The sequence below is a fragment of the Dreissena polymorpha genome, chromosome 7, assembly GCF_020536995.1.
Source record: "Dreissena polymorpha isolate Duluth1 chromosome 7, UMN_Dpol_1.0, whole genome shotgun sequence".
Taxonomy (NCBI): Eukaryota; Metazoa; Mollusca; class Bivalvia; order Myida; family Dreissenidae; genus Dreissena; species Dreissena polymorpha.
Window position 1 is genome coordinate 39,156,435 of NC_068361.1, and position 72,089 is coordinate 39,228,523.

The window sequence follows — 72,089 nt, forward strand, 5'->3', positions numbered from 1 at the left end:
GTGAACGAAGATACTTTATTGCTAAAGACATTCCAAAGACACATATTTAACACGCGCTTGCACGAACTTGACATGTGGTAAGCACCTTTTTAAAAAAATAGATTATTAAGTTGTATGATATTCTTGTTAGACTTCCAAATGCATGAACATACTTGAACACTTTTTTATAGTTGCAAATGTCGATATTGTCCAAATGATACTATTTGGAATGTTCGCTCTGTTTCTAGGAGAAGAACTTTAGTTGATATAAAAAGATAAAAAAAGTGCCAAAACAAATATATAGATAACAGCTTTTTGATGCATACCGTTCACTCAAAGACTCAAATATGCTGTTTTTAAACACTGCACGCATGATATTTATAGTTGATATAGGGTTTTGTTTTGCATAGCAGTTATGAACGGAAAAGTTGAAGTACTTTGTTATTATTTATTACTTTGTGTTATAAATGCTGTGATAAATTGATTGTATATAACATTTTATACAATGAAACTCATTGAAAAGCTTGTTGCATTTGCGAAAAAATAGACTATAATATATTATGTTTATAAGATGTTATTGTTATGACTGAAGAGTGAATAAAAGCATATACATGATCAGCCTCAAAACAGTTTATAAATACACTTTCAATAAAATGGCAGTTTACAAATACGGGTAAAATATCACTTGTTCAGCGTCATTGCCATTTAAAACAAGATGCTTAATGCCCAGTCACACAAATGGAACCTTAGCCGGATCGCCTCTGGCAATTGGTTGGTCGCTGGACGGATATCAAAGCATTTGTTAACGATACTGTTTAGTGGAAACAGTCCAGCGACTGCTTGGGTTAATTACCAAGCAATATTCATTTTAACAACGCGCAACGCCCGTCAGATGACAAAACTTGTGCTTTAAAATCATTCAGCAGTCGTTTTACATCGGTATTTTCATTCAGGCATAGGCATAAATTATGCAGCAGAATAGCTCTCTGAATAAGACACATTCGAGTCACAATCCGAAGCAAATCATTCGATTGGTGTCTGTATTGTTCTATAACTATTAATGCAAAAAACAGAAGCATAATGTTTAAATATCAAACAATAGAATATTAAAAGTTTCAGAAAAAAGAAACACATTTGTATACATATTACTTTGATGTTTAATTTTTCGACGAGTTTAAATTTTCGTTTGACCATAATACATAAGGACATGACTTGACACAAAGCTTCACAGTTATCCACTTTACATTTCAATTAAGGGCCGATTATATATTGCCAATTTAAATAGAAGTATATGACTCTCAACATAAATGATTAATATACACATGTTAAACCATTTAACCAAATATGGCTATTGAAACTGACAACAAAATTCAAATATAGCACAACACATAGCTTCCCTATTTTAATATTTCAGACATGTAACCTGTAGCAGTTATTAATTTTAAATATTGTCACTAGAAAACAAAACAAAGCACATGTAAAGTCAATATTTAATTGTTGCGTAAAACACATTTAATAATAGGGAGAAAGAATGGGTGAAAACGTAGGTTCTCTCCGGAGTATTACTTGCTAACGACTGAAAAAGCTCCAACGGGGCGGACAACTAGCGATTTAAATAAGGTAAGCGAGACGGAGTAGCCTCCCTTGATAGTATATAATCTTACAAAAATAAGCTGAATAAGTGCGGTAGGAAAACAAAACAAAACCCAACACATGAAAAGTAAGTTGATATTTAATTTTGGCCTAACAAAGTTGACACAACCTTACATTTAAACTATTGTGCAAACACCGTAAAATCAGTCAAGGACATCCACTCATCTCCGAACAACGGCTAACATTGAATGCACTAACAACACATAATGAAGTAAGAGTCATAACTTATAAATTGTACGTAGCCCGTACTATCAAGTTTAGTTTATTGATCAACTATTGTGGAACATTGTAAGTCATGAAGGTAGACTCACATACCAAACATTAGGTCAATTGATGCAAGCATTTAGAAAAACAAGTCCGGAAAACTGTAAATAGTTTTTAGACATTGTCTCAGTCCAAGGACCGTAACTTCGCCAAAAATCCATGGACCGCAACGAAACTCAAACTCGATCTGTAATACATGCAGCTAGACTAGCATACCAACATTTAGGTTAATATCTGTATTATCTGAAAGCGTTTTGGAAAAAAAACTGCGGAAACGGAATGTAGGACGGACGTACGGACAGAAAAACCGACATTGCTTCTGCACTATGCCACCCTACCTGGGTTTTAAAAACTTGTGATAAAAATTACTTTGTTTAAGGTTTATTACAATATAAGAGTTTAGTAAACTTATCGTTCATTTGGAAACAATACACCTCAATTTCAATTTATTATTTGAATAAGTAAAAATTAATTAGGTTAAAATAAATCATATTTTGTGTTTAAACAGTACATTAAACAAGACGAAAATTTAATTTAAAAAAATGTGACTAAAATTTAATGTTAACTTGTTTCTAATGCGAACAAAGTTTAATTACATTTAAGCAATGTGATTTTACGAAGTCCAAAATAACACTATTGTTGGATATAACAACAACAAACGTAGCTTTTAATGTTGGGAGGCCTGTATGACAAAGGTGTTAGTGCGCTAGGGCACCCTTATACTTTTTTGGGAACCATCATCTTTTTAATAGTTTTATAAGATACCCTACTGTTTTGATGATATTTTCGTCGAAACTTTAATGTCCTATTTATTCGCGAGGAACGTAGCAAAAACGTAAGCAATCTATATTTGGATCCGGAAGTTTATGTTACGAAAGTATTGAACCCAACGGAATTGTAAATACCAGAAAGTATAAGAAATTAACTCACAGTGCAGCCACTACACAAGTTATATTTGGACTTATTAACTACGTATCATCATTAGTTATTATACAATCTTAATGTGCCAAACCAGATAATTGTGCTAATTAGTTTTGCAATGAAACATTTTTATTACATATGTATCATCAATAATTATTATACAATCTTAATGTTCCAAACCAGATAATTGTGCTAATTATATGCGTTGTGATTATATCAAATGTATCTTGTTTATCATTGTGTCTAAGTGCAGTTTTTATCAGATACAGTATCGTTATCTATACCATTGATGACTTCATTTCACCCATTTATGCCGAGTGGACTCTCCCATCCTTTTAAATTGGATCAATTTATTTCCCAAATTAGGGATGTCAAGTATATTTATTTCTATATTTAGAATATTTCTTTCAGAAATTCCTTTAAGCAAACAGCGCAGATCATGATGAGAAGCCGCATCATTTTTATAGACGCTAGGCATAAATGGGTTATTTATTCATAGTAATGACGTAATCACATTATGCCAGTATGTGTTCTTAATCGTTATAAATGTGTTCAATTACTAACTAATTGGGTCAAGTGATCATTCCGGAAAGACTACATTCAGTTTTATACTAAAAGTATTGATTCTTTTTATATGTTATTGATACTATGTTGTATGATGCATTACTTTTGTTGTTTTATAATTGTTGAAATTATCATAATGTCAAACCTCTTTTAATAAGCAGTATATGGTACACTTTGAGTGCAGAAATTAATACAATAAAGTAACATCATATTTCATTCTCATACAATTCCAGTGTTATGCATAGGGTTTTAAGAAGCAAATATTTATATACGTTGTTATGCAACTGTTATATTTGTTAAGAACTATCATATTGTGTAGTATTTGGGCTAAATAGTATTTTACTTTGATCAATTACTCCTAGACAACTTGTGGATTATTTGGCACAGCGCCATGTTTAGAACTCCGTAATAAAGAACATTCGTTAACCAACAGTCTTTCTTTATTTTAGTTTGTTCTGAAGCCCATCCCGGGTAACACCTGGGAGGCATAATCCTTTAATAAACATGTAACTAATAATAATTATCATAAACTAAGTACTGTAATAACATATTTTGTAAATGCGCTATTGAGATAAATAACGTCATTATTTATTTTTAATTTTTCAGTATTGCTATAAATTAACCATTATTTTACGTGTGCTGTCTGGTCTTCTTTGTCATTTAAAGAAGTTTAACGTTATACTTTCATTCAGTTGCATTATCATGTAAAAATGTATTTGGCGTAGTGTTCTGCACATGTTAAAAATACTGGATATATTATTTGCATACAGCTTACATACATAACACTATGATGTTATAAAATCAATGACAAGATGTAGTAAAACGATAAGTGGTTTGTTCAAATTGCAATATGTCTCAGAAGGTTTCAAGAATGTTGCTGTGGTTTGCATCAACCTGATAAGTTAAAAATAATAACATCGAAATGAACTTGCTTTTTGTTTATTTAAACGTTTATGTGATGTGGTGTTAATGTGACCATATCGTATTTTACCATACTTTAGAATTATGTCGATCGAGTCCACTCCACCTTTAAATGATACGAAACTGGTTTCTACTCTCGAGCGATCATTTCTATTGTTAGTATAGATTTGTTGTTAGTTTAAATTGATTGGTTAATAACTTGTGTAGGTATCCTCGATAAGTTATCCTCAAGGAGTGTAGTGATGTATAAATCATATTGACCACGGAGCTCAGAGCGCGAAGGCGCATTCTTCAGGCATTTATTTCACGTACAGAATTCGTAAGTGTTATCTTCTTTCTGAAACAGGTATGTTCAAGTATTTGTCTACTTGCTCTGTTCATTTGTCACAGTTTCCAAGTATTTCTTCTACGTTTAATTCTCTTATTTTTCGACCTAAAGTTGTAGTGTTCGAACTTCGGTATAGTTGCTATTTTAACATTTTATCACTATTCTTAATTTGCACTGTATCACGTAATCCCCTTACAGTTTCACCAATGGACGAACGAGACATGATTGTGTGAGTGAAGAGATAGAATTCAGAACCACATTTTGGTAAGTGAGCTGTATGATTTGTGTACGTGATTATGTAATGATGTTCATTGCAAATGTTATCTGTTTTATGTATTTCTTTGTAGTGTATTTGTATGCTGCATGTTCTGTAATGTTTATATTTGTAGAATATGCATTTTATGTGAAATTGTATTTTTCTTTATCTGCTATGTTAATGTAAATATGGCCACTATATTGAACTAGCATTTATGTTTTATCTAGTCGTGTATTATGCATTCTATTAAATAATGCATTATCATAATTTTCAGATTGCGGAATCTCTGTCCTCAGGCGTTACTTCAGTATCAAGTTATAAAGAGTATGATCTTTGGTGAACTAATTAAATATTTAAAATACATATATATAGTTTTAATCTTTCCCCTGAACTCTGGGTTACATAAATGTTTAAGTGCACTTTAGTATTTGACAAATCTGGTTTAAGTTTAAGTTTTGAACACACAATGCAATGCAATCGCCGTTCAAATATACTGGTTGATCCCATGTTTATATATTTGTGTTTGTATTGGTTACATGTTGTGCGTTGTGTAGATTGCTATTTTGTGCGTCAGACTGTTTGGTAATAGATGACTTGCGATCGATGATAAGGACCTCGTGCTGTATGATGCAGCTGAACGTTTACATGTATTGTTTAATTCGGGAACAATCATTAATGTACTATTAACTATTTCTTATTGCTATGGTATGCATTCATAGTCTGGACACACCAAACAGTTCATTTATTTAAGATATACCAATCTTACAATATCAATTGCAAAAAAAGACAAATAATTCGATGTTCAGTCACCGACTATACGTGTATAAAATAAAAATAAAAGTGATAGAGGCTTTTGCAAACCGTTATGCAATAATTGATGGATTACATTAAGGAACTCAAACCAATGCCCCATTTTAACAACGCATTCAATAGACATAAGAATAAAGAATAGAACTAGACAATGGATAAAAAAAAGGTTCAGATTTTGAATATATACAGGCTAAATATGTTGCTTACGTCATTCTAAACAAATGAAGTGTGTAGTTAGAGGTGGTAAATTCCGTGCCATATTTAATTGTATTACGCTTTAAGAACCTTTCAGCTTTAAGAATATTATTTTTGTCGTCGTAAGTGTATTTATTGGTTGATTAAGACGGGAGAAGAACCAATACAGTGAAATGTCTTTTTGCAATCATGGTCTTTATTTTGAAGAATTCTTAACTTTCAGAACATTTGGAGAATGTCATTTCATAAATTAGCTACACCAAAAGTGTGTTAGTATTAATTGGATAAGAATACAAGGTTTAATTATTATATCGTTGGTATTAGTTGTTCTTCCTGCTGATTGCTGTGGTTTTACTCGTCTTATGGATTCGGACATTCTGAAATGTCAAAAATACAAGTGATCTACAGTGACAAAATGCTGATAATATGTAATAAAAAAAGTAAATCATAGCCATGCTCGAACGTAAAATGAAAATGCCAACACATTATTAAGGTCCAGTAGCGGACCAAAAGTTCAACGCAGAAAAAAGCAACCTATTCCCCAAAAATTGGCACCAATTGTTGTTCCAGTCCAGTTGCAGATTTCAGCATGATTATTTTACAGTAAAACATAAGCCTTCACAACGCAAACGTAGTCATGGCTGAATTGAAAAGCCGACACGTCATAATGTTTGTACGATGAGGAGGCTTAATCATAAATCATACTTAAAAACTACTCAGTACACACTACTCAAATCACAATATAAATGACATAAGCCTGAATTAGAACCTACACAAATAACCTTAATAGATACACATGATTCACCCATTCACAAAAGTGATATAGTGACGACGTATTCTAAATACAAAGAGACAAGTTCTAAACATGGTCCTATTAATGCACTGACAGAGACACATAATCTCAATACTTCTAACATACGCTACCCAATACTAAGACATTTAAGCGTGTGCAATGGCCCGTTTATGCCTTCTACTGGCAATTCACATGCACATGCTGTGGTTTTAGTGATTCTTTAAACAACATTATGTATACCTCGTTCAGGAAATTTGTAAGTATGCTCAACCACAACTCAAGTCATAAATATATATTTCATTTATTATTCTTATAGTTTATGGTTTGAACTACTAATTAAAAATGTCGGACACAGTGAGTAAGCGATGAAATAAAAATATAATCACCCCATACCAGTTCCGGTCCACACGTATTGGACAACGGGGTTGTCGAATGTGAGGCCACGGGTCGCTCTCAGGTCAGCGGCAATCATGTCCCAGGGTAGGCCGACGAGGTTTAAGTCTCCCGTCAGATCTGGAATCGAAATATCAATTTCATTATATTTTATTTAAAGGCGTATATGCCTTTAAAATATTGGTCGGACAGCATCAAAAGACACTTGTTGCACAATGAATAAGTGGGACAAATGGATTTTTACTTAAGTTTAAAATTACAATTTTTAAGAATCCAAATTTGCAATTAACACATGGACAAACAACCTTGGCTAACAATGTTAGTGGATAATGTATTAATATGTTATAAATATTGATTTTATTAACAAAATAATATTACAGGTTTTCAAGTTGTCAATATTTTTTATGTGCAGATATATTGAGTCTTTGAAAGTTCCACCCGTGTTATACTGCACCGGAATAAGTACGTAAAATGAAAAAAAAAACATCTTCTTTTGGGATAAAAATAAATTATAAAATAGCTGTGTTCGATAAATGAAATATTAAAATACTGATAGTGCATAAACATCCGCATTGTTTAATCCTTCATTTCACATCTTGAATTGCAGCTTATTGCACAAATAAAATACGATTTTAAGAATGTATGATGGATACGAGTCTGGGTTCTGAAATATTTTCAACACAAATGGATTTAGCTAATAAATGTTGTCCTTTATGTGATTGCTTTTACTTACTCGTGCGCGTGTCTTTGATCGCGAGGTCGAAGAAACCAAATGTACAGGAGCCAGGTGTAGGGCCTGGGGTACGGCAGAGGAGCATCCAGATGTACTTGCTGGGATCTTGGCTGTAGAAAAGTTCGGTCTTGTGGCCTGGAAAAACTGCGTAGAAAAATATAGCATGGTGAAATATATTGATATTTCTTAACGACAAAGGTAATGATGGTACTGATCACAAAGTATGCAGAAGTCCGTCCCCGGTTATAAATGAAAACATTACCGAAAAATACATTTGAAAGTTGTCAGTATTTTCATGATATCTGTATTTAAATAATCACACGCCCGCTTTGACGATACTCTCCGGTAATATGTATGTAGAAGTATACTGATAAACGACGCGCAGGCACAGTACCTCAGAAAACTCCTGCGCGCATTCACAGCTATCAGATAACCAGCGAAAAGTTAAACACATATACTTTATAAGGCTTGATTAACAAGCACTAAACACTCTTAAGTTGAAGATGACATCAATAATATATTTCAAGAATTATGTGTAAATTTTCAAACCAATGCTTTATTCTACCTATTTATAACCTTATAATCGTTACAGTTTTACGAGTTTTACAACATAAACGTCACATAACGTAAAGAAAAAAACACAAATGTGACTTCATAATACTGTGCAAGTCAAATTGATTCATCAAATATACATATGTATATATTTATGCTCGATTTGTCATAGTCGGCTCGGGTACTACTTACATGTACCCTGGGTACTCTCAAGTATACTTACATGTACCCCGGGTACGGTAAATATACTAAAACGTACCCGGTAGTTTTAACTCTAAATCGGTCGTTGCCGGCTTTTTTAAAATTAATTATGTTTACATTTATGTCAATTTTCTGTTAAATGGCCTCTATATTATCCAAACTCATACTCAAAGAGCATGTTTATGCAGTTTTTTAAATGAAAAGTATGTTGGGGAAAAACAATATCGTTTTACGGTAATCGAAATAGCGTTTTACGACATCGGATTTTGGGCGGAAACACAACGCCGGTACAGCCTAATATCGACCGGGTACGTTTAAGTTTATTTACCGTACCCGGGATATATGTAAGTATAATTAAGAGTACCCGGGGTACACATAAGTAGAACCCGAGCCGACAATGACCAATCGAGCTATATTTATTGGGGCGCAAAGATTGTGAAATGTGTGCTCAGAAAATATTATTACTATTTTACCGTTGTCAATATCATTTGTACCAGATCTAATAAACTGATTTATAAAATTATGTTTTTACTTGCGTCAGATAGTTGTAAATGTGTCCGCACCAAAACAACTGTAATAAGGGAAATTGTTCAAGCGCGTAACATGCTTGATCTTTAAAACCGAGGGCCAGAATCAAGATATATCAGACACTCAATGTCGTGGTTTACATTATTGTTTTACGTTGCGAAGAGCTTATTCAAATTGAATGCATGTCACGTTGGCGGATAATAAGAACAATATATAACCAAAAAATCTGATAAAAGGCTTGATAAATTATAGTTAAACCTGTATAATATTTCCCTATTAATGTAATGCCACTGACCTTGGTAAATGATTCAAACAAGGGCAATGTCCTACAAAGCCATCAAACTTTAAACTACCTTCTCTTAGCAGTGCTGCACCAGAAGGGTCCAGGTGCTCTCCCAGAGTGTAATTGGCTATTACCGTTTGACAAGTAGTTTGGCTACAAAATACATGGAGACCTTTTCAGCATATAAAGCACGAAGTGTTACATATGCTATTGTGTGAATATTATGATTCAGAGAGCAAATATGAGATGCCGTTTAAAAAAAGTTAAATTAACATATTGATAGAAATGAGGAAATAACGCAAAATTAATTTTATTAAATTGATTTTACAATGAAATTTACATACCTGACTACAGTCGTACGTGTGACTGAGTTACCAGAGACACGCCAACTGTATTTGGCTTTACTAAACGCACCTGGCGATCCGATAAACACCGAGTACAAAATCAGCCATTGACCCGTTGCTATCTAAAAGACCGAATAACAATAGCGATAACAAATTATAATTTCGTTTTATGGTATAAATAATTTAGCACCTTTTTTCAGAGTAAATTGATGCCTTTTAACATTAGTGGTGCGTTTCGCCGTTTGAAACAGTCAGTATTCAGAATAAATAGTTGTTTTTGGATGATAATATAGAATATATTTAATATTCAAATCGATCCATTTTTACAAGTTCTGGTAAATATATATTTCATTAAAAACGAGATCAATATTGGGCTATAGTGAAAATAGGTGATTGTGAGTTTTTAGATAAAAAAAATTGTATCAAGGACAATTAGTTTGTGTCCAATGTCTAAAATATCCGACAATTCATAAATGTGTGATACTGTCATTGTTAATACAGTTGGAAAGACTAAGCAACAGGCGTGTTCTATCGGAAAGGGACCAAGTTTATCGCAGTATGCTTAACGTTTTGGCTGGAACAGGAGGCTATTTTCATAATTGTATTTTCATGTTATGTTAATGAAATTTAAATATCAAAATAATATACATATTATATGTAGTGATATGTGAATATAAGCTTTACAAATACTAATAAGAAATAATTCAATCCTCTTTAGTGTCGTATGTTTCATATTAACCAAACATCATTGACCATGTTATTACAATACTCTCAATCTACACACGTGTCGAGCAGGGAACCTGTTGTAAATAAAAAACAATGTTATTGTCTGTGTTAAAAAAATCTGTAGCAGTTTAGGTTTAGTAAACTATTAAAATGAAACGCTTATTTTGTGTATATTCGAACGCAAAAAATATTTTATCAAACTTACTCTTATCCTCATGTTAGAGAGTTATGTGAACCTGGTTTGTGTAGAAGGAACCGACATACAACTCTTGAAAATAATGCTGACATGCAAAATTGTGCTTTGTGGTCATTTGCAAATTTCGAAAACAATTATTGCGCTGGTAATTTCTACAATCGTAAAAAAGCGCGATGAAATATACCTGTTTTACGCACAAAGCGTCGTACAAAATCATCGTCCAAAGTTTGCAAGAAATGTTTCTGCATGTTGTTTTAGTTTGAAAATAGCGTAAGACGAAGCAAAGCATCAGAGCAAAGCAAAAATCACTCATAATATTTACCTGAGACGTAAATTGTTGCTGGCTTACTCTTGTTTCGTGAGATAGTATGAATTGTGCGTCAATCACGGACACACAAACAGCAGCGATTATAAGACAAATCACCAACTTCATGACTTCTGTCTAAAATTAATAATCAAGTATAACTGTAGGAACCCCTGGCTTTAACACCTTTATTTGCCATTCCATATATGTTAAGTGGCAATGTGCTTATTATTCTTTAAGACAATAAAAAACGTGTTTTGTTTTGCTTACCCCGACAGACATTTTTGGCCAATCCTAAAAGATGAATTTGTTAAATTAGATCCCTTTTTTTATAATGTTTTCTAAATTTGTAAATATTCAATAATTTGAATATAAGGTTTTGTTACTTTTGATCATATTCGCTGAAGTAGCGTTAAAGTTTATGAAATGAAATGTTTAAGAATAACTAAAATGAATTCCATATTGATTCATTTTTACTTTTATTCCATATTCGTATAAAAGTCGGGAGTTGGAAACAAATTTACGAAGAAAGAAGCCGACTTATCTGCCCTATTTTTTTAGCAAATGACCATTTCTTATTTAACTTAATGGAAAAAATTGTCAGAAAAGAGGGGCGAAACTTGACTAAACCCGGGCATTTTTGATAAATCGAAATAAAACCGATTGTGCGACGTAAAATGAATACAATGGCGTCTGAATTCAGTTTATGTCTTACTATTGAACTATAATTTTCTAAACGAAGCGCAATAATTAATATTAAGATAAAAACGACGGCCGAATAGACAACCTCTTCTTTAAATTCGAATTGAACGGAACTTTACATATAATGTTTAAAACAAAAAAAAACATAATGTTTGTCGTCGATTGCGCACAGTGCTTTTAAGAAGACCCAATGAATTAAAATAAGTCATTTAAAAAAATTAATTTTGTTTGTTTTTAATGTAATCAATTTCCTGACAGGATTTAAGTTACAGTATCAATACAATCTATGAAATAAAATTCTAAACATCACAGCACTGTCGTAAAGCATACTTATTATAAAGACCTTGCAAATTGCATCGTCATATGTCTAGTAACTACACGGAGTAAACTATTCATCATAATGCATTCTATACAAAATGAGCCCCATTAAAATTATTTCTATGTAAACCGTCCAAAAAAAGGATGTTGGTGTGCGCTTTTTATTGAAAGCTGTTGACAAATGTAAAAGGGGAGTACCCAGAAAACATTAAAACAGTTAATTTATAAATCTATGCATTTTTCTCTGATTACATTAAAGTATGTTTTTGTTATTTATATTGTTACTTCAAACAATTTTAATTATTAGGATTTGAATTGGTGTATTCCATCCTCCAGACTTAAAAATATTACTATCTTAGCATACTTTTTAAATATTTGACATCAGAACAAAAATGGCGACCGCAATTTAACAACATATTATTAAAACCTGATTATGTGGTTGTATAAAAACATCCGCGCTATTTATGGAAATCGTTTTGAGTTGTTTTTACTTGCCAAGTTAGAATTAATTCTCGGTTTATGAAACAAGTTTTAATGTGCTATACAATTTGTACAAATCGATGCAAGAAATGTAAGCTCTATCAAATTTGCGATTAAATATGTTTCTCCTATTTATGTGCAAAACAAATCCGCCGGTACATTTAATAATTCCTCATTTTAACAATAATGTTATTACAAAAATAAATTAAACTATATTCCTTACCTGCGAATTGACATATTGAAATAATTTTGGCAGTGTCAATTTGGAGGCTAAATACAATAGTTATTTGTAGTGTGTTTGTTTGATTTTGTTTCGGTGTTGTTTTTGAGGACATAGAATACGTAAAATAGTTTCAAAATAGTGTACATGTATTCAATAGAATCCTCAAACAACGAACCTTAAGTGTTAAGAAATGGTGTATGCTTTCATGCCGAGCTTAACGATTACTGTGTTTCACCATTGAATCAACCATTTCCTACAATTAAGTAGACTTAACTTTGGTATGCAACATACACTTGGTAGAAGCACAGTATAAGACAAAATAATTTGCTCAAACTCACGGTTCAAGTTCTAAATTAAATTTGTATGATGTGTGTTCATAAATGAAAAAAAAACGTTCCTTTTTCCTAAATGTGTTGTTTTATATTAAACAAATACTACAGCTTCAAACCTTGAAACTGCCCATATATCATCAAGCAATAAAGCCAATTGCTACAAAAGTATCTTATACTGTCCAACACGATTCTTAAAATTACCATTAGTCAAGAATATATAGTAGACTATGAAGCGTTTGAAATACATGGTTAGTTTCGATTTATGTAAATAATAAAATAAAATTGCAATTAATTAATCCAGAAAATCACAATTATATAAATATATGAAAAGTAAAGCACGTACTTCCATAATGGCTTAACAGTTGCAATTATCGATGTTGCTCAGGAAAACAACTCTCTGCTCTGGATCTGAAGAGTTAAACTCAATTTATACTAATTTAAATATGTTATCTTCGGTCATTGATACTTTATGGAGCGGCGTAGCCATATCAATGCATTGGTGCACTGGCTTTCAGTGAATGCCAAATGAGGTAGTAAATGTTCCACGATGAGTTGGATAATTAAAAAAATATATATTTTATATCTATAAATATTACACCAATAACACTTTGAGTGTGTCAACTATTTTTTTTAATGATTACCCTTTAGAACATTTTTTAAGAAACTATTATTATAATCTTAAGTTACGACATTGTATTTAGGCATCAGATGATGCATAAATGTCACGTTCGTGCCATTCAATTATCTACAAGCGTGAACCCACCACTCCGCTTACCAGACAGCCGCGAGAATCAAGCGGGTTTATCGTTCTACGGCGTTAGCCTAGGATCTTAATCAGAACATTATCTAGGACCTAAAGTAGGACCTTAACAAGAACAATATCTAGGAAGCTTTATGTTGGCGAATATAGACAATGATTTAAAGGGGCCTTTTAACAGATTGTGATATCATTGAAGTTTGTCCTTAAATGCTTTATATTGATAAATGCAAGCAAAGGATATAAAAAGGTCCAGTAAAACATTAAGAATACAAACAAAAACGTAACCCTCATCAGGGCTCGAACCACTGACCCCTGGAGTTCTTGACTTAAAGTCAACCACTAAGACCACTTGGCCATCCGTGCCCATACTATGATCGATGTCTTTTTTTACTTTATATAAGCAATCCTTGTAGTTTTACAAAATATAACGACAACAACATAATTCTCCAAATTATTCGATCGTTTCGCGTCGCAACGCCTACTAATTTTCAGGTTTTTAAATCGATAAAAGATGCATATAATGGCTATTTTAGAGCATGGTAAATGTTCAATATAATGCCTCGGTCACACTGTCACGAATCAGAACTACGAATGAGCTACGATTCAATCGGCTACGAATGACTACGAAATTGTCAAAATTCGTCGGCCGCTACGATTTCGGTACGGAGCACAACGTTGATAGTACGGATTTCGACGAATCTTCCATCAAAATGATTAGAAAACGAACAAGAAAAGGTACGGACTGATACTGATCGACGCAATTTAGTACGGAGCGCACGAATCGGTACGATCAATCTACGAATCCGCTGCGGTCTGGAACGATTAAGTACGATGCTACGCGAATCGATACGATCTAACTACGGACCCGCTATGGTCTAGTACGGGTAAATTCGAACTAGAACGGTCCGCTACGAAGCAGTGGGAATTGCAACGGACTGGAACGGACAAGTAGAAACGAACTACGATTGAACATTGCGCCCACATCATATTGTATTGTTCTACATAAAATACCTCCCATAAAGAGAACACGCAAGCGGCAGCAACAGCGCGTAACAGAAATAATGGAATCAGCCGTGTCTTGCGAAAAGTCTACCTCCCCCATCCAAAACCCTAAGCCGGAAGGAACCAGCAAAACTCAAAAGAATAGCAAGCGTCAGCATCAGCAGCCATGGTATTTAACAAATGAGCAACAGGACGACATTCTGACTTGGTTGCAGGTAATATTCATTGTTGGTACAGTTTATTTGGTCCTCATTACATTGTGCAGGCAAATGCATGCGAGAACTATTAATTCAACCGTATCTGGTCTTTGTGGCAGAATAGACATTTATCAACGGAATCGCTGAGCGAAAATACTAAAAGAATTCTCCACAACTCTCCTGGCTCTAGACAGGCGATACTTACAAATTCGTTCTTTCTTCTCAAGTTCTCGTCGTGAGAATGGCTTCATGAGCCATGTCCTCATGGCAAATGCATCATCTGCGATGATTTAGTATCTGTGTTCACCTGGAAGAGGTGTTGCTTCTGGCATACCAATTAGCCCCCTTTCGATTGCTTTGATTCCAGATTTGTGCGTCGAACATCCTCCTTGCGACCCCCCAATATTTACCTAATTGAATTGGTAATCGGCGTCCACAAGCGCCATCAGCACAACAGAATGGTAGCCTTTAAAGTTATAGTTTAATGAACCACCGTTCTTGGGACATCGTATGGCTACATGCTTACCATCTAGAGCATCAATGGCGTGCGGAAATTGCCATTTAGCCGCGAACTGATCGGCTATGGCATTCCACTCCTCATGCTCATTTTGAGTTTGAATAACATCCCCAGCAAATGCTGAAACTATGGCATCACAAACGTCCCGTACAATACTACATATCGTATTGTGTGCAACACGAAACCCATACATATATGTACGGTAACTGTCCCCTGTGGCCAGGTGTGGTTCTTCGTGATCCTTGGACCAACGACCTGTAATAGCTCATTGAACATATCAGGCCCGATTCTAAAAGCCGTCGGATCTTCAGCCATCGGTTCGGCCATCAAAGTCTTGTATTGGCAGAGAGCGGGTCGTCTTAAAAGCCGGTCTCGTATCCACCACCTCATTTTTCTTCTCTGACCTGATAAAGTATGTTATTATTGATGTACAAATATTGATTATGCTTAAGAAAGTATTATTTATTTTGTATTTCATTATGTCGGCTATTAATTAAACAATAATTTAATCACGTAAAAGTAAGAGCAATATTCAAAAGGCGTACATGCAAATTAAAACAAAAAGTATTACAAGTAAGTTCAAATATTAATATTTTCAAAATACGTAACCTTTAGCACAAAGCTATACTGGTTATACGATATCGGATCATTATTACCTCTGTGCATAACGTCAAGCAGCTCGACTACGTCTTTTGCATTTTGAGCCATATCAATATCCAAGTGTAACAAATTTATCGCAAACGCAATTTGCTGGCGGTTCATGATTGTGAACTCAACAAATACAAGTACGATTGCATTAATTTCAATCAAGTATTCCAGTAGCAATTTATTGTAGTGGGTCGTACATGTCCGTACTGTTTCGTGCTGAAATGTAGTTTATCGTACAAGATCGTGCAAATTCCTGCCTATCCGTAGTACAACGTTCTAGAACCGTGGCTTTCCGTAATATATTCATGGTACAATCGTAGCTAATACGTAGCGTAACCGTTCTGCTCCGTAGAATTCCTTAAAAATCTTTAGGCCGACGAAAAGGTACGGACGACTACGGTGTCGTTACTAACTAGTACGGATCAGTACGGTTTAGTACGGACTGCTACGGATACGCTACGGTCGATAAATTCTTATCATTTTTTTGAACATGTTTAAAATTTGTAAAGAGTCGCTAAGGACATCCAAAAACTACTACGACTGATCACGGATCAAGTACGGAGAGCCACGGTCCAGTAAGGATAGCTACGAACTGTGCCGAAAAGTATTCGTAACTCGTTTGTAGCTTTGATTCGTGACAGTGTGACCGAGGCATAACTGTTTTCTCACAAATTTCATAACTTAAACGAAAATTTGCGAATCTAAAAACAACTTTTTTTAATTTCGTCAATTTACCGAAACGTGAACAAGCCCCTTTAAATTGAAATCCTGCAAGCATTACCAATTGGATTATCAAATAATTAACTTTTAATTCCTGTAACAAATTATAGTGAAATTTCTTCAATATATAATTGTGTCACCACATAAGTAAAAGGCGATGATGTTTTGACATCGTTAATATCGTGTTATATAAAGAAACCAATTTTTACATGTGTGTCAAATCAAGTTCAATGGCGTTATAGAAGTGTATATGTACTTTTAGTAAACTACCATATAAAAAACGGGCACCCGCACCGGGCACGTTTGCAATATCCCAGTTGTCAACACGTGGCTTGCCCATACTTCGCCTATATGAGATCAATATGGGAAACATAACTCGCAATTAGGGTGAAAGGATACGCTTTCTGATCTCTTTTGATAAGCACGCCAGTTGAGTGTTGAGTCTTTGCGTTGTGGACTTAGTATAGGCCAGTTCTGTGAAATCCTGCATCGCACGGTACAGGTGCAGAAAGGGTCAAACGGTTTTGCATTACCTCGTTGTACCCACCGCCGCGACTGAAACAATCTGTGTTTTTAAGAGACCTCATAAATGTTTGCTCAATGGCAAGATCACTGCTTAGCCGAGCCCAGCACTGATTGCTTCCAATAACAACGTTGACACCATTAACGAACTTTCGATTAACTTCTCGGTGCGTTGCATATAGGCTGCTCATTGGCTGAAGGTAGTTATAAGCCGATCGCAGTTAATTAAATTACACAGTTGCAGAAAAGACGGAAGATAATTTGATACTGCCAGCAAATGCATCATCCAACAACCAGTACGAACCGCCTTGATCAACAGCATAGCCATGCTTACCATAAGGTGATAATTCAGCAATAATTGGCTTGTCTTTGTGGTTTGGACAAGTTCATGTTACTTCTTCTCTGAAGTCTTTCGAGTTCGATTTATATGTCAGAACATGAAGCATCTGCGTCGTGTCGCCCCTACGAATGGAAGAGAACACTCCCTCTGCCTTATCAAGTAGTATCTGAATCTTGGGGTCTTCTTGATATGAGCTGGCTGTGTAGGAACACGAAAATGGCCCCGCAAAGATGTCTGGAAGCTTTCCCTGTCATAATGTGCACAATGCCATTTTCCCTATAGACAGTCTCAAGTATGTTTTGTGACCCGTTCCTTCAATGATGAATCCTATGGACCCCAGCAAGTTCATTAGTGCATAAAAACACCAACACATCAGAACAATACTTTTCAGGCAACTACTTTGTGGCACATCAATAATGATTTCGGCAGCCTCTTAAAGCGAGGGTTTGTCGAAACTTTATCATGGTGGGAGGATTATGCTTCATGTCAAGTTTACAATCAGAGTTTATTATTGACACAATGCACGACATAACCCCAGAGTACAAATGATTATAGGCAAGAGTTTGATTGACGACTGCTCAGTGTGCTGGCTTTCCTGACGCAAAATATGCATCATGCCCTGCCAATGTGGTGTTGCCTGCCTGAAGCTGAAGTCGACTTCTCACAAAATGTCGACCCTCTTGTCATAATCCAGACATCTCGTCAGGTCCTCGAACACTTCCTCAGTATAATTATGCCTTGCACACCGGTAATCCAAGATGGGAATTGATGTCTTATTTCTAGTGTTCAGCTCTGTGGCCTGTTTTTGTGGAATCAGAAAATGTGTCCGTGATGCGGGGGTACTAGATGTATTGACACACATCACATGAAAAGTTCATTTGCCATCAATGATGATGAAAACTGAAACTGAAACTGATTTATTTGCTAAAACGCCTATTTCTAAATTTAAAACATATTCAATGGCGTTGTACATAATCTATATAAATAAAACTATATAAATGACAAATAAAGTAAACAAATTAAAGAAATAAAATAAGAATTATATAAAACTAAAGTTGTCATATCACAATATCTTAAAACCAGTTTAGATATAGAATAATAATATTGATACAGATAAATATTAATCTTCTAATTTACTATCACAAATGTTCACTATTTTTTACAGTTCATTGACTTGTTAAAACAATGAGAAACAGTCTTTAAAAAGGTGCGTTTTCAGATTTCTTTTAAAACATTCAATGGAGGAGAGTTGTTTGAGGCTCAATGGTAGATTATTCCACAGTTTGGGTTCAATTGTGCTAAAACTTCTGTCACTAAATATTTTTCGTTTATTGAATGGCACGGTGTAACACTCGATGCAGGACTCTGATGATCTGGTGGAACGTCGTTGGACTTTTGGTGTAACAGTTCAATGAAATATGTTGGCGAATTTCCTGTATGACAATTGAACATGTAAGTGAGAATTTTAAAGTTAATTCTAGCTTTGATCGGCAGCCAATGTAAATCGTAAAGTGACTGCTTATAACTGTCTCTTCTTCTGCGATTCAAAACTAACTTAGCGCACATGTTCTGAATTCGTTGTAGTTTTGATAAATCACTGTCGGAAATCCCATACACAATGACGTTACAATAGTCCAGGTGCGAAATTACTAAGCAGAGAACGAGGGTTTCGGTTGCATCTTCTGTCAGGTTTTTGCGAATACTTTTGATCTTAAAAAAGTTCAACATTGCATTTCTGCATTTGATCTTTATGTGATCTTTAAAACTCAGAGTGTCATCCAAATATGCCCCTAAGTATAATGGTGTTATGTTTCTCGATTCTTGCACCACAAATGTCAATCTCCTGGATAGTTAACTTGTTCAACTGTAGGGCACTTCCAAATACTATATGTTCAATCTTTGAAGAATTCATTTTGAGTTTGTTACCCTTCATCCAATCATTACACTCCGAAGCGAACTCCTCTAGTTCGTGAACGGCTTGAGCCTCAAGTTCTGGCTTGGGCAGAAAACGTTTGCCTGCGGTGTGATCGTCGGCAAAGCCATATACAAAAAAGGAAGGGGGGACAATGTCAAATATGGTCCCAGCGTACGTGATATAGAGCCAAGGCCTTAAACAGCTTCCCTGAGGGACACTACATTCTAGTTCACGCGCCGAAGACATCGTCTGGTTCACACTTACGCGGCAGCTCTGTGGCCGAAGGTACAAGTCCAACCAATCTAATGCAATTCCACCGATCCCGTATTGACACTTCAGAACGTCCAAAAGGATGTCGTGGTCCACTGTGTCAAAAGCTGCACTAAGGTCTAATGCTATTAATGCAGTCAATTCCTGATGTTCCATAGCATCCAGTAAATCATTTACAAGTCTAAGGAGAGCCGATTCATACGAATGATTTTGTCTGTACGCCGATTGGTTTTTTGGCAGAAGGTCGTGTTCATTTACATGTTCATTCAATATGTACAAAGCTGCTTTTTCTATTAGTTTGGACAAGAACTGTAAGTTACTCACTGGCCTGTAGTTGGAAAAAAATTAAATCTAGGCCGGCTTTTTTCAACAGAGGTCTCACAATTGCTTGTTTCCACTGCTTTGGGAAAACTCCCTGTGTCAATTAAAGATTAACTAGTCTAGTAATGATAGGGAGAAGCTCTTCCAAAAATGATTTCAACATTTTTTTCGGTAAAACATCAATTTCACAGGACTTCGTTTGCATTTTATTTATGAGTTTTCGAACTTCATCTTCAGATAGTTCTCTAAATTTTTCAAACTCGGGCACATTTCTAACGTTTGGTTTATACTTTTCGAAATCTTTCAAATCGTCTCTAATTTTTTGAATTTTTTCCATAAAATGATCGGCGAACTCATCGGCTAGGTCGTTTTTATTTTCAACAGACGGCATTGGATTCTCAGACTTGCCACCTGTAAGGTCAGACACAAATCTATACAATTGGTTTGAATCACCCTTAAATTCAAGCACTTTTGGCTTAAAGTTCTTTGCTTTTCAAGTTTAAGTTCATGGTGGTATTTACTGAGATCAGTTTTAAATAGTTCATAGTCTTCCGGGTTTTGGTACTTCTTCCATAAACGCTCGGATTTTCGCAAAACACGTTTCAGATGGTATATTCTCTCATTAAACCAGGGTTTTGGATTTCGGCAAATTTGCATTTTCTCTTTTTCCGGCGCGTGTTTATCGACAAGCCTTTTCATTTCATCTTCAAAAAGTTCCACATATGTATCAATATCATCACATTCAAGTTTTAATTCAGAAATATCACTTGCAAATTCTGAATGATCAATGTCTTTAAAATTTCGATAAGTAATGTACTTACTGATGATTTTTTCTTTTTTCACTTATGTAATAACTCTAACTACACGATGGTCGGACAAGAATGGACCGGGTTCAAATGAGATAAGTTCAACACCATTTGCGACCTCTGTGATCACAAGATCGAGACTCTGACCAAACACTTGTGTTGGAAAATGTACATGTTGTTGCAAACCCATAGCACATAAACACCTGTTGAAATCAGATATGGTGTTAGTGTCCTCATGTATATGCAGATTGAAATCTCCCATTATCAAAAGGTTGGAATACTTTGAAATAATGTCCTCCAGGAAATTGAATAATTCTTTAATAAATTGCGTAGGCGTTGACAAAGCCGGTGGTCTATATATGCCAACACAATTGATGGTTATATTTTTAAAGATCATTTGCCATACTCCGTATTCGAAACTTTGCGTCGTGCCAGAAATCTTCTTACTCATCTTAACAGTACCTTTACAAGTCAAGGCAATGCCACCGCCGGTCTTATTTCTGCGATTTGCAACACTGATCTCATAGCCATTTTGGTTTAGGTCTGAAGATTTAAATTGTGAACTTTTTTCGTCAGAATACCATGTTTCCGTCAACAGCGCAAAATCAATGTTGTCGTCTCGAAGCAATTGCCCGACTAGCACATTCTTTTTTATTACTGAATGACAGTTTAATGTTTGACAGGTAACATTCTCTGTAAAATTACTGAGTGTGTTTGATCGATTTGGGTATGTCATATTATTGATGGTATTTTGATCAACACTATCGGCGGCAGAGCGAACAGACATCTCCAACAAATCTATATCAGTGCCCAGGATATCAGGTTTCACAAAATCCGCTGCATTCGACAATTATTTTCGAGTGATGTAGACAAATTACAAATCGCAATTCAAGAATACAACACATCCAGGTATGCTCGAATTCTCACCAGGTCAATAGGTCAAACGGTCCTCTTCATATCATGGCATAAGATATCAGATATCAGTTATGTAAAACAGATTAAAAAATCAATATAATAGTTAAAAACATAATAAATTAATTAAGTTACAAGGCACATTTTAAAAGAAAAAGGTTCGACGAAAAGAAGTTTTCGACTAAATACAATAAAGAAAATATGACGTTGTATTTTGTTCCAATCCCAATCAAACATGCACATATATACATTATGTGTTCACTCTATGTATAACAATGTGCATTTTTTCGAAATAAATATGTTTGAACATAATTTGATATAGATAATACATAATATTACAACTAGAGGGACTCCAAATCTTCATGATTGATGAGGAAACATTTCATTGTTAGCTCACACAGTCGTCAAACAACACTTTTTGCTGAGGTTTGTTCTATTTTAAGGACACCAGCAATACATACAACCAATTTATTGTATAAAAGCGATGCATCTATTTATGTTTGTGACATTATACGAATTACGTCGGAAATAATTATAATTTTCAATCCGCAGAAGGCTATTTCAATTTATTTCTATGTAGAATTAAATATAAATCGTTTCACAATGCACATTCATAGCAATTTATGACATACAAATGATGTTATCGACTGTGATACCTATATTGTTTTTTATCAGAAAGGCAATTCCTTGTTTATTAGTATGTTGTCCACTTAGATTTATGTCTCCGCCCCATCTTTCACGATTTGTGCCAAAGAATGTGTCAAGTGACTTTCTTGTAATAGGCATATACGTTTTTTTCGTCTATCCATTTGAAGATTTTTATGCGTTTGTCTTTAGTGTTAAGCCCTAATACATTCAAAGTACATATTTTAATCATTAAAAAAGTGGATGGTAATGTGAATTATAATTTGTGTGTGCTTGTTTGGGTATTTTTATATAAAAAAATAGAAAAGAGCCATTCATCTTAAACAATAGGTGTAGTGTATTAGAGATATGGGTCATGTGAGTACACGGTATGCAACAATTCACTATCCAAGTCTCAGCAATGGATGTTTCATAAACAATACATTGCATTTTGCTTATCAATATCATCTGTGAGAACATATGTTTTTCTCTATGCAACCATATATAGATTACAAGGAAACAACAAAAAGTCAGCATTTGTACAGAAACAATATCTGACAAATTTTCCAGACAGCCTAAGCATGGATTTGCTCTATAAACACATTACATACAATTTGTAACAATGTATAGCTATATAGACACAAGTATGCAGCTGGCGACCTACTAAACGATACCGTGAAAGGCTATGCATTGACAAATGTTTGCAAGGAGAGTATCAATAGTACACGTACTATGTATGAAAAAATTTGCATCGTGAAAGAACATGCATACATGAGTATAGAAGCAAAAAGAGACAACACATTTATGTAATAAGAACACGAAAAAAGTACTATTGAGCAAATATTATCATTGCAAATCAATGAATATAAAGACAAAATAAGACAACAAATATAGGTATGTTTCCTTTTTGCCTTTAACAGAAGGGAATTAAACAGAAAACAAGCGGTGGAATGCAATATATATGACAACTTTTTTAAATGATAATGTTGCCAGAACAAAAACAATAACTTGAATAAGGAGTGTGAATCGCAAATACACCATTTTACGTTTGTTGAAAATGCAATGTAGTTGACAACTTTTTTTTTAAGGTTAGCGTGGCCAGAATATACACAAAAACAGACAATATGTTTATCGCTATTCCACTAGGTATTAAATACGTGTGGTCCGCTTGCGAATGAGTCTTCCAACAGAAGAAACATGTAGGGATACTACAAATTGTTAAACATGCTATACACAATTTTCCTTACTTGCTCTTCTTAGCGGATACGAAAAAAAGAGATGCGGTTTAGGAATTTTAATTTTAAGTAATATCGAGAAAATATATATTTAAGAGAAGATTGGAAGTATTTTTTGAAAAATAATGCCCTTAAACAGCAAACAAATTGATAAAACAGAACACTTTAACAATTAAGTAATTGCTGGCTTCACTTTAGCTTTTTATAACAAACATTACCGTGGAAGGCAATGTATTGACAAATATTTGCAAGGAAAGTAGACAGTAACTAGAACATGTATTATGAATGAAGTATTAGTATCGTAAATACATGGGTATACAAGCAATAATGAGACATCTTATTTATGAATGCTTCTCTTTTTCCCTCAAAATAGAACACGAAACAGTTCTTAAAAAATATAAGCATTGTAAAAACATGGATATAGAACCAAAAAGAGACCACAAATGTATGCATGGCTCTCTTTTGCCTTTAACTAAAGAGGAATAAGGTAAAAAATACAACAAAGCGGGAAATTAATTATATTTGACAACTGTTATAAAGAATGGTGCTCGCAAATAAACCACACTATTTTAAAACTATGTATATATTGTTATATATATATTTACTATTATTTTTTGAATTCGAATTTATTATATTACATTTATAACTATTTATCTATTTTTACAAAATACAATATTTATTTTCTACAAAACTATGTATATATGGTGATGTTTATATTTACTATTATTGTTTGAATACTTATTTATTATTGTACAGTTTAATTGCACTATTTAATTTTTTACAAAAATGCAATATATAATCATTGTGATCTAAAAATAATTATTGTTGTATACATCACTATAAAATAGTAAGTCTATTTAATGAAACATATATATGATATTCATAAATATTTTATTTATTGCTTACAGTTGCTGTACTCTATGTAGTTTTATTATTTTACAGTTTAATAAGTAAATTTAGTGTAACATATAACTATATATACATATGTATACATATATACACACATATACATATATATACACATATATACATATATACATTCATACAAATAAATAAATATATATATATATACACATGTACATATTCATACACACATACACATACATATACACACATATACACATATATACATATACATACATACATATATGCATACATATACATACTCACATACATGTACACATATATATATATATATAGATGTGTAAGTATGTATAAATATATACATACATACATACATACATACATACATACATACATACATACATACATACATACATACATACATACATACATACATACATACACATCCATATACACATACATACATAAACATATACATACAAATACATATATACATGGTATTTATTAATATTCTTATTTATTGCATACAGTTGATGTTCTCTATATAGATTTAAATATTTTGCATTTTAATAAGTCTTTTTAATATATTATACAGAATACACTATGCTAACATCGCGAGTTTTATGTATTATTTGGGTAGTCATCACTATAAAAATAGCTGGATTTAATTTAACACTTATATAATATTTTATAAATGTTCGTATGTACTGCTTTCAGTTTATTTCCTATATAGTTTACCCTAATGTAAATTCTTAACATTTGGAGTTGTTGACAATAAATATTGTCAAATAGAGTATTACTTATAATGTCATGTCATGTTAATTCACAATACAAAAACGTTGATTTTATTTACCGCCTATATTATTACTATAATATTTATTTACGTGAAATCAATATTTATTGTATACATGCTATTCTTTTGTTAACGTTGTCTACAAAAAGGCGACAACACAAAAACAAGCGTTTATTTCGTGAAACTATTTAATCACTTCAAAACAATTATGATGATACGGGGGCTGTTATAGCTAAGTCCATTCATACGCAGGGGTGGATCTTACGCAAGTAACTGGCGTGGCGTAAGTGAGAAAAATAGTAACTGGTGTTCAAATGGCGGTTAACGGGTGAATTGTGAATGTTATCGTCGGAGTTTTTGAAAGGTCCGTACATTTACGATACTTATTCGACATTATACTTACGCGCAGAATGATCAACTGATACACATTTAACCACGGTATGAATCCTATTGATGAATTATCATTATTAAAAAAGTTATTGAAGACTTTATGCACAAGATTCTCATCGTTTACGATTGACACGATTCATTGTATGTGCATTTGTATGCCATATATAAGGGTTTCTCAGCAGTTTTTATGGAAAGGTGGACTCAAGAACCAACATAGTTTATCTTTTATGAGCACCAGGATGTTTCCAACAGGCAATCGCAATATATGCATCAAAATTCGAAAATTAAACCCCATTTCAATAAATGGTGAGCACAGTACCTCCACTTTCAGTAACTGGTGTTTATTCAAAAAGCACACTAAGTACGTGTACATATTTTTGGATTTCTCTCTCTGTGCTCCAAACACTTATGTTTCAGAAACCATGAGTTAGCAGAAGGGCTCCGCACAAACGAAAGAAGGGAACGATAAGCAACATCGGTGGAATTCCGAAAGGCGTTCAGTCGATTCGGGAACACTTTAAAGTTAATGAATCAAAAATACTACCTTCTTTAAGACTTGGCATTTCATCTTATGATTTTAACGAACTCTTAAAAAAATGCATACTAGCTGATTTAAAGTGACTTTGGGATTTTAAAAGGAACCATATTGACAATGTTGTTTAATCATAAATAAATGCTTTTGTTTAAGCAATGGATAAGTAATGCAACGGATATCATTTCATGTTAGCAGTATTTGAACATGACATAATTTTAAAATACGAGTTGTTTAACCTTTTCTGAAATGTCAACATTTTATGTAACCGTACTAAATGTATAAATAATTGTCTTGTAAAATAGTCAGATATGTGTTTGTTAAGGTACTGTCGAATGTAATATAATATTATTTATGTTAAAAAATATTTTTGTAAGTTGCTTACCTGCCCAGGGTAAACACAAGACTGCTAAGCGAGTGTTTGTATAACAGAACAACTATACGTTGTGCGGTTCAGATTGGGTATGATTAAAGTTCAGGAACAATGCCGGTTGTAAACCAGTAGCATACAGATTTATATTTTATTCTTAATCTTAACTTGGAAAAATGCGTATCACGCTGAAACAAGTAAGAAAATGTCATTGTTATACATTATAATTTCAGCCTCATTACAATTTTAGGTGATACAATGCAAACGTATTGGTTATTTGCTTCTTTAGAAAGTAAATGTACATCCCTGATCTGAAAAAGTAATAATGACTTAATATCATTATGGAATATTACCCCTCATTTGTTCTCCAAACAACTTATCTCTGCAAATAGTAAATGGAGAATAACCCACACTTGATATATGTGTTTATAGGTAACTTCACAATTGTCCTTGGTTAATTTACCATGATGCTGACATCTGTTTTTGATATATTCACAAAAGCATTTTCAGTGATTGTGTTGTAAAAATTCGTGCTATGTTTGGTTAAGACTTGTCTAAGTAAAAAGGAGTATTTCTATAGTTTATTCCTTACATTGTTATATATATGAATACACTTTAGTTATCGTATTCCCTTTAAACCAATGTGGAACAATATTTGTCTCCCGGAAATCATGTAAAAGCTTTGTCAGATAATGTGCATAAGAGACAAATAATAAGATTCAACGAGGCCGTTTTTTTTCTTATTTAAAGTGTTCGCGGAATGTTGATCAGTATGAGATTAAAAGTAACTAATATTTGTGTGACACGGAAACAGTTGTATTACCCGTTTTGTGGCTTTAATCCGCGAGACAAGTACAGCGCACTATAAATATTAACGTGTTTATGTCCCACAACACTATAGTGGGGGACATATTGTTTTTGCCCTGTCTGTTGGTTGGTTGGTTGGTTGGTCTGTTGGTTTGCTCCAACTTTAACATTTGCAATAACTTTTTCAATACTCAAGATAGCAACTTGACATGTGACATGCATATGTATCTCATGGAGCTGCACATTTTGAGTGGAGAAGGTCATGGTCAAGGTCATCATTCATGGTCAGAGTTCAAAGATATGGGGCCAAAATCGCTCATTTTATGAATACTTTTGCAATATTGAAGATAGCAGCTTGATGTTTGGTATGCATGTGTATCTCACGGAGCTGCACATTTTGAGTGGTGAAGGGTCAAGGTCATCCTTCCAGGTCAAACGTCATATATATGGGTTCCATACAAATAAGACATAATAAAATGTACTATATTTATTGTTACGTTTATTAACATTTAAATAATGATTCAAAATAAAATCAAATAAATGTAAATTGACTAGAAACACGGGAGCCGCGTTCTGAGAAAACTGGGCAAAATGCTTGTTCGTAAAGTGTCGTCACATATTAGCCTGTGCAGTCCGCACAAGCTAATCATGGACGACACTTTCGGCTTTTATGACAGTTTTCTTTTAAATGAATTATCTTCTTAGGAAAAATCCTATTTAGGTGGAAAGTGTAGTCCCTGATTAGCTGTGCGGACAGCACAGGCTAATCTGGGACACTTTGCGCACATGCATTATGCCCAGTTTTCTACGAATAAGACTCACGGTCTTAACACACAATCTGTTACGATTTACGAATGTAATAATAATGAAACATAAAATCACATTACTATTTGTAATGATAAAAACAGCGGTTCGGAGGGGGCATATTTATCACAATAAAATGTGAGCACCCTCAGACTCCATGCAAACTTTAAACGACTAGAAAAGTATATTACTTTATTAATGTATAGTTTATGTCACTTATATGAAACTTAACAAGCACCAAAATCCCACAGGTGGTTAGCGTGTGGCTATGATATTAATTAGTGAAAACATCATTTTGAATGATAAATAATCATGTTATAACGAAAAATTAACTTTTCTGAAAAAAATATTTCACTATCATATATATATATATATATATTACAAGGTATGCAACTCAAAATCAGCCCAAAATGGGGTGCATCGCTTTGAACAGCCATAACTTCATCAATTGAGCAGCGATTTTCACGATCTTGGTCTTATTCAACGCAGAAATGAATTCCCTTTCTGGAAATGTGTATGTTTTGCAATATTTTTACAAATGCTGGTTCAACTTTTAAGAAATAACACGATACACAACTCGCATGACCCAGTTGACAGTGATCACCCGTTTACGGGTCAATGCACTATACACTTTGTCAGACATTTTTCGCTTCACACTCATGAAGACCTCTAAGTTCAGAGGAGTGAGGTCTTCTCTAACAAATATGCCTGATTGCCGAAAAACACGACCTTGTTTAAGCACTGAGTTACGCAGTAATCTCGACTGGAAGCGCACGATGATGTCTTTCTTACCGCCCGGTCCTTTCTTCAAACGATGGGCGATGTAGATAGCGCTCGTGTCTATCTGGCAGCCCAGTTTTGTGTCAAGTGTCACAACCATGTATTTCGTTGTTTCTTCAACGGTTTCAAACCGTTTGAATTGTTTTCTTCCCTCTACGATTTCTTCATTATGAGAGATTCCGCTGATAATGACATTGTTACTTCGGCCATATTGGTTTGCCTCATTCTCAATATCACTCCTTTCAGATTCATTCTTGGCGATTGAATTACCCAGTTTGGAATCGACTTCTTTTAGATCTGCGATTTTCTTGGTCAGATCTTTAACTTCCTGTTTTAGTTTATCATATTCTACTTTGCGTTCGAATAATCTCGATTCAAGCACTTCAATCTGTTTTGAAAATGAACTCACTATATCGTCTTAAATTCCAGATAAAAGTTCTCTCATTGTATTTTTAATTCGTGCGTCGTTTTTTCCTATAAGTTGTTTAATTTTGGAATTTAATTCTTCAATAGACCTGTTTATTGTTGATGCTACGTTTGCTAAATTATGATTAAAGTCTTTTAGTTTAGATTTCATGTCATTTATTTCAGAGGACACGTTATACTCTGATTTTTAATTTGTTTCTACAACCTTTGACATTTTTGCCTTTCGCATTTTTTGAGCTTTTGGTGTTTGTTCTTGTTGTTTGTTTTGCGATGGTGATTCTTGCAAATCATTTTCACTCATACTACCAGTAGAGTAAATGCCCTTTAAACGTTTCTTGTCTTCAGTTTACATTGCACAAATCACTTTATTATCTCACTAATTTTGCCCAGTATGCATTAGTTTGTCGAGCGTGGGTGGCCTTCACATTGTACCGTTACACATGAGTCACAAAATGTGTACAACGCGGGTAACGCAGGTAATAATCAGGTAAAAACAATATGGCCGCACCCAATACATTTATATTCAAAACGTTACCGTGTCATAAAACGTGTTTTGTTCCGATCCATGCCAAGTTGTATTTTTGGTTCGTTACATCATTTTTTCCGGGTTGCACAAACACTAAAACGGACTGTCGCAAAAATGTTGTTTTATAACTTTATTTAATAAATGATTTATTTTCACGAGCGATTAGAGAAAGCCGCCATTACTCGCTGGTTCTCGGACTGTCAATTCTGCCGAATTCGTCGCAGGCAAAATTTCTTTCTTCGCGATCTTTAACGTAAAAAGGTCTCGCATATCCAGGTGAGGGAGGCTGTGGATAGCCGCCATCGGTTCGAACTCTCATGTGTAATATGACTGAGGTGTTACTTGCACCGAACTAAGAATGGTATTAGAGATTTAGGACATTTTTACCCACCTTCGATGAAGACCAGATAAAGGAATAAACTGCACATCATTATACGATCTAAAAATATATATTTAAGAAGCAACACAGGCAAGCGATGGTGTGAAAGATAGTAATAATTCTTGATTTTGGGGAGGAACACTGTCTATAAATGCTTATAAATACGCATTAGGGCTAAACTTAAGTGCATAAAATATTGAGAAAAAAAATCATAATTCAAGTGTAGTCAAGTGTTCGTTCCATCCGATATATTTATTCATCCACATTGCTCAGTCACTCAATTATATTGTAAATTATTACGAATAGCTGATAAAACTTGCATTATTTATTATTATCTTTAAACTTAAATTTCATAAATGTTTTTTATTACAAACGTCGTCCATTGTTTATAGATTTCTCTATAATTTGAAAAACATTTAGGCAAATTTTACTCATGTAAGATAAAATGGAAATAATTAATAAAATATTCCCTTATAATCAGTATGTTGGTTTATCGGTCAATAACAATATCACTTTGAACATTGAATTATTCAAAAGCTATAACAAACATTAAATGTTTTCAAAACAAATGATTCATAACACATATAACAGATTGATAGGAAGATATGTACAAATCAAGGTTGCTAGGTTGCCCGCCTAGCATCGTCCTGTTAGTATAGAAGTACTTGATATCTAAATGTATTAGCCTTTGGGTGTTGTAAAGACATATAATATTTTATGAAATGTCTCAAAGTGTAGAACTATTTTGCATTTAGTAAAAAAAAGGCAACGTATAACCCTTAAGCGGCTGACAAGAACTTGTGGCTGATTACAAATACAACGAGGCATTATGCTTCTTGAAAGTAAAAGTAAACATCATTAATATGAATTTTCTGATCAAAAGTCTTATTTTTAGTGAATAGGGGAAATACATTTTCAAGAATAAACAATATAATCATAAACGTTTTGGTAAAGTGCATCATAGTATTATCATAGTACCAGTTTTGGTCTAAAAATTCATAACCCCTTGTTGCAAACAAAAAATCATGAAAAATAGAATTTTCAGAGTAACCTATTAAAATAAAATAAAAAATGCTTTATTAGACCCTAGATAATAATTTTGCAATCATTTTCATCAATAACATATGTTTTACGTTTTGGTAAATTGACAAAATTGAAAAAAGTTGTATCGGATTCGCAAATTTTCGTTTTATTTATGTTATATGTGAGGAAACAGTGTTACTGAACATTTATCATGGTCTAATATAGCCGTTATATGCATCTTTTAACGATTTAAAAATTATAAAGCGTTGCAACGCGAAACGATTGAACAATTTGGAGAGTTCTGTTGTTGTCGTTTAATTTTGTGAAACTACGAAGATTGCTTAAATTTGGGAATAAAATACGTTAACAATTTTTACTTGGCAGAATAGTCGAGCAGGCTAATGCGTTTTTACACCGGGACTAAGGGGGTCACTGGTTCGAGCCCTGCTGCGGGCTACTTTTTTTAAGAATTTTGTTCTGGATTTTTAACTGGAGCTTTTAAGATCCAATGTTGACATTTATCAATATAAAGCATATAATGACTAACTTCAGAACATGCCAAAATCTGTGAAAAGGCCCCTTTAACATGATATCTGCTCCTATAAACATGAGGTCGATATATCATGGACGAACCATCTTTAGAACCTCTTAATTTTTGACACATCAATTTGACTAAAATATAATATTGAAAATAGTGAAACATATTTATACGTAATCTTTTTGATAAATAACTTGTTTCTACATAGCTGGCAACATTAATTGCTATGTAAATCCTCTTTTGATAACACATTTTTGCAAGTTTCCAGCACATCCATATCATGTAAAACTATCAATGCCACTTAAACAACGAGTATCTGCTTTCGAACCCTTCAGTGTACACTATTACAAATATATAAGTCACATGTTTTGACCATGTTTTGACTTATTGCAGCAGCCAAAATGTGTAAACTGTCAAGCAAAGTTGAGAACAAAAAATAGACCATGTTTTTATAGTTTTTTTAAAGGAAAATCCTTATATATGTCAAAAACATTAAGAAATACAATGAGTTGTACGTGTTTTATGATTAATCTAGGTATTCTTCCTTTTTTTCGCATTTTCGTCGATTTGCCGCTACGCGCTAGTTGACGTAAACAAATTACTTATACACAAAAACCGGTGACGTAGTGCGTATGCGCGCATATGCATAGAATGTAAAAAAATGAAGGGTTCGAAAAGAGGTGAGGTTAGAGAAGAGTTACTTCAAGGATACGTGGACTAAACGGTATATTACGTCTAATTATTTGGACAACAATGATATCAACTACTTAAATAGAAAGAAAGAATTCATACAAACCAGTAATTTGAATAAAGAGTTTGTAATCAATGTTGTATTTCAGAACAGCTTTGTGATGTGCAAATCCCATATGACATGTTGATATCGGGTAACATAGCCATTCAATAAATCGCAAAATGCTCGATCAAAATTTGTCAAGCAAAATGTGATTTAAATTGATAACTAAAAATACCAGTATCATCAGTATGCCTGTTTTGCCTTGTCAAGCTGTCGAGATCTAGAAAGTGCTTCATTCACATCGAATATATCCTTCGAATTCCATTTATTGTTGCATAACTAAATAACAAGCCGATTTAAGCTGTAAGAAAGTTTTGACACGAGTGTTATCAAGTTTTTGTCAATAGCGGAGATTTAGAGAATAAAAAATTCATAGGTCATAAATGACAGCTTCTTAATAGCGAAACAAGCCAATTTATGCTGTAAGAAAGTTTTGACACGAGACGCTCATGGGGGCGGCCATTGTTGAATGTTGAAACACGAACGACAACTTTGCTAGGAGAATGTTATCAATGAAAATCAACGAGGTCGATGTATTTCGATTATAAAAACCAAGTTATCTCAATCGGATTGGCTCGGTCTTTTACATAGGTCGCCATTGTGAAGAATGTTTTTATTGTATCATACCTTAGACGATGCTGTTAACAGCATCGTCAAAAAGATCACCACTGATCACTGTACACGGTATCATTTGTTTGATTCGCAAACAATGAAATGTGAATAATAACGTTTCCTTTTGTATAAAATAAAGTATTACATTTTCAAATAAGTTTGTACAAGTATACTTAATATTGTAACTCTTTACGTAAAAATGTCAATTACCAAAGTTATTAAAGTGAAATAAAATAGACATCAGGGATTTTGACATGAACTGTCTAACAACTTGAATATTCATCTACATCTATTTAAACTGTATCAATAGCCTTTGTCGATAAATAGCACAAGTCATAATACATATTTATGCGCTTGTGCTTTTATACGTTGACATAGAAATAGTCTTACTATACGAGATATTTTTGGTAAGTGCATATTTCCATCCGTGTAGTTACTGGGCATGTTAAACTGAAATTAAACGCATCTTCATAAGACGGTTGCTGCTACATTATAAATGCTTTCATTTTGTAAATGTAATGTATAATCTTTATTGTATTTTATAATTACGGGTATTAACTGCCGCATGTTGATGACGCCGTAATTTTTGTTTCGAATGAAAGTTTGACATGCTCGATTGTTATTCAACAAAATAAGAATATAACATATGAATAAATGTGTATTCCGTTTCAGTCCCTCGATAGTTATTTAGATGCCATTTTGTTTCAATACAGACTTGAGCCATATTTTATAGCTTGAAGTTAAATAAGATTTACGTTCTTAACGCGAAGAGCATTCCATCTCTCTGGCAGCCGAGGTCAGCGAGGTCATCTTGTTTAGTTTTTGATGAATGGAGGCTACCGGTATTCCACTGAAAATGTGTCTGTGAGTATCTGACAAGCAGACCAAGCCTGTGAGCGCATTTGGGACCATTTGGGTTAAGGTCAAGGTCAAGGTCATTTTAAAATAAAATAAAATGAGAAAATACGTTTTTCTGCTCAATCATTTGTTTTGGCGAAAGCATTATGTTGAAATCGCATGTATAAGTAGCTTACATGCATACCTAGTGTAATAACTCATTTCGGGCCTGTTATATATATGCTGTTAAAATAGAAAACGGTTTGCACTCAATATCTTGATTTTTGATGGGGGAACTATTTTGCTGAAAGTTACTGATTTAGAAGCTTACATGGAAACCTAGATTTAGACTTAACATTTTGTGCCTGATAGATCAATGTAACTTAAATGCTTACTTAGTTACTTAAATAAAAAACTGTCCACTCAATACATTGAGTTTGAATTGAGGTACTGTGCTGGAATTGTGTGTAGGTATTTTACAGGCAGCTTAGCTTGGAAATGCACACTTATTGAAAGTAAAGAACAGTAATAAGTTTTATGTTGGAAACCTGGTTTGTTGCATTGAGGTGTTTCAGGCATTGAAAAATCCACTTGCCCACTCAAATTTACAAGTCTGTAGGCGAGTTCAGTTTTTTAAATACTAGACTGGCTGGGATGAGTGCTTTTTCCTGGTTGAGAAAATTTAAACCAATGATAAAATTCCTGCCACATCAAAAGAAAGTGTAAACATGTTACCGAATGAACAAAATACTGTACACAACGATCAAAGATTATATGTCATCAATAATTATAGTTGTATACAATGTACAGTTAACAAGATAATACGATATGCCTTTTGTGTGAAGAATCTAATTGAATTTCGGGTATGTTTTTATCAATAACCTTTTACATTGTTGATGTTAATATATAAAGTGCATAATTCATGATCAACAGAGACGCCAAAATTATGTGCAAAATGTGTCAATCAAGCATGTCTTTCAATAAAAAAACATGCTTATGTCTGGTTGCTTATTATCAAAAATAATGTTTATTATATTTCAAAACATTGCAGGGCGAGGAGATAAAACTTCATGGCTATTGGATTTTTATGCCTACTTGCCCTGCAGGTTGAGTGGGTCTGTAAAAAAATGTGGATGCTTGGCATGTTTCTTGTTTGTGACGTTAAACATGTTTGCAAGTCGAACAAGTTAAATGTTTTATAATTATATTGTGAACTGTTGTACATATTATGTGTCCCATTCCTAAGGTTGTGAAAGAATTTGTTATTAATTAAAATTTAAAATAAGTGTATTGTACATTAAATTATGTTAAACAAGAGTGTAAGTTATTAAAAGGGAAAGTCGTCATATTGTTGGAGTTTGTTGTTTGAAATGGATAGTCGTTATATTGTTAGAGTTTGTTGTATATTTAAATATGTAAAACTAGACATTTAGTGTGTTATTCATTAAAAGGAAAAGTCCTCATATTTTTGGAGTTTGTTGTATGTTGAATTAAGAAAAAATAACTAGTGTGTAAGTTATCAAAAGGTAAAGTTCTCATATTGTTATACCACCACAAACGAAATTTATGGGGTATATAGGAGTGAGCTTGTCGGTCTGTCTGTCTGTCTGTCAGTCGGTCAGTATTAAATGACCGCTCGTTTATTCAAGTTGTTTTCATGCGATCTTCACCAAACTTAGTCAGCTGTTGCATATATATTATGTCTAGGTAAAGTTTGAATATGGGTCATGCCGGATCAAAAACAACATCACGGGGTCACCTTGTACGTATAAACATTCATCATGGTGTCCGATCTCTATTTCAAGTAGTTTACATTCGAGCTTCACCAAACTTGGTCAGCAGTTGTATCTAGATAATGTGAAGGTCATGTTCGAACATGGGCCATTGCGGGTCAAAATAAGGTCACGAGATCACTTAGTGCGTTTTAAACATTGAGCATGGTGTCCGCTGATTTTTGTGAAGACAACATGCAAAATATTCTGTGTCAATGTGGCATGTGGGGGTATTCGTCACGTCTGTGACAAAGCTCTAGTTGGAGTTTGTTGTATGTTGAATAGTGTAAAACAAATGTGTAAATAATCAAAAGGGACAGTGCTCATATTGTTGGAGTTTGTTGTATGTTGAATTATTAAAAAACACATGTGTAAGTTATCAAAACGTAAAGTCCTCATAGTGTTGGGGTTTGTTGTGTGAAAGGGAAAGTCCTCATTTTGATGGAGTTTGTTGTATATTAAATTATGTAAAACAAGACAGTTAGTGCGTAAGTCATTAAAGGGAAAGTCCTCATATTGTTGGAGTTTGTTGTATGTTGAATTATGAAAAAAACAAGTTATCATCATATTTTTAGAGTTTGTTGTATGTTGAATACTGTAAAACAAATGTGTAATTAATCAAAAGAGACAATGCTAATGTTGTTGGAGTTTGTTGTATGTTGAATAATTAAAACACAAATGTGTACTTTATCAAAAGGTAAAGTCCTGATATTGTTGGAGTTTGTTGTGTGGTGAATAATGTACAACAAATGTGTAAAAAAAATAAATAGGGACAGTCCTCGCAGTTCAGGATTGATTGTGAGTTGCAGTATGTAAAACAATAAAAAGTCCTCCTATACTATACTATATATACTATAATATTTTGATGTGCACCTACAACTATACTAGTTGGAGAAGTGAAATAAAACTTGACACAGAGCATACTCTAAACACAGCTACCTATTTAATTTACCTTTTGCTGTATTTACAGAGCCCCCAAAGGTTCACCTGACCACCACATCTCTTGCAGGTGCGTCTGAAGTTCGTGTACGTGCTGGGGAGCCACTTACGCTGAAACTGGGCATTACCGGTTATTTAACCCCCACTGTCAGCTGGACCAAAAAAGGAAAACACATCTCAATGGTAAGTATGTACAGTAGACTCTCTGTAAACCGGACGGTCTCGGAACCGGCCTAATCGTCCGGTTTTCAGAGAGTTCCGGTTTACCAAGAGTTTTCATATTGCCGAAATATACACGGTATTCATTGTGTACAGACTCACATAAAAATAAAACAAACCGTATACATTTACATGTACCATGTGATAACTGTACGCAGGTACTGATGATGTTAATTGCATTCTTAAAAATGTGTTTTTAATCGATTAAAAGCAAATACAGATGGATGGATATTTAACAGTCATATTTCTAACAGTTTATCTGACAAACAAACAAACAACCATTTCAACGTTAAAAACATGGCTATAAGATCTTTTAAACTACCCGAGTAGATCACAAGAAAGTGATCGTCGCAACGGCATGCAATAATTTCTTAATTAAATTGTTTTTCATAGGCGATAATAAATAATTAATAAAACGATCGAGTCAATCACTTTTTGGTGTTACCGCACGTCTATTATAGACATTCACAGTTTGTTTACATTACTTAATCGGAATCCCATAGCGCGGTAACGACTTGACACCTTTATGGTTTGTTTAATCCGATTATCGATAATTGCGCGAGCAAAATGTGACACCGCACTCGCTTTGCCGACTAGGTATTGTTATTTTCACGCCTCGGGCATCTTGAGAATTTAGACCGTCCGGTATACTCAATGTATTTTACGTTGAAAATGACAAAATTTACGGAGATACCCGTCCGGTTTCCGGTTTTCAGAGAGTTCGGTTTATTCAACATTTTTTAACAAAGAAATAGAAGGAGAAAATACGGGACTGGCCCGACCGTCCGGAATCGGGAGAGTTCCGGTATTCCGAGGGTCCGGTATTGGCAGAGTCTACGTATTGGTATTTAATTCGTTGGGACCATGTTAGTGTTTTGAACTATACAGTAACATATTCAATTTGTTTCACCATTTCAGAGTGAAACAATAGTAATGGTACATGCACTTAACTAAACGGATTAATAAATAATACTGAATCCACTGAATTTCTAATTAAAATGAATTTTTTTATGTAACACGTATCCTATATTGTTGAATGACACGCACTTTACATTAATAAATACAAATCATATCAAGTCCGTCGTTAATTATATGGTTAATTGTAAGTTTCGCTGAGCCTCGTTATTTCATTTGAATGTCTGCCATCTTGGGAGCACATTTTTTTATGCAACGCCGTGTAAAATCATACACGACCATATACGTTTGCGACAACTCGAGAAGCTCCATTAACGTTTGGAATTATTATCGGAATTGTTTGATGTTGCAATGTCCGTATGTCGGTTCATGCGAAATTTGACGATAAAGACCTTTTTATTTCCGGAAATATTAGGAGCCATTCATCGCAATCTTAGGAAGCAAAAAAAAATTTGACAATAAGTCCGAAACTCTTGTATTTCACCTTTGGCCTTTTGAAATGTTCTTCGGCAATGTTCTACGGACTGACGGACATTCGCTATGTGTGGACTCTTGTTTTAAAGTCACCATCAAATATAAGCACTTAGCAAATCTACCTTAACTTCCATCAGCTGCAACATATGTTATTATAAGTTAGGTCTATTTTGTTTTACTTGTATTGTAGACTCGCACCTCCAACACTCATGACTATACTACGCTAAAGCGTCCAAAAGAAGATCATGTCGACACTGGAAACTACCATGTGACTGTTGAAAAAGAACATGGCAAATATTATGCAGACATTCCGGTCATCGTTATTGGATGTTAAGTTTTGCAATTTTGCAATAGCAAGTTCATGTTTCTACGCTAACGATTGTCAAATGTAACAAAACATATCTGCGTTGATAACAAAATAACAAACTTTAAATAACTTCTCTTTCAATCATCTATTATTTTTTTTATGCATACAATGTTTTATGTGTAACCATATTTTCTGTGCCAGTGTTAAGTGTTGTAACAGATAGTCTCTTCATAAAATGTACACATAGACCAGCCTTGACCTCCCGAAGGTCCTCTGGAGATCAGTGATGTGTTTGCGGAATCCTGCCGATTGGCATGGAAACCATCTCAGGACAACGGCAACTCACCAATAATCGGTGAGTCCTATTAATTACAATTTATATTCTCTGATTTAAAGGGATGTGATTTATCTGCGGATTTCCGCGGATCGGGTTGTCCGAGATCATTTCCGCGATTCAGGTAAATTAAAAAAGATCGGGAAGGGATTCACCAATTCCAGCATATTTCACAAGCGGCAAGAAAAATCCACGGGCTGCGAAAACTCTCCGCATAGTACATTGCTATAATCTGCCTTAGAAAGGAGCGATGTAATTGGCTATCGTTTCCCAATCTTCCAATTAAAATCGGGCTTCTAAAATATTTTTCATATTTTTGGCTGATTCGTTTGCAAAGGGCGCCTTTGTAAAGTAAAAATAAAGATTATTGAACGAACGAATCTCACAAAATGTACTGAGATTGTAAAATATTGAAAACAAATTTAAGTAGGAAAGGGAATTAACAGCAGTGAATATAAATCAGAAAGCGATACCACTTTCTAAATGGGTACAGAAGATCGACTGTCTTGGTAAGGCTAAAGTTATATTCCAATTTCTATGTGTCATGATGTTACACAATTTTGAACTACGGATCCTGTGGTAAATTGTCGTTATTTGAACACTGTAACCGTGTTGACCTTTATATTAAGAATTTAAAGGCATTGAACAAAAGATTGGTGTCATCGTTAGATAGATAGATAATTATAGCAAATAAAACACTATCGCCGATAATTTCGACATTAACATCACAAACTGACTAGTGAAATTCGATTAAAAACCGAAATGTTTTTTTATTTTTTATTTTACACATGATACCGATTACTGAGTAAAATTATATTATAAAATCTGACTTAAGAGGTGGTTTTTGACGGCAACCTTGAACTTATGGGACTCATATATACAAGAAATAGAAGGAGGTAACCCATTCCATAGTTTACACCCACAAACGCAAAGGATTTGATACCGAAACCTTTAACCTTCGGAATTGTGAAAGAACCTTTTTCACGTTCACAGGGATCGGAACACGCATTGATTTTGATCAAAATTAAATCTGGTGAATTTGCATGATATGTAAAATGTGAGTTGTAAAAGGTTTTCACGCATAAATCTTGTCAATAAGTTAAGTATGGTATTTATTAAAAACTTTGTTTTAAGGTTTGTGATTGCGTTATGCACGCAATTCACGTAGTCAAATCAGTCTACAGACCGTTCTTCCCCTCCAACTTCACCTCAATCACACCCTGGATTCAGACGTGTTAACCATAAATACAACAATTGAAAAATGAAATTGTTGTTCTTGGGAATATTTTGTTTAGAAATCAATTTTTTTTATTTAATGACAAAAAAATATATTTGTGTTAGTATTTGACACAATATTTCCTTCAATTGAACACAATATTCAAGTTGTGGATGTTGCCACGTTAACAGATTATGGAATGCACTCTTGATTTAGGTTACACAGTAGAAAAAAGCCAGGATGCTCAGACTTGGAATAGGTGTCTGGCATACCGATGTACCTGTCCAGTTTCGTCATTGGACTGAAGACTGAAGTCAAGTTCAAGTTCAGGGACATGGCTGAAAACATGTACGGGATAGGACAGCCCTTAGAAACAGACAGCCCAGTGCTAGTCAAGAATCGATTCGGTGAGAAAACACTTTTTTAGCGTCATTATTCATAAATTCCGTTAACAAATGCCTTTTGTAGCTGTTGTTGTCCACTACCGGTGAAACTGAGGGGACTTATGGTTTGCGCTCTGTCTGTCGGTCTGTTAGTCTGTCCGTCACACTTTTCTGGATCCTGTTCTTCATATGTTTTATGAAACTTAAATCATGGATAGATGACAAAATTGAGTTATGTACGTCATTTCATTTTGTTCCTACATCAATACTTTTGGTTGCTATGAGAATCCTAATGACGTCACACAAGTTTTGTGTGTAAACTTTTTTATAACTTGACTTCCTAACGCCATAAAATAGGTTTGAAGAGGGCAATCCCAATATGTGTGTTGGTAAATACGTAAGTCCATCATCAACATAAAAGTCGTTGTTCAAAATGTTTTCATATCTTCTTCAGTTTTCAACAACCTTTCTGATCCCGTTACTCTCTAATTTTGGGGATGTGCTATTCCCAAACACAGTCATCCCGTAGTCTACCAGTAGCATTTGTGTATCATTATCTTCAAACCACAGGAAAAGGAGGTAGTCTCTATGCTCTTCTGACACATAAAAGTTGTAGAACATCTGATCTATGTCAGCTGTGATTGCTATTTGTTCTTTTCAAAAGCGGAGGACTAAACCTAACAAAATATTGGTAATATCCAGACCAGTATTCAAAACTTGATTCAATGAGATGTTGTTGTATCTTGTCGAAGAATCAAACACACATCGGATCTTGTTGGGGGGGGGGGATTTGGCACTCAAAACTCTAAATATAGGCAAGTACCAACATGAGTGGTGTGGGTCTAATTTAGGGGCTCTTTCTGCGAGGCCATTTTGCAACACTTTTTTCCATGAAATCAATGAATAGATTTTGTATTTGTTCATCACGAGCCATGAACTTATGTAGACGTTTCATACGTTTCAAGGCTTGAGTTACAATGCTATTAGTTTAAATTTTATTTACACTTAAATGTATTATTAATATTGCTGGGCCAAGTGTGAGGATGAGCGCTCCAAAACCGGTTTAAACCCCCAATGCTTTGCATTGACCGTTCCAAGGCGGTGACCCCAGCTTTATTCTTATTTGTGTTTATGTTGTTTTGTATTGTGCTGTATTGTGCTGTTTTGTACTGTTTGGGTAATCGGTCACTTGCCTTAAATAAAGGACCTTCTCATTGTTGATAATAATAATTCAATACTACTGGAGTTTCACTTCTTTATATTGGTCACGGTTGTTAGGTAATCTTGGCCAATCCGGCAGAAATGGTAAATGAGCGGTCCATTTACCACCATGGGATTTCTTGACCTTCTCATCCATCATTTTCATGAAGTACTTGTCATTCTGTGACAGTGCTGGCTTCTCGTCAGCAGCCGTGCGAACAAAAAAGGGGTCATCACAAACCTTCCATGTTGATCGCTTTGTAACTTCGAAGCGGTTTTCGCAAGGAGTGAGGATTGCTGTGCGCCCATTTGCCACAAATGTCTTATTCACGTTTACACATATTGACTTGTGGATTTCACCTAGATTACATTCCCCAATGACAACCCATCCAAGTTTTAATCGTTGAACACATGGAGCTTACTTAGGGCCTATTCACTGCTCCAAGACGTGATGGGCGTTAAAGATATCACTGTCAAGGAGCAGCATGATCTCGGCTCTGTGATCAATTTGAGGTATAAGGTTAGCAATGTCTCGCAGATGCGGATTGTATCTTGCAACCTCTGGCGTGGGGATTTTTTCGCTGACATAAGGGACATCATTGCATTCGAGCCCGCTGGGCAAATTGAACTTGTACGCACCGTCCAATGATTTAATAACACAGTCCTTTGCCACACGGGCATGGCTGGTTCTAGAACCACCTCAGAATTTTAAATTATACAATACGACTTCTGCTTGACAGGCAAGTTTATCAATACACTTTGAATTTGCTAGAGTTCTGTTACTCTGATCGTCTATAAAAGCATACATGTTTTCACATATATTAGGAAGATGACGGTTCGATACTTTCAAACTTTCCGCCAAACCTATCCCCACATGTGCGCATGCACTCGTTCACAGCTGTGACCTCCTGATCCATTTGACGTGATGGTTGTGACGTGATCCACTCCCCGCCGTTCTTGAGTTGGGCATGCATTTCTTACTTGCGTCTAGACTTAATTTGTTCACATGCATAGCCGAGGTATTGTTAGTGCTTCCCCGATCAGAACACAATATCATTGCTGTACATGCGAGACTGTTATATTCAATTGTCGAACAACACCGAAAACATGAATGGTTTTCTTTCAGGAATGGTTTTCTTTCTTCAAACGGTTTTGTCTTGAAGGCTCTTTATTCATTCATAGAATAAGTTGACTTATGAAGAGGGGAATAAGGTTTGTCACCATTTCTATGACAAAGGAAGCCAAGAATTCAAACGCTGATTAAGGCACTTAGTGGGTCATATTATAAGTGGCTGCACGGGAATCCCACTTTTGTTGGAGGTTGTATAGTAATTTATCAGGGACGTCACGGGCACCTAATGAGGATTTTAACTGTGAAAATAAGGATGAATATAGTAAATTGTCCTTCAAAGCTTCAATTTCAGACACAACATTAGATAGATCATACAAACGCATTGGGTCTTTGTTCTTTGGGGGAATATTGTTCAGTTCATTCTTTATAGCGTCATACATGTGTTCGGGGGCTCTATATCTGTCATCAAGCCGCTCCCATATTCGTTGCAGTTCAGTGGAACTGTTCATGGCATTTACTGCATGGATGATTATGGCATGTTGAGATGAAACTGGCCCTAGTCATTTAATCATTCAATTAATTTCTTCAAAGGGGTCACACTGAGTTCCTGAATCACTTATTTGAAGCTGTGTTTCCACAACAAATTCTTTTCAGGTTTTTCGTCATATTTGTAATGCCTCGTCTGAACAAAATCTCTTCTCAGTATACATTGCGTTATTTTCCTCATATCTATTCCAGGCTGTACTGAGTTCACACTTATGTAGTGCCATCTCGAGAGTGTCCACACTAGAAATTCGCATGAGACGAATTCGAAGGAAGACTGTTTACTATGGGAGTATTCACAATTGATGAATTCAAAATAAGTAAAGATTGGTTATTCACGGCCGGTGCGTGTGATATGCCTCGTTGTATGTTTTCAAAGACACGTTGTGTGGCACAAACCTCCTCCACATCAGGTAGCTTGCTTCTGCTCGATTTTCTCAATCTTTCAAAGGCTTCAGCTTCGGCCTCCGCTGCAGCAGCGTCCTTGTGATCCGGAAGTAGTGCTATTTCTGCCTCTTATAGCCGCTTTTCTTTGACTGAGCCAGAGCTTGTTGTTTCTTTAGAATCGCTTGTTTCTTGCGCAGTTCCGCCTCCTGTTGAAGGAAGGTAATTTTAAATGTTGCAGCCTCTGCTTTCGCTTGTTTTTCAGCATATATTGTGGATCTGGACCGCGAGGAGCTCGTGGAAAGTGTCAGGGTGGCACTGCTTCTGTTAGTTACGATATGCTGTATAGTGTCGAGAAACGTTCTGAATGCATGTTCATGTTTGTTTGCTTCTTATCCAGGTGAACATAATAATGTATCATTTTCTACGCAGTCAGAATAACCTAATTGCCTCTTTCATCTTTGTATGCTTCTCGAGTACCGTTCGCCCTGAACAACTGTACGAATTTGAAGTTTAATGACAGTTCTGTCTATGTTTTCTGGTTAAAACAGTCAGTGTTGTCTTAAAGAATCTAAAATGGCCCATTCCTATTTGAAGGATACCAAAAGGGTGTGTATGTCTGTGTGGTTCTCCATGGTGAATGATCTTTGAGAACCTGCTGCCATGGTCTGGGATGCACGTCTTTTTAGTGTAATGCCTCGGGACGGATCCACCGTATTACGTAAACCAAGACTACGTTATACAACTGTATTATCTGTTCAATGTGGTGCAGCATGGAAAAAACGTCTTGAATTTTCTGAGCTTTTATGAGAACACGCGTACAGCTCAGAGTTCTTCTTGATTAAACCGAATTGCATGTACAAAATTAAGTCTCAAGTTTTTCTATAAAATCGATCACACTCAAGATATATATATATTGAAACAAACACAGTACCTGTTACAATCCACATCAATTTGCGTGTTGTTTGTTCATAAATGCTCAAAACAAAAAGTTGATAAAAAAAACGTAATCAAACCGAAAGCCGAAGTTTTGAATTGACGATTCTATCTATCGTACGGAGGTTTCGGATAAAGTTGATGTATGACGATTGGTTGGTTAGACACGAGATCTTTCTCGCGGATGATTCCTGAGCTAGTCGAATTTTCGAATTCTGAATATTCGTATTTGTATATTGCAAGAACGTGCACATTTAAATGAACCGTTGATGTGTTTAAAACTTTGGATTAACATCATTATTATGCGAGCAAACCATATCACTAACGTTGTTTTAAATTTTGTACCCTTGATAAATGTATGATCTGTTTGAGTCGTTTATGTCAGAAAATAGTTAATGTTGCTAATTTTAAATATTAAAGTGCCGCCTAGAATTCTGGCGATATACTTTCCACGGTAAATTGTGTAAGCGGTTGCAACTCCCAGCCAACCGGGGAGTCAATAGCTGGGAGTTGGATTATTTGCAACTGGGTAAAACTGAAAAATTCAAGACGGAAACAATCATAAGAAACTTTCTCTAAGAAAACATAATAACTTAGTCAAACAAGGATAGCTTCGGTAAGTCACATATATGGTTATAACAATAATATGACTCAAAATTCTTTGCAAATACATCAAAATTACAGAGACAAAGTATTAAGGCTACCCTGCATCAAAATAAAGCAAATGAACGCCACGTGGCTAGCGTGCATTTTACGAATTAACCTAGTAAAACCTGAACTACACAAGAGCTATTCAGGTATATGATAAGGTAATATTAAAATAATTATTTAGAAACAAAAACTTACGACGTGGTACATCATTATGGGTGGAAAAGGAAGAATGTGTCTCTGAAGATGCTTAGACCAACACGTACGAACAGAAATCGATAAATGGCAGGGAAGAATTCCTAATACAGCAAAATATGTTACATAACAGAGGCTAAACTCAACACAATTAACATTTGCAGAAATATTCCTTTGTTGCAATAAGTGTACGTATGTATTTGTATGGGAAGTTTCTTAATTAAGTGTCAATTGTTATTAAAGTTCTCTTGTTCAGGATGATTATTCAATTTAATGGTGCGTTTGTATAAGGAGGCGTATCGTTATCGCGCGCTATTTCGTGAATAATTTACTACCTTATTCACAGGAACGAAGTCAGTCAGATCGTTAAATATGAGTTTGACACAATAATATCGTAAAATGTTAGCTCCATCACATTCGCTTTTGTTATGTCTTCGATAAGCTTTTGTAAAATAAACATATAAAGGAATATCTTGCCTTTGATTACACAAAATGTGTTACTACTAAAAGTAAAACTGACAATCAGACGTGAGCTTATCGTGCTAATCGTGTATCTTAAAATGGACTTCAGTGTGTCTTCATAGTTAATGCTACTCAAGCCGTGATTATAGGCCAAATAAATAAATATGTTCAATATGCGCCGCGCTCTATGACTGGGTTTAATGCATGTGCGTTGATTGTCGTCCCTGATTAGTCTGTGCGGTCCACAGAGGCTAATCAGGGACGAAACTGTCCGCTTTTATGATATTGTTCGTTTAATGAAAGTCTCTTCTTGGCAAACATGAAGTTTAGGTGGAAAGTGTCCTCCCTTATAAGCCTGTGCGGACTGCACAGAATAATCTGGGACGACACTGTTCGCACATGCATATATCCATCTTTTCTGAGAGCGTTTTAAAATATATGTTTAATTAAGACCCTATGTGTGTGGATGTTGAGCGATTTAAGTAGTTTTATGCACACAGTCGGAAAACGTTCGGAGTAATAGTAATTTACGGAATAAGGCGATTACAAGTCCTTAAAATACCTTACACGACCTTTAACCTGAGGGGACTTATGATTTGCGCTCTGTCTGTCAGTCTGTCTGTCAGTCTTTTAGTCACACTTTTCTGAATCCTGCGATAACTTGAAAAGTTCTTCATATGTTTACATGAAACTTCAAACTTGGACCGACAGCAATATTGAGATTATGCACTCCATTTAATTTTGTTCCCACGTAAACAATTCTAGTTTGTATGGCAACAAATATATTAAAACATTCTTACAGTGGTTGAGCCGGTAAGGGACATAAATTGCTTGTTCTTTTACCGATTTTGATTAACGATTATCCATAAACAAACCAATACCTAAGTGTTGCTTGTTTGATAATATAAACCTCCTGGTAAGAATCATGACTTGTTTAATGTTTATCTTGCCAAACTGTGAACAAGTCCGTTTAAGTGAGTGTTGCACAATACGTACAATAAGCTAAAATGACAAAGCATCTTTGTTCTATAAACTGATACGTAGTCTGTCTTGAAATATGTAAGATATCACATAATTAACTTTTCCGTGAATGATTTAACATAAACCAAAAATCTCTATTCAGCAGTTTCCTAATACGCAGGTTTGCTAGACTAGGTTTGAGGTTAGGCATGCAGCTAAACTGATTTAATCCACAATGATTTGCGTTCAACTATCTCAATTCAAATTGTTCTTGTTACTGACCAGCTGAACAAGTCATGTGACACCATGTAAGTAAAATAAAGTACAAGAGAAAGGTTACACCTCACTATTAAAAACGTAAAATATTGACGGGGCTACATTAATTATATAACTATTATTAATATTAATAAAATACATATTATTCAAAGGATTATTTAAATGATAAAATTAATGATAATATTTATGAATTTTCATGTTCTGTGAAGGCAAAACGTCGCTTGCAGTAAATAACAGACTATTTATGCCTTTGCATTTATAATAAGATTGTCAATTTTACCAGAAATGAATGGTTTTATAAAGCTCTCTTAGTGCTTCTCTAGATATTTTTTCTTCTAATCATACAGCGGTCAAGTCACTTTTAGGGTCGTTAATAAAACATGCGTAACAATCATTTGAATACATTGCTCATTTCATTTTCTTAAATAACCCGTCAGATTTGTGACCACTCTTCCGCTAATATGCATTAATTTAAAAGAAGCTATTCATTTGTTAAACACTTTTTTAGTTCATGGCATTGTTTCCAGAAGTGATTTAGTTAGTGCAGTTTTATTTCGAAACTTCAAACAGGAACACATTAGTGATAACAATAGCACTATTTATCCCAAAACAAACCCTCAATATTTATTGGATTAAACACTCCTGTCTCTGGAACCTAGACCGTCAAATATCTGCAACGTATTTTCTTCCATACGTGGAGGCAATGTGGTACTGGTAGGACCAGGTTAATATTTCACAGTGACATTTTTTTATTTTGTGTACTTTATAAGCATAAATCAAAGCGCTGAATGCACTGAATTTGTTCGCTGTTGTATAATTTTAGACGCAACTCAGTTTTCAAAATTAAGTTATAGCTTTTATATCGCAAGTTTGAATTGCCCACAACCCATTCAAATGTATAAAGAGTGTGTCTTAAAGCACAGGTCGAGATAGTGCTTTTTTCCAAATCATTTATACAGCTAATGCGTGTACATAAGTTAATCTTATTTGACATGCCTAAAGCCCCGTTTTTCCTGAAATCAGCAATTATGTACAGATTTCCATGATAAACACTAGACAGGTAAACGTTGTCTTACAAGCTGTTAAGTGCTTTTGAATACAAACACTATGTAGTGTACCCGTGGGAACTATAAACAGGCAGATGCGGTGGTTAGAGCAGATGCTCCTAGCATTATTCATACTGGAAGTAGTTACGGTACTTAGCGTAGTTAACGTGGATTGACTTGGACAAAAGTGTTAGTGCATTGTTGAGGAATAACCATGCTTGTTTCCGGTAATATAGAAATATAAATATTTAAAAAAATCCTTACACATTCTAGTTTTGTTGTGTATTTTCGTTGTCTTAATTTGCGCAAAGAAGTAACCTCATGCAAGATTTTTTCCAATAATCGTATGTTTTCATTGATAAATTGGATATATAAAGATGCAAAAGGTTACACAAAAATAATCGGTTAACCTTTTGCCATAACCGGTTATTAACTGGTTAACCGAATAAACCTTTAGAAGTAAAACTGTTGAGTATACGTTCAACCGCTCGTTCATGTACTATATAGAAACGAAGAAGATTTGAGATCGCTTGCGTTGATAACATATCAGTCTCTTAATAATGTAATATAGCATTTAGTTCAATAATTCCGTAAATGAAGCTTTGTTTTGTAATGTACTTTGCAAGACTATTCCACAGCTCAAACAAATCAGCAAACATACATGTATATGCAGAACATGCACAACACAAGAGTGTTCATTTTGTCAAGTAAATGACTCTGTCCACGAGCCACTAGATGATGCGGTTGCGAGCCTTGATAACAAGAAGACCTGTTTTTAAGAACACCCGCTCCGATGGCACGTTACAATTGTTGGAAAACGCTGTTTATTTTCAAACCACCATGTCAACGGGTCGCCATCGGGTTGACAATTCATCGCATGATTGTAACGTACCGTACCGCGCAAATTTCAAGCAATTAAACAAATGATTAATTTAACGATTTTATATTTTTAATATTTTTATATTGATGTTTATAAATTAAATGAGATTAATAAATTGCTTTCTTAAATAAATCTTGCATCAGACGGTAGTGGTGGAAATGTTAGTGATGTTAATTACTAAAAAAATTCTAGCAATAACACTAAATTATGATTAAACAAAAACGATGTTAATTCGCCAGGTTTTAAACTAGAAATACCAATCTTGATAAAATTGTTACTCATAAACAATTTATTTTCTCAAACAACAACAACCTGTATTAGCATATAAGTATAATACAATGCTTTTTGCCACAAAACAGAAAGTTACGCAGTGTGTATAATAACATCAATATATTTATTCAATAAGAGACGTTTACAGATAACAGTAGTACAGCAGTAATCAATATAATTATATCATCAACTGTAAACTGGGGAAATTATAGAATTATTTAAATTATACAAACATATTCAATGAAAAAAAAGTTAACATGGCTATGTCGTGTAAAATTTAACAATTATAACTGTTTATATTATTACGCATTTCATTAGCATTAAAATATATTTATCAAGGTTAAAAATGTCATGTTTATTTGCCGACTGCATTAGAAAGTCAAATTTATTTAACGTTGGCCACCTTTGAAAATATGGTTCTAAATGTTCAATTCTAATTTCTCTATGTAAAGGAAAAACAAGTAGAAAGTGATACTCGTTTTCTATAGCGTGTCCGTTGAAAAACTTACATTTTCTATTTTCGCGTAGTATGTTATTATAAAGACCTCTTTCGATTTCTAATTTATGTGACGATAATCGAAATCGTGTTAGTGATGTTTCGTATTTCCTATTTGTTATAAAATCAAGATATGGTTCTAGCTCAAATGTGTTTTTAAATCTACAATAGCTCATGAGTCTAGGGGAATTATTCATCTCACTTTACCAGCTTTTTATGAAATTAACTAATAAACGTTGTTCAATTGTATTGTATATGAACGTTTGATCGGTTTGATTTATGAAAGTTGTTTGATCCGCCCATATATTGCTTAACCCAAGCTCGTCAAGAGTGTAAACATGTGTGACGCCCAATTTCGATGGTTGTATGTGATATTTTGTTGTGCGTCGTTAAATATCACAGAATAAATTGTTTTTGTTTTACTGTTATGACTCGATCTAAGTATTTTTAACCAATAGCGGAATAGATGTAATTTGCGTATTATGCATAGCGGGTATCGTCCTAATGCTCTGTACACACCGGCTAGATTTGTAGATTTGTTTACTTTTAAGATTTTTCGAAGTAGTTTTGTATGTATTATTTCGATTTCTTTACCTTTCGTAAATCCCCATACTTCTGCTGAATAGTGTAGAGCTGGTGTGACTAGTTTATCAAATAGGTTTAATTGTTTGCGTGTTGAGAATTCGTATTTATTTATAATAGTGAAAAGTTTATGTAGAGATCTATTTCCGCGTTCTGCTAGTGTTTGGGCTGTTTTATACCAAATAGTATAATCTTGAAAGAAAGCCGCAACCGATATAGATCGAAAGTTAGCTCGTCATAAGAGTTTTGCCATAATTATTGCTATTTTAACAAAAGGATAGAATGAAATCATTTAGTACAACGCATGCCAAACACATTTGACAATCTCCTTCGAAGTACAGTGGAATCTCGAAATGTCGAAGTTCATAAACCATACAAATTATTTCGAGATAAAAGATATTCGAGTAACCCTATTTATAAGACGTACACTTCTAACTAGTTTTACCTAGATACAGATGAAAAACGATGCTGTTGCTCTCCAGTAGGTGATTCCAACATTACTTTCAATCTTCATGTAGCTGTCTTAAAGTTTGTGAATGCATTTATTGCGTTTCGAATAAGGAAAACCTTGTATCTCAAATTTGAGAAGGGAATAAACTTATATGTTCGAAGTTTCCATTACTTCGATATATCCGTCTTCGGCATAGCGAGAGTCAAGTGTACTCTACATCATGTGGAGACATATTGCGTGTAAATGACTTGTTTCAATAATGTCAAAGTATGAATTATTTAAAAAGAAATACACTCAACCATCCCATTTTATTTCAAAATACGAATGAAAATCTTATAACTGTGTTTGTGATAAAAATATCTGATAGTTCTATCGAATATGGTCAATGAGTAACGTCCACATCTCATCATGCCAATTTTCATTGCCTCAGCCGATGGCTTGAGCAAATTGTTATTTTCGCAGCCGATGTCGAGACCATCTAATAAGTAACCGCGGCCGTTGTCTTGAGCCGTTTTGACAACACCACTCGAATATAAATGTTGATTAAAATGTGGTGTGTTCATGTGGGATGCTGTAGTTTGAAATAACCGAAGAGAAATGATTATATTTTCACTAAAATGTTGTTCATACTTATATTTGGTCTAAAGCCTGTGTAATTAGAGCTTTACAGAAAGAGTGGTGAATTTTGTTTGATTTGTGACCACATTCTAACGGATTTCTTTAAAAGTCAGCAGCTAGGTAGGTAAGGAATACGTTCACAAAGTCATTCTTACTTAGGCTCTCAAAGAACACACGCAAATATGCTCAATTCAATACGTAAAATATAAAGAATAGGGAAATACTTACACTCCGCTTTTACCCGACATGTATACAGTACCGCAGCCGATGGATGAAGCACGCAGCCGATGCGTTAGTCGATTGCACGGTGTGATGCTTATCTTGTGCTAATCGACCGTTAGCAAAAATGGGACTGGTGGTTTTGCACATGGAGATCAAAGCGCGACCTCGAATGTCAATCACGTGATCTTGATGATTCATGCGTTTAGGAAAACTCGTGTGCGTGAAGTATGAATTGTTTGTATTTAAAGTGGTATCGTCATCTAAATGTTTGTCATTATAATATGTCTGATAAATTCCCAGTTATTGCGTTTAAATCTCCAACAATGTATGTTTGGCCTAAATTACAATATTTTTCGATTCCTTATTCTATTTCCAAAAAAAATTTAAAGTCAAACAATGAGTTGTGGATAGTTGTTAACAAAACATCAAAATAAGCCGTCCAATACCTCAACTGATTTTTATGGCGAGTTAGATAAAGGTGTCATTTACGTCTTCGTTGATAGCGCCCACTCCCAGCAGGTCGCTAGACAACAAAAAAATTCGCAAACTATCAGAACAGCACCCTGCTGTTGGTAACCACCAAGGAACTGATTAATTACTTCTTATCTGTTTTTTGACACGTAATTTTTTACCATCGATGATAAGGCATGTTGTTTTAACTGGTCACCAATGCAAGTTTGCAGTTTGACGCACGCAAAGCGTGACATTGCACGAATTATTCCATGAAAAAAGTCAGGCTAACCTTCTCCTGAAAATGTAACCGGTTTACTGATCGTTTCTTGCATCCCAATTTTTATATTAAAAGGTCAGAACTGTTTTGGTTTTTATACATATGCACACATTGAAACTTATTTACCGTTCCACGTTTTGAAGGACGGTCCGAACAAAAAAATTGTCAACACTTTTTTAAGATAAGTTCAGTTATTTATGAAAAGCCTTCAACCTGTTTTTTATTTAATAACCAGTCTTTGTTTAGTTATGTGAATGCCGGTATATGTGTTTAGACGACACACGAAGTTGGAACCTTTAATTTAACGCAAAAGCAGTATTTAACCATCAAATCAACTGACACAATACCACTAAAACCACCTCCAGGCTGAGGCTACTTATACGTTGTCCTTGATTAGCCTGTGCGGACTGTGATACAAAACATAAACAGCTAAGCACTATATTCCCGTCAACGTTGGTTATTTCTTACACTAAGGAACTTCAGTATTAATTGCTATCAACATGAAAACTAAATGAACATGATTCATTCCCGAGTATATAGTTAGGTACGCATCACCCTTTCAAACACTGTCGTTAACGTTTGCTGTCAAAAGTAATTTCATTTAACTCAGCAAGACAGAGTTCGTATCGTTTGGATTTTTTGTTACCGTGAGATTTTATTCCATGTTTTTACATCTCGACCACGCTTGTATTCGATTTAAATTACTTAGAGGTTTCCTTTGACCGGAAACATAGAAACAATTAAGTTTTCACTGGCCTAAGTAGGATAGACCCTGTCTAAGTTGAATGCAAAATATCCTTATTCAGCCTTTTCGAAGTGGTCTATCCAGCTGATAATTTTTAAAGATGAAATTGTTATTGAAATTCCACACAGCCATTTATTGCAAATGATTGACATTGAAAAAAAAGAGAATAACCCCGGTTAATGCATGATAACGTAATCTAATATTTTTTACAGTGCCATTCAACCCACGCAAAAAAATATAGGGACAAGAGGACCTATTATCGCTAACCTGATTTATAATTATTGCACTGGTATGTAAACGTCCTATACCAAATGGAAATGAAAAGAAAGCCTTCCTTAAGCACTTTGAATAAAACGATTTGATAGAATGGCGATACACGAAGTCATTTGATAATAAATCTATACACAAAATTGTTTGTATGGCTATATCAAAAAATAATTTATTTATTGTTTTATTGATTTCTAAAGGTTTGGGATTATTGTATTGTTGCTGTGTCGGTTAATAAAGGAGGGGAGCATTAAACAAAAGAGAAAAGAATTTTAGCTATATTGAGGGAACGAGTTATGTCGTGGGAACGAAATATTAAGGCGATGGAACAAGATAGAAAAATGAGGAGTGCAAAACTAACTAAAAGTGGAGTGCAATTAAAATAGGAGCAATGCAGTAAATAAAGGATGGGTGCATTGAACAAACGAGTAGAAAATTAAAGCTATCTCGATGGAACGACTTAGCTATGTCGTGGGAACTAGACAGAAACTAATAGGAGTGCAAAACTAAATAAAATAGGAGTGCAATGAGAAAAAGAGTGGTGCAGAAAATAAAGGAGGGATGCATTAAACAAACTAGATAATTTTAGCTCTCTCGAGGAAACGAGTTAGTCAGCCAATAATGATCATGGGCAAAAATTATATCTATATAACAATCAATTTGATTGGCTGACTAACTCGTAGGAACGGATTAGCTTAGTTGTTCCCTCGAGATAACTCAATTCTCTTAAATTGCACTAATTGGTCCAGTTTATCCCTGTTAAATGTGATGAACATTTTGTGATTGACGACATACGTTTTTAAAATCAAAATAACTGACTATTGCGTTTGTGTTGCTCCATTTGTGCTCAGGTAAGCCAAAACTGCAGTTTGTATTATTCTTCTTAAGAAAAAAAAACGCATGTATTCTTTATAAAGAACAAAAATAGATTTCTTAGTATCCCGACAAAAAAAATCGACGATATGAATAAATAAAACGTGGTCGTGTAGTTCAGTTCACATTTGTATGAAAATTGCCTACACTGAAAGTTAGGTTGGATATTTCGTCATGAGTCGAAGACAGGGCGTAAAGAGGGTGGCATCATCGGATCAGGATGAGAGACCGTCGTTGAAAAGCGGCTTTACTTTTCACATTGATAATCCGAACGTAAGTACTTATATTTATTCTTCTGTGTAACACATGCATATATCATACTAATATAGCAATCTAACAATGGCTTCATTTGATGCAGTTAAGACTTTATCATGCCCGCATTCTTCTTCATTCTTCTTTGATAGACGGAATTCTTGCGATAATTTCTACAGCGGGAAAATTGTAATCGAAAATATTCTAATTCAAATTATAAAAGCTACTTAATGAGCTGTGCAAATAAAGAAAAAAATCATATATATATATATATATATATATATATATATATATATATTCAAAGATATAATCAGACTTTAATGAACATTATATGAGCCTCGCTCTGTGAAAATGGGGTTTAATGCATGTGCTCAAAGTGTCGTCCGCTATTAGCCTGTGCAGTCCGCACAGGCTAATCAGGGACGACACTTTCCGCCTAAACTAGATATTTGCCCACTAGAGAAGTGCAACACAAAACGATGTATACAAATAGTTGGTAAAACAAAAAAGAAAAAAGGCATGTCAAAATCATTACAAGAATATAATCAATATGTCAGTTACATAAGTAATATATATTTTTGGTGGTGAATTTCATATCCAAAAAAGAAATTCTCATTGTTAAAATAATGGATTATATTTTCAATGCTGGATGCTATGAAAAATTGTTCAATTACACAGACTTAGTTAAGTAACATTATTTCGTAATGATTATGTTAAAATTAAAAAAAAAATAATGAGTAGATTTCTTTAATCATTTAACATTAAACAAATGTTTGCTAACTCTTTTATGTAAATTGAATAATCTAATTGATAATGATAAAAAAAACAATTACCTTTAAAATATTATAATTGATAATGATAACAATAAAAGTACATTTTTAAATTTGGAAAATCATATAAAGAAGTGATCTTCTTCGCTACACATGGTCAACATAATATAAAATAATCGCACTAGTCACTTTTACTATATCCAATACAGTTATTAGATCACATTAATATTTGTAACAGTAGGCAAAAGGAAATAATAATCATAGTAAATACGGTTCACTTATTATTGCATCTTTTCTAATAGACATACAAAACTGAAGGCTATAATAGCATATATTTTAAACTACGTTACATTTGACCATAGTTTGACGGCAAAATAAATATATTTTGATAGGTTTTTTAATTCTTTGTTGATTTTGATGACATTACAATTTCGAATTTGTTCATTACTAGCCAATGACGAAAGTATGGTTTTAGGTATTGTTGTCTAATTTCTTTATATAGGGGGCATACTAATGCAAAGTGAAATTCGCTTTCTATAGCATTTATATTTCAGTAAATACACTTCCTATTTTCTTTTGGTATGTTTTCATGACGACCTTTTTCTATGGCTAAAGTATGTGCAGAGATTCTGAATTGTGTAAGTGATATTTAATCTATTGTTATTAATACATTTTAAACATGTTTCCGTTTCAAAGTCATATTTGAAATATCGGTATGCAACTAGTCTATTTGAGTTGTTTATATTTGCAAACCAAGTCTGTTTATATATATCCATAATTCGATTTGTTATTATTTTTAGGTCGTATTCGTTTGGGGTAAACGTGTTTTGTTGCGTCCATATGCTAGCTAATCCAATGTGTTCGAGTAATTCTTTAATCCGATAAGCTCAGTTCCTGCCGGCATATGTATTATTACGTTAAGCATCGCTCTTAAGTTAATTATAAATATATTTTGTCAGTATGTTGTTGTCCGGATCAATGATTTTTATCCAGTATTCAACTAATGTCAATTGTCGTTTTAAATGCATTTGATATCTGCCCAATTCCCCGTAAAGTCCGTCTAGGTTTGTGGATTTTCTGACTTTAAGTATCTTACGTAGAAATTTACAAGGTATGCATTCGATATCTTTTCCTTCATGAACGCCCCATGCGTAATTTAATTTCGACTAAAAAAGACTATCAAACAGTCTACACGTTTCGTCTATAGTTAATTCAATATGATTAAATACTGTGAACAAATTGTGTAACGCGAATTGTGAATGTTGAGCGATATGTTTTTACGTACGGTTCCAGTCTCCGTTTTTGTAAAGATTTTCCCCTAAATATTTAAATGAATCGACGGAATCTAATATTGTGTTATTTAATGTAAAATTATATCGTGTATGTCTACCTTTCTCAAAAATCATTATTTTTGTCTTTTTTGTATTTACTGTTATCTTCCACTCGTTGCAGTAATTTTTCTAAATCTTTAAGTAGCGATTGTAGTGCGTTAGGCGAATGAGCGAATATGACCGCTTCATTAGCAAAAAGCAGTATGAATAAATTAGTATTCTCAATAGTAAAAAGGTCATCCTTATTATTATTAAAACTTGAAACAATATCATTTATGAAAAGAAAAAAAACAATAATGTTGAGCTTTGGTCGCCTTGTTTGCACCAATATTCGACTCAAATAGTGGTGTATAGTTACTTTCATGCTGGACACATGCTTTGACGGAGTTATACATGCTCCGTACGGCGTTTACAAATTGTGTGCTTACGTTTTCGCTAATAAGTTTTTGTAATATAAGGGTTCGGTCTAATTTTTCAAAACATTTTTTGAAATCCACGAATGCAGAATATAGCTTTTTCCGTTGGCTAAATGTTTCTTGTATAATATATTGCAATACTGATATGCAGTCTATTGTAGACTTTTCTTTCTGAAAGCCGAATTGGTTTTGTATCAAGTTTTTATGTTCAGTAGACCATTTTGTCAATCGATTCAAAACTAGTGTGGAGTATATTTTTACCAGAATATCAATAAGGGTGACACCCCTATAGTTTTTCGCATCCTCGGTATCCCCTCCCTTGAAAATAGGTATTATAATTCCTTCACCCCAGGATTTTGAATATTCACTATTTTTATACATTCTGTTAAAAAGTGCTTATATAACTGATGACAATTCCGGTATAGAATTTGTATATATGTCTGCGCATATCTTGTCGATACCGCTACTTTTGTTGTTTTTTTTGTGCGCGGATAGCAATAGTTACCTCTTCTAGCGAAATGTCCTTATCTAAGTCTGGATCCGACCTGAAGGGATTATTTTCGCGTGTGTTATTTTCGGTATTACTCCCATTGTCAGAATATAAATGTTTAAAGTGTTCATAAAGTGCCGTTGTGTTTAAATTAGTTGGACTGTTGTCTTTCTTTAAATACTGTTTTTAATTGTTTTCCAGAAGTCTCGTCGCTTATGTTTACTAAGATTTGTGAAATTGGTTTTTATGCATGAATTTTTGCTTAACTCGGAGTTTAGTGCGTATATATATATTTCTCGAGTTGATATATAATTGTCGGTTATGTTCGTTGGATCTGTCCTTTAGGAATGTATCCCTATGTTTATTAAATTCCGCTTTGGAAGTATAACATTCGTTGTTAAACCATTTTGTTTTGTTATGGTGAATTTCATTATGTTTTTTGTTATTTATTACGGTTTTTCCAAACACCTCTATCGCACTTTGTTTTACAATATTATAAAGTCATTTGATATCTCATCAATGTCGCGCTCGTTTAAAATGGACTGTTCGAGTGATCGCAATTGCGCTTTGTATTCCGTTAAGGCATTCGTAAAAGGGTCTATTTTTGAGTCGTCCCATTTTATTTTAAAATCAAAGGCGGCTTCGGATTTGTTGCCTTCTTGATCGGAAGCGTGTCTTGACGCGAGACAAAAGAGTATGCCCGAATGGTCAGAGAGCTCATTTGGCTGAAGTACTTTAAAGTTACTTATAAGAAAGATATATTTTGGTGTAGATAATCGGCAGGCTGCTACTCCTAAGTGAGTGAAAAGTGAAATCTCTTATATTTAGATCCTCGTGTATTCGCCGGTTAACAATAATGAACAAAGTCGAATGGCAGAGTTCAATCAATCGTTTACCATTTGTATCAATCACGTGGTCTTTGCCAGCACGTGGGGGAATGTAAACACGATTTGAGACCTCTTCATCGTCAATGTACATGTCAATATCTAGAACGTCGCATACATTTGAACATCTACTATTGAACTCTCCTGTGATAAAAACTTGGCCCAGATTTTTATATCGCTCAATGTTACATTCTAAGGTATCGAACAAAATCTATTTTATTTGTATTAATACTGGAATTGTTTGGAGGAATGTATATATGACCTATATAAACATCAATGTCTATGTTAAAGAGAGATTTACAGCATTGTATCCAAATAATATCTGCTTGATTTTTTCTATGACTCTGATTTTGTTTTTTTAAGTGATGTTTAAAATATACAGAAATACCTCCTCTTTAACGTCCTCTGCCTGTGTTCGCACTCTTGATTCCAAATAAATGATTGGAAATAAAGCCATTAATATCAGTGTTGATGAAGCTGTTCTTATGTAACCAAGTATCTGATAGAAACAATATATCACATTGAGATACAGTGTCCAGAAAGTCTGTGTCGTCGATTTTTCGCCCAAGCCCATCAATGTTCCATTACATTATTGTGATGCCCTTCCCACTGCTATCCTAGTTGATGTTGACTACCTGTCCGTTAACAAATTTCTTTCGCACAACGTTGTTCACGAAAATCTTGTTGCCTACGATTCGCACGCGCTCGTGTTGTGCTTCCGCTTCCTTTGAGTACGGGAGTAGAGCCTGTCTAGCTTCTCTATGTAGTTGTGGTCGTCGGATGCAGACGCCCAATTGTACGTTTGGAAAGTTCCGTTTTTATGGTGTCGACGAAAGACTGTTTGCGCTCTCGTTCGCGGTCGTTTTAGTCGTGACACTTGACGACTATCGGTCGTGTTTCCTGTCGGAATATGGACCTATGCGATGCACCCTGTCTAACTTGATGTCGTGGGTGTCTATCAGTAGAATATCCTTGATAAATGTTTTCACGATCACGCCGCAGTCTTCTTCTCTCGATTCATCAAGCCCATAAAACATTAATTTTTCTCGCATGGAACGACTTTTGAGGTCTGACAGTTTGTCGTTTATGTACTCCTCACGTGTGCTATAATCATCCATTTGCTTTTCCATCTTCGTACGTTTGGTTTCAAGGGATTCTATCTCGTGTTGGAGAGTGCTAAGGTGGGCCTTTTGGGATTCGAATTCAGTACTTTGCCGCACAAGAATTTTCAACTGATATTACACGTTTGTCAATGCATGTCAGTTTAACTTCCAATCCAATTCTGAAGTTTTACACTGGTGATGTTTAATGTTTTAACTATATTTTGTGAAGACGATCGTATGGTTCGTATGCCGTCCATTATACCTAACGCCCAAGGCGGTGGTGTGTTCTGTATATGTTTGCTTAGCGTTGGCGATTGGGGTTTGGACATGTAGAATTGTGGATGTCCGAAATTGGGTTGCGCAAAGCTCATAGGAAGTGGTGATTGATTCTATTGGCTTATAACTTGCTTAACGTAATCTTGACTCAGTTGGAAATCGAAGTACTCACTGTTCCTATTGTTTACATTTGTTAGTACACTTGGTGGACTCGACTTACTCGTGCTCGTTGTTCCCGTGCTTGCTAAACCGGTTTTGTTGTGAGTGTCTTCGCCAGACAATGGAGAATCTGGCCTTGTTCGCTTATCTACTATTCGCACTGCTATTATTTTTGGTTGGCATCAAACTCATAGGTTTTCCCTTCGACACATATACTAAAATTCAAAATGAACGTAATCCAAAATTGAAGATAATGTGAAAATAAAAAGTTATCCTCAGCAAAGTTTGAGTAGTATAATTAATTTATATGACAGAAAGAAAGTGGACACTTTCTGCGAATCAATGACGGACACACTTTATTGTTTGATTTTAAGTGTTATACTTGGTCAAACAAATTTAATTTTATATTTCGCAAGGATCTCGAGAATATTTATAATTCCTTTTGGTTACAATGATGATCGTTTTAAACTTACCTTTGTTATATCGAAGTCTAGTAACATTTTCGGAGTTATTTCTTACACCGTGATTTTTAAGAATATAATGTTATACAGTGATATAAAAAAAGTATTGTAAATAGAACCAGTAAAACTTTAAAAAAAAAGGCAAAATGACAGTAATAAGTGTGCGTAAAGTGTTTTATTGTACCTTTCGTTTAAAGGAAGCCTGTTTAGGCGAAAAGGGTCGTCCCTGATTAGCATGTGCGAACTGCTAGGCTATTTTGGGATGAATTTTTACGAACATGCATCAGACACCCTTTTCATAGAGCGGAACCTTATTATACATTCCAGTGGGGAGACGTTTCGGGTGTGCAATTGAGGAAACACAGCGATGGCGAAAGCACATGCTGGATCGTTGAAAGCATCACCGAGGGAGAAATCAAACCGGGTAATATTATCAACAGATGGCCTTCATATAAATATTTTAAAAAGTTAATAAATATTAATACCGTTGTCTGAACTGTTTATACACTTTGACCTTGAAAAACCACTAAGCATGAACCATTTAGACAATTTGGGATAAAAATCAGAATTCCAAAACGTATTATTTTCGTAAATACTACTTAAAACTATCGTCTCTCTGATGTTTTCAATATAATTTTTTTAGAGGTTATTAATGCACTATACTATCAGAGAAACATAGTTTTAATTCAAGGTTATATGTTATCTATTAATCTGCTTGGCACCACTAAAATGAACATTTAGCTGTAGGTTAATTTTTTTTAATGAGCATTGTCCTAAGAAAAGGGGGTTTAATACAAGTGCGTAAAGTGTTGACTAAGATTAGCCTGTGTAGTTTGCACTTTATGCTTTAACCCTTTGCATGCTGGGTAATTTGTCTTCTGCTAAAATGTCGTCTGCTGAATTTCTAAAATAAGCATTTTCTTCATTTTTTTTCAAAGAATACTATCAGAATAGCAAACAGTTTGGATCCAGATGAGACGCCACGTTTTGTGGCGTCTCATCTGGATCCAAACTGTTTGCAAAGGCCTTTAAAATTCGGCTCCAGCGCTTTAAGGGTTAACTTGATTTTCGTCAAGAACAGTATTCCTTTAAACGAAAAATGCAATAAAAGCGGGATTGTCGGCCCTGATGCATTCCACGCAGGCTAATCTGGAAAGACATTTTACGCACATGCATTATACCCCCTTTTTGTCAGAGCGCGACTCAAATACACTTACCATAAATCATGTTATCAATAATATTAATACTCCATTTTTCAAGGAGTCGAACCACAGACGTTTTCAATGATTGCCTGGAGCGCCAAATGCGAGGGTACATATTTGCCGAAGGACGACCCGAATCCAGGTAACACACTTGTAAATGATCAACAAAATCGGAGCATAACTAGACTCCCCACCTCCCCTATAATCTTACAGCTTCAAATATTGCGTAGATTCCCTAAAATATCCGCAGCCTTCTATCCGCAGCCTTCTATCCGCAGCCTTCTATCCGCAGTCTTCTATCCGCAGCCTTCTATCCGCAGCCTTCTATCCGCAGCCTTCTATCCGCAGCCTTCTATCCGCAGCCTTCTTTCCGCAGCCTTCTATCCGCAGCCTTCTATCCGCAGCCTTCTATCCGCAGCCTTCTATCCGCAGCCTTCTATCCGCAGCATTTAAATTTCTTAAGGCTTACCTTAAGGCTTACTTAACAAGCAAGTATTGAAATACGCTAACAGTATAATCACCGAAAAAGTTGTATTCCGACTTCACGGTACCTCTTCCATGAGGTTCGGAAATAAGCGACACGCAACCCATCATGTCCATTTTGCGTTGCAGAAAAATACTGGACAATCTGTTAGTCGATTAACATGATATACGGGTAAATACATGGATATGTCTTTATTCCAGAAAGACGAGAAGAAACATTAATTGAACAGCGTAAACTTTACGAATACACACAACGATCGCCGGGTATTCCCTGCCAATCGAAGGAACCTCAAAACCTAGAGCGAGCCCATTACACTAAAGCAGCACTACAAATTGTAGAAAGTCGTACTGCAGAAGCAAAGGAGGTATTTTTTCACGGCAAAGAGTGGAAGGATTTAAATGACGTGAAAAACATATTTGGATGTCTTTTTCCGGCACCATCCGACTTTACACGGTATTTTACATGTTTGGTATATTAGTGTTTATCATTTATTGTGCAAATGGCCTAAGTCTTTATTTTTATTTTTTTAAGTTTTATTATTAAGCGACCAGCATGCATAATATTTAATAATATTTTGATACAACTTCATAATTTATGTTCAACTGAATGTTTGTCAAAAAGCGAATCCGCTATTTTAAGGTGGGACGACGATGTCAAGTTCGGAATGCAGCGTTTTGCTGGCACGAACAACGGAATGATCCGGCTATGTGAGGAAATACCCAAGAAACTTGCGGTAACACCGGCAATGCTTAAACCCTTCTTAGAAAAGGATACTCTGCAATCGGCATTATCGTATAATCGTCTTTTTATAATAGACCATTCAATTCTAGATGATTGCAACAAGGAGAGCGAGAGTGTAGTGTGTTCTCCTATAGCGTTGTTCTACAGACGAAACGATGACACAATTGTTCCCATCGCCATACAGCTGTTCCAAGACCCAGCAGACGACAACCCTGTCTTCCTTCCTTCTGACAACAAATACACGTGGATTCTCGCAAAAATGTGGTTCAATAACGCAGACGCAAACGTCCACCAATCTATCAGCCATCTTGGGTACACACACATCGTCATGGAGGGGTTTGAGGTATCCGTTCACCGACATCTGGCACAGTCACACCCGATGTATAAACTCATGTTACCACACTTTGTGCATTTGGCGACAATCAATGAGCTTGCTTTGGCGATTTTGCTCAATGAAGGAGGCTTTGTGGACACAGTTATGTCTACAGGTACAAAAGGAGCCTATGAGTTGATAAAGCGTTACCAACCCAAATGGAGGCTCAACGTGGACGGAACGCTCCCGGCCAGCCTCAAAGAGAGAAAGGTAGAGAAACCAGAAGTAGTTCCCGACTACCCCTTCCGGGAGGATGCTCTTCTGACATACAACGCAATCCTGCAATACGTAACCGATTACGTGCTCCTATATTATCCATCCGACAACGTGTTGTCTCAAGACTATGAGGTTCAGAACTGGCGGGCAGAATTGGACAGGCCCATTGAAAAAGGTGGCCTCGGGGTCCTGGGTATTGAAGGTGTCAACGGGAAGTTTACGTCACGTGACCAGTTGATTCAGGTCGTCACGAGCATCATTTACACGTGCAGTGCAGGTCACGCGGGTGTGAACTTCAAGCAGTATGATGAGTACGCCTTTCCGATGAACTACCCATCAAAGATGCGAGGAAAACCGCCCAGCGACAAAAGAAGTCATTCTGAACGCGACGTGCTGCAAGCCATTCAAGATCGCTCTGACCACTACCAACTTCTGACGATAATAAAAATTCTCAGCGAGCATTCTTTCGGGAAGGCATTGGGAAACTTTGAAGTAAAGTACATCTTCGAGCAGAAAGCATTGGACATTGTGAACAAGTTTCGAGCAGAGCTTAAAAAGATTCATGCAACAATCCAAGAAAGGAACAGCAAAAGAGCAATCCGCTACGACTACATGGATCCAATCTTAATACCAAATTCTATCAGCATCTAAGAAAAGAAGGTAATGTATGGAACATCGAGTTACAATAGCCTTATTTATCTACTCTATTGTCAGAGACTGATTGATATGGGACAAAGTAAAATATGACTGTGCTGTTGTTTTAACCACATACTTTAATAACAACTACGTGTTAGTTTTCGTATGTTTGTGGTTATAACCGGAACATGTTAAATGTATATATTTAGACGTTTTCTTTGTGGTAGTGTTTTTATACAATCATACAAAATAGGTATAACTTTTTGTTACATATATGTGTTAACATATTTATGTTAATTTAGACAGAATGCACATTGTTTTGGTGCAGCTGAGCGAACGGGTGAAAATAAACTAAAATGTGCCTCGAACAAAAATGATGATGTGTATAGTTAGGAAAATAAGTTCATAATATTCATATGTTTAGAATAACGTTATTTTAAACCTTTGTATTTTAGCCCATTTGCATCTGACGCCCTCGGCTTAAAGAGACCACCACGAGTCCGTTTCTCTGTCACCAGTATTTGACGTATTTTACATATCCTTAGAAAGCTGAGAGGGGACTAAACCTGTGACTTCCCGGTCGATGGCGGACACCACATCCATTTCAAAATTGCAGATGTAAACTATCTCTGAAACAATAACAAACAATACCTGTATAATCTGCACTCGACAGAAAGGAAAAAATCATCCTGGTGAATTGTGAGTAAAATATACAATGCGGTTTGTTTAACGTAACGTAGATCTAAAATAACATCTGTAAAATCTGTGAATTTGCAAACTAAAATAAAGCTCGAATAAAGTATTAAACGTGAATATTGCAACCCTATAATGATATATTACATTAATGGTATGTGTTGGCGTGTGTAGTTGGTGATAGTTGTCGTTATGTTTGGTGTATGTTCGAGCCTGTTACTATAGTGTGTGCTTTGTTTTATCATGAGCATGTTCTGATCCATTTAAACTGGTGTATTACATTACTTGAAAAAAGTTCATATTTTCAGTATATTTGGTAATAAAGTCTCGCGATGTGAAATCGAAAGTACATCGCGAAAATAGGTGAAATAACGATATATACACTATAAATAACGCAAGTAGATTTATCAGTTTATATATGATATATATATATACAATTCACTACGCATGCACAATTTGCATTTCTTGGGTTTACCACGTGAAGATGAGGATCATTCTACTAGCGTTATTTATAGTGAACAGGTAGTACCTGGTAGAGATACCCAGTAAAAGGTATAACCAAATATACTGAAAATATGAAAACTTAACAACTTTTTCAAGAAATGTAAAGTACCGGTCGTGATATTTTAATCAATGTAAACTAATAATTGTAAAAAAATACGGTATTTTTCAACTGTTATTTTCTTCGTCGTTGTGGATGACAGTCCCTTTAATGCATGTTTGTTTTTTTATCCTTAATATTATAATATTATATTAGAATGTTAACATGGTAATACTGTTTGTATGTAAAATGATTACTATTGTTGTAATGATTATGTCAACAACACATTTTGATCCAGAAATCGTAATACATGTGTGATCAATAATTACACCGTTTATTTTATTGTATTACAAACGTGCGTTTGTGTTGTTATTATGTTTTGATTTTTTATTCTGACTTATTTTACCTGACAGTGTTTTCATACACAATATGTTTAGCTTTAATAAATCATCGTTGTAGTAATGTAAGAGAAATAAGCAAATTATATTCATGGAAATAAAAAACACAATATCATACAACGCTTGACGAATCTGCTCTAAGTGGATTGGAAAAACCTCCCTGCTGATGTCTGAGTCAAATACATTTTGTTTTCATTTGTTTGATTTGTAATTTGATGTTAAATAAAAGTGTTACATGTGTGAAATGCTTTATTGCGCTTTTATAGAGTTCTGAATAATGTATTGAAAATGTACTGAGCCTTGCAGCGTGATCATATTGTTTAAATTGTGTTTGTTTTGGGAATCTTTTGAGTAATATTTTTTTCAATATGTTTTTTTCAATATGTTTTTTTCAATATGTTTTTTTCAATATGTTTTTTTCAATATGTTTTTTTCGCTGACCGATGTAGTTATGTTTGAATCTGAGTAAGTAGTTGCCTTTCAATGTATGCTTCTTGTTGTCATTATTTGAAAAAAAAGTTAACCTTATGACCTTGTTTGTATCTTAAGAAAACGATTGGGTATAGCAATTGTTGTAATGTGAATGTCCATAACCAATGAAATTCATAATTCGTCGTATAATCTAATATCACATACTCTTGTTTATGAAGTATATTTCTTGTAAAATACTACAGCCCACACTACAATGCCAGTTTACTATCAATGTGTAAGATATGCTTGCAGGTTTGTCTTGAGGTAAATAAAGGTTATTTATCAAAATATTGTGTTTTCATTGTTTTTTATTGGTATGTGTGTGTATTAACGATGGTGAAGATGCAATACAATTCAGTTTAAAAGTCTTCTTTGTCGCTTTCGGACTTTTGAGACTGTCCTTTATATCATTTGTACGCGGTAAAATATTAATGAAGTTTGCAGTATTACTTTAATTGTTATTATTATTATTATTATTATTATTATTATTATTATTATTATTATTATTATTATTATTATTATTATTATATTATTATTATTATTATTATTATTATTATTATTATTATTATTATTATTATTATTATGTTAGTATTATAACATTATTGCATGAAGATCATACAAAAAAGCGCATTATACAACAGATTTAAAAACGTGAAACATACTTGAAACTTGAAACTTGCTAATTTGATGAAACGCTTATTTATATAATTATATTCAATGGCGTTGTACAAAACATATAAATATACGTACAATTGATAAAACAGAGTGATTGATACTATTATTCAGCATAAATTAAGGGATTAATAATCTAAAAATGTGTGATATAAATAAAAATGCTGTAAGCAATAAAACAATACAGGCTACAATATTAAAACACAGAAAAAATAAAATATTATGTAATAAATTAATATAACTAGGGTTAAGACAATAATTATAATGATATTATCAGCAAAGTTTTGGCAACATAAAGACACTGTTTATCATTAACTATACGGATACGTGAAAGGATATTTCTGCACTCTGGCTGTCGGATCCCACAGCTACCCGTCGCCTGTCACCAGTACGGACACTTCTTTTGGGTTTTAACCTTATTTGAACTTTTGTGACTACAAGTCACGAATTGACTGACCAAGTGTGACTACAAGACACGACTTGAAGGTTAAAATTTCAGTGTGACTATAAGACACAACTAGAGGGGCTAAGCGTGACTAAAAGACCGCTGGATGATGACATTCAATCATTGAGCAGAGAGGCCCTAATGATTTTTTGTTACCAGTCACTTGAACATTAAATATCCTTTTCGAGCAAAGAAGCCCGCACAATTCTTTAATTTCTTGGTCCTCCGAGTCATGGTTGTTGGACAAATAAGCTCGTACAACTGAGTCTCGATTTGTTTTGAAATCACAGGTATTCAAATTAAAATAGGTTGTAAAAGTCTCTGAAGAGACATGTTTTAAAATTCCTATTGAAAATGTCTATTGAGACAGAAGTCCGAATGCTTGATGGTAGGTCATTCCACAGTTTCGGACCAACAACTCCGAAACTCCTGTTCATGCAGGTTTTTTTTGTGCGTTTCACATCATAACATCTGTCATACGAGACAGTAGATCGGAGGTTACGTGCTAGTACTTTTTCTTTTAAAAGTTCTGTAAGGTATTTTGGCGCGTGGCCAACAGAATAATTATACATGAAGGTCAGTAATTGGAAAATTATCCTAGCCTTTACTGGTAGCCATTGTAGTTCATACAGAGCATCTTTTGAACTGTCATATTTCTGTCGGCCGAGTACCAATATGGCGCACATGTTTTTGGATACGTTGCATTCTGTTTATTTTGCATTGAGCTGTTCCATACAAGATGAGATTACAATAATCCAGATGGGATATTACCAAAGACAAAAGGAGCTTCTTTTGTTAAGTATGTCCTTATGTTTTTGATTTTAAGGTAGTTGTACATGGCTGTACGGCACTTAATTTTGATGAGTTCTTTAAAATTTAGTTTTTCGTCTAAATATGCACCCAAATACCTATGCATTTTACTGCTTTAACAGTGTCACCAGCAAAACATACATACTCAATACATACATACCAAAGGCCAATAAGAACATTGCTGTATATTTTTATACGTATCATACTTAACCCTTTCAGTGCTGGAACCGAATTTTGAAGGCCTTTGCAAACAGTTTGGATCCAAATGAGACGCCACTGAACGTGGCGTCTCATCAGGATCCAAACTGTTTGCTATTCTGATAGTGTTCTTTGAAAAAAATCGAAAAAAATGCTAATTTTAGAAATTCAGCAGAAGACATTTTAGCAGACGACAAATTTCCCAGCAAGGGTTAACAAGGGTTAACATACTTACGATAATGATTATCATGATTATATCGATAAGTTGGTTTTATTATAATGAGGATGATGATGATATTGATGACGATAATTATGAGATGAAACCAGTATGTTTGATGATGATATTGATTACAATAATAATGATTTATGTAATGTTGATGGAGATGATATCGATGACGATGATGATGATACACACTCACGAAAGTCCTTAAAATAACACAACAGATATCCCACAAAGCAACAGTTAACTAATCAAATTGTATGCGCATAGAGCTATGTTTTAATAAAATTTCATTTAGAAAATTAATATCGTGTTAAATAGTATAACAATATTATAAAAGTGTACAACAATAATAGAACACTCGCTTTCCATTCTTGACTCATACAGACTGAAAATAGTGCAAAACAATTTATATTTTTAACCAAAAATATGCATACCGGTATACACATATATTAAGGCGTGTCAAAAGTCACGTGCATTCATTCCATGGGAACTTCCTGAGGAGTAACTGAGCAGCACGTGATCGAATCGCGGCAATCGTTGATGCCGTTGTCCTTGGAACAGCGGATTGCGGATCCGCATGACAGGATGCGCTTCCGGCACGTGCGTCAACGTAGAAAAATCAAAAGAGCGCTTGGCAGCATTCACGACAATAAACTGGCCTAAGTATGGCAATTCGGATGGCTGGAATTTTATTGTGTCGGATCGCTTGATTTGCTTCTTCGCCATTGCAGCCAGTTTGGCGGCGGTTTTAGATAACCCTTCGGCGATGGAGACACGCGCCGGCGGCTCAGTTCCGGGTTTGTATGAAATTGGGGTGTCTGATCGTTCACACATTGACGGAGGCATCGCCGCCTTGTTTTTGTATCTGCCATATCTCTCCCGGATACTGTTTGCTGGTTGGTTATTCCTGTCATATCCAATCTCCATATCTATAAACCTATTAGATACCTTATTTTTTCTCGATTGCATCTCTACGTGAGATTCGATGTGTCCGTTGGAATACACGCCGACAGACTGACTTTCAATGGCTTCATTCATTTCTTGTCCTAATTCTGGGCTGTAAAGTTTGGCACCAGGAGGATTCTCAGCCAGATCGAGATCACTAGCGGAGTAGACGGCACCGGTAGGCAACACGGCGACCGGGGACATCATCGGGTCACTGCAAACGAACTCGTTAGTGTTTGCATTGACAAGGCCGCTGTGATCCAGATCCGGACTATTGCTTGCACCTTTCTTCTGTGCAACATATTCTCCTTGCTGTCGATCAGGCCCCGTTCTTTTGCGATGACCGTCCATTGGTTTCTTCTTCGTGACATTGTCTTTTATGCGATTCACAGCTCGATCTGAGCCTAGGACGCATTCGCTGGCGTCTGTGTTCACATCCTCACTGACGGTCTCGTAGTTGGTGTATATCTTACCTGGTCGGTCAGTCGAGCTGCCTCCGTTCCGCGGGAACACGTAGGAGAGGGAGGACCGCGAGGTGCGCACGTGACCTCTCGTGCGCTCGACGTCACCGCGTCTACAAGATACGAGATTTTATGCGTTGAAGGGAGGTATCGGCGACTGATATTAAATATGAAATTATGTTGTAAATAGAAATAAATAATATAGTGTTATAAAGATTATCTTTAACACGATTGTTTAACAAAAATGTATCTTTTTATAAACGACTCGTTCACAATTTATTGTATCATTCAAAAAAGGCTTCGTCACACTTTTTTGCAGTCGCGGGGAAATCGGTTATAACAAAAGCAACGTTTATGCGTATATATTAGTTCGTGGTTTTGAAACTATTTACATAAATGTTGAATGGGAATAAGCGTTGCTGGATACGCGTGTATAAATATCATTTATTAATAAGAAATGTTTTTTTTTATATAAAACAATACCAGACTGTAGACTATAGAATGAATATGAATCATCGATTTAACCTTTTCTTTGCAGTAGTGATGTCGGATCTATTCATCTTGTCGAAGACGTTTTGTAAGTTGTGAGTTTGGTGATAGTTTTCCCGTTTTATCGGAGCTGTCTCTATAAGTTTAACTGCTTTAAAACCACATTTTGTTGTTGCCACGCGATGAGGACTTCGCTGTCATACTATGACGTCTTTATAATATATGACGTTGCGTCATATTGTATACTTTTTTTTACTTTTATAAAATCAGTCAATTACAAGATTCAATGCTTAAGTCGCACAATGCGGTAATACGACATGACCACAGTGACCTTTGCGACATGACCACAGTGACCTTTGCGACATGACCACAATGACCTTTGTGTTCCCCAAATGTCAGGAAATTTAGACCTAAATATGGATGCGCTGTGTATGATGTACATTGTTGCCAAGGGAATAATTCACATCGATAGTACATACAGTTTAAAATAGTTTAATAACATCGTATTTTTGGAATTTAAGTCAATACTAGTTGTTTTGATCATATTTGTAATAAACACTTTATTTTATATTGAACAATTTTAGTAGATCTAATAGTCGGTTCAAAAGCCTTAATGGCTTATGTTGTCTATTTATGTCTTGCCGACTCAAAATAAATCTTATCTTATCTTATCTTAAAGGGGCCTTTTCACAGATTTTGGCATTTTTTAACTTATGTATTAAATGCTTTATATTGATAAATGTAAACATTGGATCGTAAAAGCTCCAGTAAAAATTCAAGAATAAAATTAAAAAAAGGAAAAGAACATTGCCCGGAGCAGGTTTCGAACCAATAACCCCTGGAGTCCTGCCAGAGTCCTGATGTAAAAACGCTTTAGCCTACTGAGCTATTCCGCCGAGTATACATTCGTCACGTATTTTATACGTTATATAAGCAATCTTCGTAGTTATACAAAATTTAACGACAAAAACAGAACTCTCCAAATTATTCAATCGTTTCGCGTTGCAACGCTTTATAATTTTTAGGTTTTATAATCGTTTAAAGATGCATATAATGGCTATATTAGAGCATGGTTAATGTTCAGTATTACTGTTTCCTCACAAATATCATAAATAACACGAAAATTTGCGAATCTGAAAAAACTTTTTTCAATTTTGTCAATTTACCAAAGCGTGAAAAGATCCCTTTAATACCTTACGTGACATGAACGCAAGATTTGCATATCAGTTTACACACGGAGCGTATATAGAGTCCTTGGTTTAAGTTCAGGTA

General features: G+C 34.7%; 3 protein-coding genes across 3 annotated transcripts; 1 reads left to right on the forward strand and 2 right to left on the reverse strand.

Moving 5' to 3' along the window:
- Positions 1 to 6,071: 6,071 nt before the first annotated feature.
- On the reverse strand, positions 6,072 to 11,119 carry LOC127839258 (uncharacterized). Its single transcript, XM_052367540.1, has 6 exons — positions 10,963 to 11,119; positions 9,719 to 9,840; positions 9,445 to 9,527; positions 7,811 to 7,954; positions 7,078 to 7,197; positions 6,072 to 6,268 (listed from the first exon to the last, which is right to left on the reverse strand). Exons 1-6 carry the CDS (start codon positions 11,071 to 11,073, stop codon positions 6,252 to 6,254), a joined length of 597 nt encoding a protein of 198 aa, XP_052223500.1. The 5' UTR covers positions 11,074 to 11,119; the 3' UTR covers positions 6,072 to 6,251.
- Positions 11,120 to 54,781: 43,662 nt separating this feature from the next.
- Positions 54,782 to 66,864, forward strand: LOC127838598 (polyunsaturated fatty acid 5-lipoxygenase-like). Its single transcript, XM_052366426.1, has 6 exons — positions 54,782 to 54,950; positions 61,147 to 61,243; positions 62,080 to 62,163; positions 62,706 to 62,958; positions 63,145 to 64,495; positions 64,927 to 66,864. Exons 1-5 carry the CDS (start codon positions 54,852 to 54,854, stop codon positions 64,484 to 64,486), a joined length of 1,875 nt encoding a protein of 624 aa, XP_052222386.1. The 5' UTR covers positions 54,782 to 54,851; the 3' UTR covers positions 64,487 to 64,495; positions 64,927 to 66,864.
- Positions 66,865 to 69,175: 2,311 nt separating this feature from the next.
- On the reverse strand, positions 69,176 to 71,028 carry LOC127838553 (uncharacterized). The gene is made up of 2 exons (XM_052366368.1): positions 70,854 to 71,028; positions 69,176 to 70,441 (listed from the first exon to the last, which is right to left on the reverse strand). Exons 1-2 carry the CDS (start codon positions 70,886 to 70,888, stop codon positions 69,382 to 69,384), a joined length of 1,095 nt encoding a protein of 364 aa, XP_052222328.1. The 5' UTR covers positions 70,889 to 71,028; the 3' UTR covers positions 69,176 to 69,381.
- Between the last annotated feature and the right edge of the window lie 1,061 nt (positions 71,029 to 72,089).

Excerpts from the sequence above, each read along its gene's own strand:
- LOC127838598 (XM_052366426.1), top strand. The coding sequence starts at position 54,852 with ATGAGTCGAAGACAGGGCGTAAAGAGGGTGGCATCATCGGATCAGGAT. Across the intron at positions 61,244-62,079 it reads CGAGGGAGAAATCAAACCGG|GAGTCGAACCACAGACGTTT; the intron begins GTAATATTATCA and ends CCATTTTTCAAG. Across the intron at positions 62,959-63,144 it reads GCACCATCCGACTTTACACG|GTGGGACGACGATGTCAAGT; the intron begins GTATTTTACATG and ends CGCTATTTTAAG.
- LOC127838553 (XM_052366368.1), bottom strand. The coding sequence starts at position 70,888 with ATGAATAGATCCGACATCACTACTGCAAAGAAAAG. Across the intron at positions 70,442-70,853 it reads ATCACTACTGCAAAGAAAAG|ACGCGGTGACGTCGAGCGCA; the intron begins GTTAAATCGATG and ends CGTATCTTGTAG.
- LOC127839258 (XM_052367540.1), bottom strand. The coding sequence starts at position 11,073 with ATGAAGTTGGTGATTTGTCTTATAATCGCTGCTGTTTGTGTGTCCGTG. Across the intron at positions 9,841-10,962 it reads AGCAACAATTTACGTCTCAG|ATAGCAACGGGTCAATGGCT; the intron begins GTAAATATTATG and ends TCGGTCTTTTAG. Across the intron at positions 7,955-9,444 it reads TGCAGCACTGCTAAGAGAAG|TTTTTCCAGGCCACAAGACC; the intron begins GTAGTTTAAAGT and ends TTTTCTACGCAG.